This window comes from Pongo abelii, chromosome 3 (assembly GCF_028885655.2).
Source record: "Pongo abelii isolate AG06213 chromosome 3, NHGRI_mPonAbe1-v2.0_pri, whole genome shotgun sequence".
Lineage (NCBI taxonomy): Eukaryota > Metazoa > Chordata > Mammalia > Primates > Hominidae > Pongo > Pongo abelii.
Window position 1 is genome coordinate 57577463 of NC_071988.2, and position 72089 is coordinate 57649551.

The 72089-nt window shown below is 34.6% G+C and overlaps 1 long non-coding RNA gene across 1 annotated transcript; it reads left to right on the plus strand.

The window, feature by feature from the left end:
- Positions 1 to 14378: 14378 nt before the first annotated feature.
- On the plus strand, positions 14379 to 47827 carry LOC129058847 (uncharacterized). The gene is made up of 4 exons (XR_008524261.1): positions 14379 to 14518; positions 14779 to 14836; positions 39519 to 39588; positions 47618 to 47827. It is a non-coding gene; the product is annotated as an uncharacterized LOC129058847 (long non-coding RNA).
- The last annotated feature ends 24262 nt before the right edge of the window (positions 47828 to 72089 follow it).

The window sequence follows — 72089 nt, forward strand, 5'->3', positions numbered from 1 at the left end:
GGACAATTGTATAAAGTCCTTACGAAGTCCATCATGTTAAATAATTTGTATTTCATTTTGATAAGAATGAGAAGGCATTTAAAACCACTAAACAGGATATTGATATAAGTCTTTTTATTGTAAAATGGTCAATTTAGCAGCAGTATTGAGAAAAGTTTGGAGGGATGTGATAGTAGAAACAGCAAAACCAGTTTGTACATTGATGCAATTATCTATGTAAACTAAGTTGGCGTGAACTAAAATCGGCAGTAGGAATGGAATGGGAAATACATACACTAGTATTAATGGTATGAACTATGGGTACTATGCATGTGGCAGGAGAAAGCAGGTATGGTTCCTGGAATGAGGGATCAAGTTGGTAGCAGAGAAATTGACTAAGGTTAGGAATATAGAATGAGAAGCAGAATGAAGTTAGGGAATAGGTAAGATAAAAGCAGGTTTGATCACACCACATTTGAGATTCTAGGTAACATGCAAGTAAAATTTATTCAAGAATGAGTTGGATGTGTGGCAGTTGTGCTCAAGGGAATTGTTTGACCTGATAATAGAAATCCAGATATCATCACTATTAACATGTGGGTTTAATATAGGGGGTAAATGAGATATAAAGAAATGTGCCTTAAAAAAAGAATAATCAATATCAATAAATAAGAAAAAGGCCAAATGAAGGATCCTGAAAAAATTGGGGCAGAAAATGTATGACCAAGTGTATTGAATATGTTTAGGAACCATATAAAATATAAGTAAAAACTAAACTTTAAAAATTTACTTAAGGGACATTTGGTTTGTTTTTTAGGTTCATCATCCTTAGAAAAGATCTGTGGCTTTCTGGGTTTAAAACCCTGTATTTGGAGCGGTTACAAGATGGCCAAATAGGAACAGCTCCAGACTACAGCTTCCAGTGTGAGTGACGCAGAAGATGGGCGATTTCAGCATTTACGACTGAGGTACCGGATTCATCTCACTGGGGCTTGTCAAACAGTGGGTACAGTCCATGGAGTGTGAGCTGAAGCAGGGCGGGGCATTGCCTCACCTGGGAAGTGCAAGGGGTCAGGGAATTCCCTTTCCTAGCCAAGGCAAGCCGTGACAGATGGTACCTGGAAAATCGGGCACTCCCACCCTAATACTGTGCTTTTCCAATGGCCTTAGCAAACAGCACACCAGGAGATTGTATCCCTTGCCTGGCTCAGAGGGTCCCACCCCCACAGAGCCTCGCTCACTGCTAGCATAGCAGTCTAAGATGGAACTGCAAGGCAACAGTGAGGCTGGGGGAAGGGGATCCGCCATTGCTGAGGCTTGAGTAGGTAAACAAAGCCCCCAAGAAGAGCAAACTGGGTGGAGCCCACTGCAGCTCAAGGAGGCCTGCCCGCCTCTGTAGATTCCACCTCTGGGGCAGGGCATAGCTGAACAAAAGGCAGCAGAAACTTCTGCAGACTTAAATGTCCCAGTCTAACAGCTTTGAAGAGAGTAATGGTTCTCCCAGCATGGAGTTTGGGATCTGAGAATGGAGAGACTGCCTCATCAAGTGGGTCCCTGAACCCTGAGTAGCCTACTGGGAGACACCTCCCAATAGGAGCCGACTGACACCTCATACAGCCAGGTGCCCCCTGAGACGAAGCTTCCAGAGGAATGATCAGGCAGCAACATTTGCCGTTCTGCAATAATTGCTGTTCTGCAGCCTCCGCTGGTGATTCCCAGGCAAACAGCATCTGGAGTGGACCTCTAGCAAACTCCAAAAGACCTACAGCTGAGGGTCCTGACGGTTAGAAGGAAAACTAACAAACAGAAAGGACAGCCACACAAAAACCCCATCTGTATGTCACCATCATCAAAGACCAAAGGTAGATAAAACCACAAAGACGGGGAGAAACCAGAGCAGAAAAGCTGAAAATTCTAAAAATCAGAGTGCCTCTTCTACTCCAAAGGAATGCAGCTCCTCACCAGCAATGGAACAAAGCTGGACGGAGAATGACTTTGACAAGTTGAGAGAAGAAGGCTTCAGATGATCAATAATAACAAACTTCTCCTGGCTAAAGAAGGATGTTCGAACCCATTGCAGATAAGCTAAAAAACTTGAAAAAAAGATCAGACGAATGGCTAACTAGAATAAACAGCATTGAACAGATGTTAAATGACCTGATGGAGCTGAAAACCATGGCACGAGAACTATGTGATGCATGCAGAAGCTTCAGTAGCAGATTCAATCAAGTGGAAGAAAGGGTATCAGTGATTGAAGATCAAATGAATGAAATGAAGCGAAAAGAGAAGTTTAGAGAGAAAAAAGTAAAAATAAATGAACAAAGCCTCTGAGAAATGTGGGACTATGTGAAAAGACCAAATCTGAGCCTGATTTGTGTACCTGAAAGTGATGAGGAGAATGGAACCAAGTTGGAAAACACTCTTCAGGATATTATCCAGGAGAACTTCCCCAACCTAGCAAGGCAGGTCAACATTCAAATTCAGGAAATACAGAGAACACCACAAAGATACTCCTTAAGAAGAGCAACTCCAAGACACATAATTGTCCGATTCACCAAAGTTGAAATGAAGGAAAAAATATTAAGAGCAGCCAGAGAGAAAGGTAGGGTTACCCACAAAGGGAAGCCCATCAGACTAACAGCTGATCTCTTGGCAGAAACTCTACAAGCTGGAAGAGAATGGAGGCCAATATTCAACATTCTTAAAGAAAATAGTTTTCTTTTTCTTTTAATTTTTCTACTGGAACTAACAATTATTTTTTAAATTTTATTATTATTATACTTTAAGTTTTAGGGTACATGTGCACAACGTGCAGGTTTGTTAGATATGTATACATGTGCCATGTTGGTGTGCTGCACCCATTAACTCATCATTTAGCATTAGGTATATCTCCTAATGCTATCCCTCCCACCTCACCTCACCCCATCAGAGTCCCCGGTGTGTGATGTTCCCCTTCCTGTGTCCATGTGTTCTCATTGTTCAATTCCCACCTATGAGTGAGAACACGCGGTGTTTGGTTTTTGAATTTTCAACCCAGAATTTCATATCCAGCCAAACTAAGCTTCATAAGTGAAGGAGAAATAAAATCCTTTACAGATAAGCAAATGCTGAGAGATTTTGTCACCAGCAGGCCAACCTTACAAGAGATCCTGAAGGAAGCACTAAACATGGAAAGGAACAACCAGTACCAGCCACTGCAAAAACATGAAAAATTGTAAAGACCATCGATGCTAGGAAGAAACTGCATCAACTAATGAGCAAAATAACCAGCTAACATCATAATGACAGGATCAACTTCACACATAAAAATATTGACCTTAAATGTAAACAGGCTAAATGTTCCAATTAAAAGACAAAGACTGGAAAATTGGATAAAGAGTCAAGACCCATTAGTGTGCTGTATTCAGGGGACCCATCTCAAGTCCAGAGACACACATAGGCTCAAAATAAAGGGATGGAGGAAGATCCACCAAGCAAATGGAAAACAAACAAACAAAAAAAAGCGGGGGTTACAATCCTAGAAAAAACAGACTTTAAACCAACAAAGATCAAAAGAGAGAAAGAAGGCCATTACATAACGGTAAAGGGATCAATTCAACAAGAAGAGCTAAATGTCCTAAATAGATAATGCACCCAATACAGGAGCACCCAGATTCATAAAGCAAGTTCTTAGAGACCTAAAAAGAGACTTAGACTCCCACACAAAAATAATGGGAGACTTTAACACCCCACTGTCAACATTAGACAGATCAACAAGACAGAAAGTTAACAAGGATATCCAGAAATTGAATTCAGCTCTGCCCCAAGCGGACCTAATAGACATCTAACAGAACTCTCCACCCCAAATCAACAGAATATACATTCTTCTCCATACCACATTGCACTTATTCCAAAATTGACCACATAGTTGGAAGTAAAGCTCTCCTCAGCAAATGTAAAAGAATAAGAATTATAACAAACTATCTCTCAGACCACAGTGTAATCAAACTAGAACTCAGGATTAAGAAACTCACTCAAAACCGCTCAACTACATGGAAACTGTACAACCTGCTCCTGAATGACTACTGGGTACATAACGAAATGAAGGCAGAAATAAAGATGCTGTTTGAAACCAATGAGAACAAAGACACAACATACCTGAATCTCTGGGACACATTTAAAGCAGTGTGTAGAAGGAAATTTATAGCACCAAATGCCCACAAGAGAAAGCAGGAAAGATCTAAAATTGACACCCTAACATCACAATTAAAGGAACTAGAGAAGCGAGAGCAAACACATTCAAAAGCTAGCAGAAGGCAAGAAATAACTAAGATCAGAGCAGAGCTGAAGGAGATAGAGACACAAAAACCCCTCAGAAAATCAATGAACCCAGAAACTGTTTTTTTGAAAAGATCAACAAAATTGATAGACAACTAGCAATACTAATAAAGAAGAAAAGAGAGAAGAATCAAACAGACGCAATAAAAGATGATAGCCTACCAACCAAAAAAAGTCCAGGACCAGATGGATTCACAGCCGGATTCTACCAGAGGTACAAAGAGGAGCTGTTACCATTCCTTCTGAAACTATTTCAATCGATAGAAAAAGAGGGAATCCTCCCTAACTCATTTTATTAGGCAGCATCATCCTGACACCAAAGCCTGAGAGAGACACAACAAAAAAAGTGAATTGTAGACAAATATCCTGGAGGCACATCGATGCAAAAATCCCCAATAAAATACTGGTAAACCGAATCCAGCATCACATCAAAAGCTTATACAGCACAAGCAAGTTGACTTCATCCCTGGGATGCAAGGCTGGCTCAACATACGCAAATCAATAAATGTAATCCATCATATAAACAGAATGAAAGACAAAAACCACATGATTATCTCAATAGAGGCAGAAAAGGCCTTCAACAGCCCTTCATGCTAAAAACTCTTAATAAACTAGGTATTAATGGGATGTATCTCAAAATAATAAGAGCTATTTATGACAAACCCACAGCCAATATCATACTGAATGGGCAAAAACTGGAAGCATTCCCTTTGAAAACTGTCACAAGACAGGGATGCTCTCTCATCACTCCTATTCAACATAGTGTTGGAAGTTCTGGCCAGGGCAATCAGGCAGGAGAAAGAAATAAAGGGTATTCAATTACGAAAAGAGGAAGTTAAATTGTTGCTGTTTGCAGATGGCATGATTGTATATTCAGAAAACCCCATCGTCTCAGCCCAAAATCTCCTTAAGGTGGTAAGCAACTTCAGCAAAGTCTCTGGATACAAAATCAATGGGCAAAAGTCACAAGCATTCTTATACACCAGTAACAGACAAACAGAGAGCCAAATCATGAGTGAACTCCCATTCACAATTGCTTCAAAGAGAATAAAATACCTAGGAATCCAACTTACAAGGCATGTTAAGGATCTCTTCAAGGAGAACTACAACCCACTGCTCAATGAAATAAAGGAGGACACAAACAAATGGGAAAACATTCCAGGCTCATGGATAGGAAGAATCAATATCATGAAAATGGCCATACTGCCCAAGGTAATTTATAGATTCAATGCCATCCCCATCAAGCTACCAATGACTTTCTTCACAGAATTGGAAAAAAAACTACTTTAAAGTTCACATGGAACCAAAATGAGCCCACATTGCCAAGACAATCCTAAGCCAAAAGAACAAGCTGGAGGCATCACGCTACCTGACTTCAAACTATACTACATGGCTACAGTAACCAAAATGGCATGGTACTGGTACCAAAACAGAGATATAGACCACTGGAACAGAACAGAGCGCTCAGAAACAATACCACACACCTACAACCATCTGATCTTTGACAAACCTGACAAAAACAAGAAATAGGGAAAGGGTTCCCTATTTAATAAATGGTGCTGGGAAAACTGGCTAGTCATATGTAGAAAGCTGAAATTGGATCCCTTCCTTACACCTTATACAAAAATTAATTCAAGATGGATTAAAGACTCCATTATGTTAGACCTAAAAACATAAAAACCCTAGAAGAAAACCTAGGCAATACCATTCAGACCATAGACACGGGCAAGGACTTTATGTCTAAAACACCAAAATCTATTGCAACAAAAGCCAAAATTGACAAATGAGATCTAATTAAACTAAAGAACTTCTGCATGGCAAAAGAAACTACCATCAGAGTGAACAGGCAACCTAAAGAATGGCAGAAAATTTTTACAATCTACCCATCTGACAAAGGGCTAATACCCAGAATCTACAAAGAACTTAAACAAATTTACAAGAAAAAATCAAATAACTCCATCAAAAAGTGGGCAAAGAATATGAACAAACACTTCTTAAAAGAAGACATTTATGCAGCCAACAGACACATGAAAAAATGCTCATCATCACTGGCCATCAGAGAAATGCAAATCAAAACCACAATGAGATACCATCTCACACCAGTTAGAATGGAGATCATTAAAAAGTCAGGAAACAACAGGTGCTGGAGAGGATGTGGAGAAACAGGAACACTTTTACACTGTTGGTGGGACTGTAAACTAGTTCAACCATTGTGGAAGACAGTACGGTGATTCCTCAAGGATCTGGAACTAGAAATACCATTTGACCCAGCCATCCCATTACTGGGTATATACCCAAAGGATTTTAAATCATACTGCTATAAAGACACATGCACATGTATGTTTATTGCAACACTGTTCACACTATTCACAATAGCAAAGACTTGGAACTAACCCAGATGTCCATCAATGATAGATTGGATTAAGACAATGTGGCACATATACGCCATGGAATACTATGCAGACATAAAAAATGATGAGTTCATGTCCTTTGTAGAGACATGGATGAAGCTGGAAACCATCATTCTGAGCAAACTATTGCAAGGACAGAAAACCAAACACCGCATGCTCTCACTCATAGGTGGGAATTGAACAATGAGAGCACTTGGACACAGGGTGGGGAGCATCACACACTGGGGCCTGTCGTGGGGTGTTAGGAGCAGGGAGGGATAGCATTACAAGATATATCTAAGGTAAAGACGAGTTAATGGGTGCAGCACACCAACATGGCGCATGTATACATATGTAACAAACCTGCACGTTGTGCACATGTACCCTAGAACTTAAATTATTAAAAAAAAAAAACACTGTATTAAATCAACAAACTACTTCCACAGAAGGTTAATTAAGAGTGCGTGTGTGTGTCTTTGTATCTGAGTTTGTGTGTGGATTTTATATAATAGATTATATGTGTCATATACATAGTATGTAATTGGGTTATATCATCGGGGAAGAGATATCTGAAGTGTTACGTACTGGCTTTTACATGCTTTGGCTTCAAGCAAGACGAGCCATTCCTGTCCATATCCTATTGGCTAGAAGTAATACCTTGCCCCACATAACTTCATGAAGCCAGGGAGATGTGTAAGAAGCAGACCGTGCGGTGCAGTTATCCCCTGTACTGTAGGAGATAAAGTATTCCACACAAGGAATATCTATCTATATCACTTACAGTGCCCTAATCAAGGTGTCAATATTTTTATGTGTCACCACACATGAGGTTAACATTAAACAATTAATCAAATATGTAAGTAGAGGCTCAATAAATATTTGTTGAACTGAAAAATCCATGTTTAAATTTTAGCGTGTATTGGTTTTGTGTCAATTTTAATTTGCAATGTTGTTTAAACAGTGTACTCAAATTGCCTCCAAATGGATCCTCCTTGCAAAGTATTATTCCCTAAACCTTGAATTAATTAAAATGTAAACTTAAGTTTTTCAACCTCAAATAGTTATTTAATAAATGTTTAAATTATTTTCTAGAAGGAAGGTAACAGTAGATACATATTGTTTCTTCATGAAAAGCATCCTCTTTTGGAATATTGCCCATGTAGATTTATTCCTCTTTCATTTTACTGACATCTAAACACCGTTTGTGAGTCCAAGTGGAAGAGATATTCTATTCATACTATATTTATGAAATGTTATTGCCCATATATCTTTTATAGTTTCTTTCTATACATCTGGTTCTGCTCCTTTCTCTACATCTTTAATTCAAGTGACTTTATCTTGTGGATTGCTTCAAAATAGGTCAAGTAATATAGATGTAAGGTGTACAAAAAAGCTAAATATACTTCATCAAAGCATAAAGGTTTTAAAATTCCATTGCTTCATTTAAATTTATAGAGAGGGAACATAGTAATTATTTTGATTATAATTATAATTGTGTTAATTACAATAATCTGTGCAAATTTGTCTGAACCCTAAAATCAAACTAATAAATATCTTGTGCTTAATAAGACAGCCACATTTAACTTTAACTGTTTCAAACACATTTTATTATATCTTTTTAAAGTATAATTTTTGTTTGTGAAAAAAATAAAATTCCAGTTTTCATAAGCATTATAGCATGATTATTGTACATGGTCAATTAAACAAAGTAACTTACAATAGGTCTCGGGGTGTTATTATTTTTCCAAGTGTTTAGGAGTACAGAATATAAATAAAATGAACAAAACCTCCTTATTTTCAGGTATTTTCACATAGAGATGTAGAGACTAGGTTACAACATGTATGAAACCAGGCCATTCCACAGACTGGGGTACAAGCTAATAGGCAATAAGAGAGTAAGAAACAATTATTTGAAACTAACAGGAACCTTTGGCACTACTGTGTAATATTTATCTTAAAGATAAGGCAACACCATCGAGTGATTTTAATAGTGGGAGAGGAAAGCATGAAGGAAGATGACAAAGATAAGCAGAAAGAAATGGCTGCTTATGAAATTCTTTCATTGTATTAGACTTAATCTTGTTTATTTTACTGAGGTCTTTAACATTTGTGGTTGCTTTTATTCAATATTTATTTCATAAAACCTAAGGCTGAATTAAAACAAGTAACTTGTCAAAAAGTTTTAGAGTGGTCAAAGACAAGATACAAATGATAAACAAATTATTTTCACAGTTTCCTTTGAGGGAGAATTATCTTGTTTACAGAAAATATGTTTGTGGTCAATTGAGGTAGAAGACATGGTTTTAGGGAGTAGAGGGAGGCAGGAGCTCAAACCGCACACACAAAACGACACTTTTTATTAATTAAGGTGGGTTGAAGGCTCAAGACTGGTGTGCTGATAAAAGGAAAGTTAAAAAACAAAAATGACAACTACAAAAAAAAAAAAGATGAAAGATTCAAGCAAACAAAGATTCGAAACGGAGAGGTTTTGTGAAATTGGGTTTTCCATGAGCTAAAAATCCAAAGTCTCAGAGTAGATGGAAATTCTGAGAAGCAGGAATTTCTAGATGCAAAGTGATCCAGCCTTGTGTTTCTCAAATCCTCAGTGAAGACTGATATAAATTTGGTTGGGAGTCTTGTTGTCATAGTTGTTGTAGTGGTTTTCTGAAATTCGAACATGGGTCTGTATTTCAAACGTGGAGGATGCAACATGGAAGAGGCAAACCTGTAGAAAGGAAAGCCTTAAGTACAAGTCCTCTCCATCGCACAGAATTTGGTCTTCTTGTCAATTTACCTAGATCTTAAAAGTCAGCAAAGGTCATATAAAGGTCATCATGAAAAGCATCCTCTTGTGGAATATTGCCCGTGTAAATCTATTCCTCTTTCATTTTACTGACATCTGAATACCTTTTGTGAATCCAAGTAGAAGAGATATTCTATTCATACTATACTTAAGAAATATTATTGCCAATGTGTCTTTTATATTTTCTTTCTATACATCTGGTTCTGCTCCTTTCTCTGTATCTTTAAATTCAAGTGACTTTAACTTGTGGATTGCTTCAAAATAAGATCATATTACTATGAGAGGTAACTCATATTACTAAGAGAGGTAACTAATACCTCTCTTTAATTTGACTTGTTTTCTTAGCTGAGCATAAAAGAAATAATGTATAAAAAAGCATGAATTAAGTAAATTTTGTGTGAATTACTGCTGAAAATCTCCTGGAAATTCAGAGTGAATTAATGAAAATCTAAATATACATTTAAAGAAAGAAAATTAAACAGTTCCATGTGTTTAAAATATATACTTTAAATTAAAGTGTTTCTAAGTAGGAGTTATGTAGACTTATTTCAATAAGTAGATAAAATAAATTTGTAATTAGGAGCATCTGTTTGGTTATAAACATATGCTATAACCCATAAACCGAGATTTTTCTCTTAAGCAAGCCAAACACGTTTCCTATAGTACTACTTACAATTTGAGTCTCTTTAGGAAAAAAAAAATCTTTCTAGATATATTTTGGGGGCATGCCTTACATAGTGGTGAAGACCTTTGCATATACATTCAGGAAGATATGGTTCAATTCCTGGCTCAGCCACCTCCTATCCACGTGTACTTTGGCAAATTTCTTAATTTATCTTCGCCTGTGTTTTCTTCATCTTCCAAAGAGTGCATTTTCATCACTCCATCTCTGCCTGATGAAAGACCCCAAAACTTAGAGGAGAATACTATAGCCATTTTAGTATGCTTGTGGTTCTGTGAGAGAGGAATTTGGGCCTGACACAAGGATACTGTGGTGGTCTCTGGTTTGCCGTGTCTGAGGCCTGTGTTCTGGTTTTCAGTTGGGTTCTGATGGCTTCTTCATGACCGTGCCTATCAATTTAGTGTTCCTTGGCCTCTCATTCTTCATGTGTTTCATCCTTAATTCTAAGTGGAGCTTTTCACAACTTGGTGATATCTGGAAAGTCACACAACTTACATGTGATTGGTTTTGAAGGGCCCAGAAGTAAAAGCTTTTATGGGCTACAACAATAAGTGGCCACTCCCACTGTGTTCTTAGATTAAAGAAGTTTCAAGGCCTGACCAGATTCAAGGGGATGTAGAATAAACTGGACACAACTTGATGAAGAGTGTCAGAGTCACAATGCAAAACAGCATGTCTGATAGGAGATACGGTTCTGGCTATTTTTAAGAAATACAACATGCCACACAGGATAATGATACCCTTCTTATGAAAGTTTTGTGAAGTTTAAAAAATGTATCAAGATCTAGCACGCATCTGGTAAGTGTCATCAGTCATATAAAATTGAACAGGTATAAAATTTCCCCAAACTCAGTTCAGATCATCATAAATTCTCATGTAGTAAAACTGAATTTAGGACTGTTTGAAAAATAGTGTGATTCAACTACAGTGTTAAACCACAATGAAAAAAAATAATGAAAATGATAGGATTCCTGCATATAAAATATATAAACTCGCAGTAGGATTTTATTTTTCTTGCAAATGCCATGCATTGGCATTATCAACTCTTCTTTCTTGTTGTTCCAGTGTGTGCAATAAACCAGAGGAATTGGGAGGTAGGCTTACCTACCTGGGAAGTTATCGAAGGATCAGGAGATACAATTTGTTTGCGAAAGCAAGATTTCTACAGGAGAAACCTCAGAATAATGACAACCAAGGAATGAGGAAATTTAAGGTCCTTTGATCACAGCCAGTTGTAGTTTATGTACAGAAAATTTTCACATGCCAGCATCCAGAAATTGAAGTTAATAGTCATGGAGTAAGTTGTTTGGAATTGGCTGAATTAGGTCTAGGTGCCTTGGCTGTGGTAGTATGGTGATGATCAAACCAACTCTTATGAATAACATTGGGTCTTCAAGCTTACCTTTAGTTGATTGTAGATACATTTCTTTCTCCTTTTTTTAAGCCAAAAATCTAGTCTCATGTAGAATTTAGCATAATATTCCTGAATTGAAATACATATTTGGCAAAATGATAGCTTTGAGTTTTAGCCTATCCTATTTATTAACATCAGACAAACTGTTCCTTTCCATTTTTATTGTTTTTGTGACCTCTTATTGATAATTTGTCAAAATGACACCAAACTGAAAGAACAAATAGTATCTTGAATAATGTGAACTCTTCCATCTCCTCAAAGATTGAAACGGATGGAGTGTTTATCTCTTAAATGTTTTCTGGTAAATCTGGGTAAAGGAAGGATATTTCAGGAGTGTGAGTCACACTTGTATTTATATCGGCACCTACATTTTTACTTGCATTGGCTTGCCACAGACTTGAGGAAGTAAAGCATTATTTGTTTCCAGTTTGGTGCTAATGTACGTGACTAATGCACTAATAAATATTGCAAGAAAATCAATTGTACTTCCTAATAGCAAGGTGAACAGCAATAGCATTTTATGCAAGATCATAGGAGATTGAGCACTAAACCTGAAAAAAGATGATTCTTACCCTGACGTTTCATTACTTCTTGGGATTTGTGCATCTCCTTTAATGTACGGTTAATGTAATTTGAAGTTATGAATCTTTTTTATAGTCTTACTCTATATTCTTAAAGTAACAAATCTCAAGTTGTAATTATAGCACAGAAAGCATTCACAGAATTCTGACCAGGAAACCAAACATTTTCATCCTTCCTGTGGAAAATATATAAATTCTACTTATTTTTCACTGGAATATATGTTTTGTGTGAATAATGTCTGACATGTATTTGTTGTTAGTAAAATTCTTAGAATCTATCCCAATCAGCTCATTGTTTCTTCCAGGGAAACATGGAGTTGAAATAAAAAGAAATAATAAACAATGGAAATACTGGTTTTAGCTATAAATGCAGTATAATTGATCATTTCAGGACTCTCTGTGCCCATGGAGTTGTAGTCCCAGCATCAATTTAAAGTGGCTGAGCACCTTACATGACCAATCCTGTAAGGCTGCCAAACAAGAATGGATTATTTTTAAAGGTTCTGAAACATATGCCAAGGAGCATTTTCCATTCATTTTAAATCTGAATGTATGAAAAACTTTTCTCACTCAGAAAAACCCACTGCTTGCTTACTTTCATAAAACATACCAATATTTTCCCCTGTGGTGTGCAGATTTATTGTTTAGGGCAACGTTTCTGTGTATATGCATATATGACTAATCACACCATAAGAGTTTCTTTAGACCCCTCATCATTATTCCTGAAATCCTCTACCCAAAGATGGAGAGGTACACTCTTGTATTCAAGCAAAGTCTGAAGCAAAGAACACACAGCAGAAAAAAATGGGGAGTGCCTCAGTAAAGGGGAGTTGGATAAACTTTTAAGGTTTGGGTTATTATCAATAATTTCTAGAAGAGATATAAAAAGGAGGGGGAAGTTCTGGGTTGGACATTGTAAAAAAGTGGGGAAAAGTAGGAAAAAGTGTATAAAGTTGATTTGATATCAATAATTTTTATCCAGGAGGAGGGAGGATTAAATCAGGCCTAGAGGTAACACGGGTAAAAATAATTCATGCTCAGTAGTAGGGGCTTAGTCATGTTTCCAGCAACATTATAGCCTTGACCATGTCCTGTTATAAGTATTGTTTATGCTCTAGTGATTGATTCTCATTAGGGCTGATTTGCACCTTCTTAGTATGTTGGAAAAAGATAGAAACATTTTGAGCCCACATTTTACCTTTTTATAGACGTATGTATTTGTTAGAATTTCATAATTCTTGAAAAAGTCAAAATTAGGATGCATGAAGATATTTGTTAGAAGAGTTAGATAAAAACTAATTAGAGAGATGTCTAATATACAATAAATTCTATTTATATTATGTGTATTATACATATAGACATACTAGATATATGGTACATTTTACATACATATATCTGGCTCATCTAACAGATCATATATAATAAATGCAGAAAAAATTACACATAAATTTATAAATATATGAATTTTGTATATATGTAAATTTCCAATTCAAGCTATGAGCAAGGTCTTTACAAATACAATAAAATTTATCATTATAATGCTGCAGAGATTCCCAGGAAAATAATTTGCTCCACAATTCACAGGGATTTGCTCTGGAATTATTGACAGTTACAAAATACTGCTAATCCTTACCCTAGAAAAAAGGAAATTCAGTGCTGGTCTTCAGGTATCACATGATATAAAATAACCCAGAGGACAATTTGAAACTTCCTATAGACAGAAGAACAAAGAGAAGATAAACAAGGCTCCCACTTCATCTGCTTTGATCAATCCTTGAAGAAACAGAGGTCTGCATTAACACCTGAGGCCTTTCTTATGGACTAAAATATCACCTTCCTCTTCAAATCTTGTCCTTTTTCTGCTCTATTATTTTTTAAACTTCTTTCATTCACAATGTTCAGATAAAATGCTAATTCTATAATCTGACAAAGAGATCTAAACCTGAGGCTGTGATAGTCAGCATATCAAATACATTGAGAGAGAGAGAGAGAGAAACACAATAGCAAAACATCTTCATGATGAATAGCTTTTGGTTCACCATTAGAACCTCAGTTTCTAGCACCATATCTGATATAGTGCAGTATTTCAAATACTTGAGATGTGAACTAATCAATCCATGACATATAATCTGTGTTTATATACATGTCATAATAGTGTACTACTATATGTCACAATAATAACTGACCACCAAATCTCACTGATTTATAAGAACAAAGGTTCATTTCTCGTGTATTCTGAGTAACTATCATGGGTTAGTTATGAATCATTTTTGTGTTGATTGCATTTAGAAATCAAAATAATAGAGAAACTCCTGTCCTGAAAATTGCTGATAAGGCAGAGGAAGATTAAAGGTATTTACTGCTTTTTACTGCATTTCATTGGCCAAATGAAATCACATGACCCAAACTGATAATCAGGTGAAAAAGAATAAAGGTAGAGTATTTTTGTGAACAACTAAGTAATGTTCCACATATGGCCTAATTAATACTAAAAGTATTTGAAAAAGCAAATGAGAAAGAGACTAATAGCATCTTGGTTCGAAAAAGGTGATGATTGAGTGTCATTTTTTATATTTATCTTAACGCTTTCAATTGCCCTGTTATGAGAGAAGCTAAAGGCACCAGCAGATTAAAAGAGCATCCTTTGAAAACTGTATAATCATTTACATAGTAAGTAAATTTGGGATTTAGACCTGCTTTCAAATTTATGAAAATACATTGTGTGCTCCTTTCTCATACTGTCTGTAAAGATATACTAACAGGAATGACAGAGCTCCTAAACTTTAAGCTTAAAAGGAATAGGAGGAAATGAAACACTGTTAATTTGAGAGACTGAAAACACAGATATTTCTGAGATAATGTACTCAGTGTGCATATATTTCTAAAAAGCTACATTCTATTACCAAGGTAAGTAACTTCCAGTCTTTAAAGTAACAGCTTGTCTGGGCATCAGTAAAATTACTGTGAATCTGACACATTCAATAAAACTCTTCCAGTCTTCTCATAACTACAACTGGTAGAGAATATAATTTTGATCAACTTGGAAGTTTTTATTTTTGCTGCTGCTAACAGTTATTTTACTATAAAGCAATTTCATTGGTGACAATAGTGTCAATGAAGGTTGTTTAAGGTGAGTTTAATTAACAAGGTTTTAAACAATTTTTATCATTTGCCAATTCAAACAGAATGCATTTATGTTGATTCTCTCACTATTAACAATAAAAATGTGCTAAATAGCTGCCTTTTTCCAAATAATATTCATCTTTTAAGGCCTTAACAACCCTCACCTTTTGCATAATATCCTTTTCATCCATTACAGATTCCATTGATCTCTTTGCTTCTGTGCAGCACTTTAGTGTGTGAACAACTGATTTTGTTATTTAATAATGTGTACAATCTGGGTTTGTTCCCAGGGTAACTTACCTTCCACAGAAATTTTGTTTACTCTCCTCACCTTTAATTGCACTAAACGATTAGATCTAGCAGTTGCAGTAAAAACGGCCACCACATGGCTTGCTACAAGAAATGTACTATGCCAGGCTTCTGATATTCATTAATAACTAATAAACTCAATTGAGATACTGTTCCAAGTACAGTTCTATTTTCTTGGACTATGGCAGTGAACAATATAAGCAGAACTCTTGTATTTAGATTTAATATTAATACTTAATATGTAAAACAGCTTGGTCAGATTCATATTATCTCCCTTTTGTAGATGAATGCAATAAGTAGCTAAGCAGGGCAGGGTTGACTGACTTTCTCAGGCCAACCTACCAGCAAGTAGAAGAGGGCATTAGTTTGCTAGGGCTGCCATAATATTTACTTTCTCACTGTGTTGATGTTGATTGACCATGGTCTCACTTTTCAACTTTTTCACTTTTATCACAATTCACTGCCTGTTGTCTTTGGAGTTTCTGACTTTTCTTGAGAAGGCTGTTTGCTCCTTCAGCTTGGGCAGGATGGCTTTCCTAACATCATCCTCCCATTTCCATCTTGAGTCCTGACAAAGCCCTCAGACCTAACAGTCTCTTCATCACTGAGGATGGGTCATTTGGAAATGTATTTTTAAGGCACAATGGAAGCCAAATGAAAAATACTTATGAATGATACAGCCTTCTTGCTTCTTAAGACAAAAGAACATTTTAATGTTAAAATGATCAAGATTTTTTAATAAAGTAAACCTCCTTGGTAATACCTGCATACAAACAGATTTAAAGGCATCAGCCACAAAATCTTAAAGGAAAATAATTACACAGTTATTTATGATTTATGTTGTGATATTTTATTTCAGCTACATTTGATTTCATCATTATTGTTTTCATAGTCATCATCATCCCCATAAAATTTTGAACACCCCTCATGGCCCAAATGGCAGAAGGATTGTTCCTGCTTATATTAGAGTTCTCCAGAGAAACAACCAATAAAATGTATATACGTATATACATACACACACACACACATACACACATGTGTGTGTATGTATGTATGTTTAAAGGGAAGAGAGAAGCAACAGAAAGAAAAAAAGAGGGAGAAACAGATTCATTTCAGGGAATTGGCTCATGAAGTTGGCAAGTTGGCAAGTCCAAAATTTGCAGCATAGGTTGCAGGCTAGAGACCCAGGGAAGCAGTGATGTTGCAGGTCAACTCTGAAGGTAGTCTGGAAGCAGCATTCACTTTTCCACTGGGGACCTCAGTTTCTTTTATCTTAATGCCTTTAATTGACTTCATTAGGCCCAGTCATACTATGCTGGGTAACCTGTTTTATCCAAAGTCTACTGATTTAAACATTAATCTCATCTAAAAATTACCTTCACATAGATATTTAGACTGGTGTTTGACTGAACAGTTGGGTACCATGGTCTAGCCAAGTTAGTATATACAATTAACCACCACACAGATCATGGTCTCAGACTCAGGTCTGTCTCTCTGGTAAGTCTCCAGTTTTTGTTTTAGCTTGTTACCAAGCAAAATGTTCTGCATCTAGAGAAAGAGAAATACTATTGATTGGATGCATAAAATAACACAAATTCTTTTTTCCTTCTCATTTTACATTGTATACTTTATTATTCTAAGCCTAATTAGAACCTCAATATGATATAACCATTTTGGTTTGCCTCTTGATATTTAATGAGAGTTAATTGCTACTAAGACTACCCAAGTCAAAGTGATTAAAATCAGTTCCAAAGTTATGTTCTGATTGCAATAAACAGATCAAATGTTCATTAATATTGAAGTTAGAGTACTGAATCTACTGTTCTTTCCTCATTTACTTCTATTAGCATTTTAAAAATTTCAAATAAGTCTTAATTAATTTAAACCACATTCAGAGAAACTGGTTTTATGAGACTAAAAAAGAAGAATCTTTTAATGCACACATTCAGGAGGAAAATAGTGTCTTGAGAGGGGAAGGCAGTGGCAGGAAAATAACATTCATCCTGAGACTTTTATTTATTCACTCTGAAACATTTTTACATAAAAATTCTCCCTGGTCCCACATACCTCCCTAAGCATCTACTTAAATTTTGCTATCCCTGAAAGTTCCTTTGTTTGATGTTCAGCACTCAACATATGCCTATAAACAAGAATTTCATCTGAAGAACAACACTTAAATGTTTAATCGTTAATTTAAATGTATCCAGATAGATTCTTCCTTTTTAATCCACTTTAGAATAATCCTCGTAGAAAAGAACAACAAAAAAATATGTTTCAAGAAGAGTTATATCAAATAAGTAAGTTAAAAAATTGTTGAATTGTGCTTTTAGACATCATATTTACTTTACAATGTAGAACCTATTGTATTTGAATTTATGAGATGTGGGTCGTTTTAGGATGAAAGAAACTTAAGCTCTTTAATGTTTCCCTTTTGTTTTCTTTTATTCATATCTAAACATATAATTTAATCATATCCGATGCCTCTAACATAGAGTCAGGTTAATAATGCATTTATAATTCTTTTAATTCTCATATTCATATACATGCAAATGTTTATGCATAATTTCTATTTGAGTGTTCCTTTGTTTCCAATTTAAATAATATCATTGATTAAAGATAAATATATTTCTTTAGTTCAATACCTACCTTCAAATTTGAGTCCATTGCATGTCTTACTTTAGAAAATTATCTTAAATATATATCTTAGCTCATAAACATTTTGAATATAAAAAAATGAAAGAAACACTGTATTACATGCTATACGGCTAAAGTTATTTTTAGAATGATTTAGTTATGAAATGTATAGAAAAATGTGTTTTCTTTTTCTTTAAAGACTTACATAAAACTTCCAGAAATGTAAAATCACACTTAAAGAATTATAAATCTATTAGTAGTCCACTCTCACCTGGCCTACTGGGAAAGCACACACCTTTGTGCCGTATGTTTTATCCTCAAGAGACCATTCTTTGCACTTGTCAGAAGGATCTTTTTGAAGTAGAAATCTGATCACTTATCTTCCCTGCTTAATCACCTCAACAGCAATCTACTGCTCTGACTATAAAAACAAAATCCTTAAAGGAGGTCTCAAGGCTCCTAATACTGCTCTCTGCATGGCTCTCCAGCTGGCTTCAAACCCGTCCTTCTGTGCTTTACCCTCATTCATCTCCTCCTACTCTCCCAGCACAGTGCCATGCACACTCCCACAGTAGGGCGTTGGAATCTGTTGTTTCCTATACCAGGAACATTCCATCTACCACCCACCTAACTTCACTTAGATCACCCCGACTTCTCCAGCACTTTCATCATTAGTTCTTTAGGGAACCCTCTCCATGACTCCTTGTTTGGCCAAAACTCTCCTATCGCGCATTGCATAGCACTTTTTACCTCCTTTACGTCACTTACAATTATTTATTTGAATATTATATCTTCCCTACTGATCTGTAGGTTTCATGAAAAGAGAGATTATGTGTAATTTTCAACACTGGTGTGTATTGGCAGTCTGCCATAAACCCAATCTATGATAAGTGCCTAACAAATCTTTGCTGAAAAAAAATTAATAAATGAATATAGGTAAAATCTGGGTTCATATAGTTTTATGTTGTGTGGAGGAATATGCAGAAAATAATAAATTTCTACAATAAGGTTAGATAAGTTGTTGATAAATGTAGGTTACTCAAGAAAAGCATTCAGAATTCTTCAGCTAGAGAGGCATAGCATCTATATGAAATACTGATGTTCTATCTGCCATAATTGAAAAACAGGTGATATTTTCACTGCCAAGATAGGAAACAGAATAAGATGGTGATCACAATGTGTTTTTAAAATGCTCCTTGTCATGGAGACTATTAATTTTCCTTTCCTTATTATCCGTTCATCTTTTCTTTCTTTTAATAACTTAGACCATATTCTTCTATCTGAGAGTTACATGGGCTCATGACTTTCCAGCTAGTGTTTGATTTCTGAACCTCCCCTGTAGCTTGCTGTGACCATCTAGTTAGTTTTCACATCTAGTTAGTTCATCAGTATTTGAACAGAAATGTAGTGTGTAACTTCTGTGTCTTGCCTTTGAAAGGTTTGGGTGTTGTTTCCCCCTTCTCTTTTTTTTTAATGGGCTGTCTTTGAATACGGCCCTACTAAGTCTGTTCTGACTGTATCATTGAGGGAAACAACCTAGGTAATGCTGACACAAAAAGAAGGAACTTGGGTCCTGAAAAATCTCAAAAAAAGAGCTGACTCACAGCCTTGAATAATTCCCTCTGAATTTTGTTATGCGGGGTGCGGGGAGAGCAAACCAAAAACAAAACCAAAATAAATAAATAAATAAATAAGCCCACTTCCGTCTTTTTTTAGGCACTGCATTTTAGCATCTCTTTATCAGAGCAGTTAAGCTTATTTTCTAACTACTAAAACACCCATTCAATTCTATTTATGTGAATTCATAAGACTTATAAGCTGCACAGAAATCACACACAAGGTTTGTAAATTGATACTCAATCTTTGAAGAAAACAAATGGACCTATAAATGTGAGGAATGTTCTGGTAATCTATTCTCTGGATTTATGCTATTTTATGTATCAGTTTTTTTTTAACAGCTAGAACACAGAAATGGTTTAACAGATATTGTTATAGCTAGCAAGATTAAAAACAGATACCCTGAGCTAAAATCATGTATGAAGATGAGATTTTTCCTGAAAGAAGAGCAAGAGAACTTAGCCGTCATGGGACATAGGTTCTGTGACTGTTTGTGTCTGTTTCATGTTTTCCAAACATTGCCAGAACCACAACTATGTGTTTTAATAGACTTTACTCTTTTTAGAACAGTTTTAGGTTTATAGCAAAACTGAATAGAAGGTAACCATAATCATTTTTGTTGTAAGTCACCATATTATTCCTTCAAGGGTCAGCAGTGATATCAAGGTAATTAATATTAATAATATTGTTAATTAATATTATAATAATAAAACAATAGTGCACCTATGTGAGATGATGGGATTTTCCAAAGAAATTGCTGGTTAACATTTAATCCAGCAAAATGACACCTCCTTAAAGAACACCTTCCCACTAGTCTTTCCTTTTGATTGAGGCCAGCTAAATATTTCTTGCTTCATTCTTCTCTTAATCCATTTACATAGTTCCCCACTGTACCATTATATGGATACAGTGGGGTATACTTCCCCACTGTACCATTCATAGCTTAGATCAGAAAATCTTATTTTATCTGGATCCTGCATACCTTCCTAATCTCATACTTTCCACATTTCTTTGAACATTATTATCTAAAAATATTGACTTTATTTTATAAATTTAAATAAAAACAATGGGAATGGGAGAAGGGGGAGGTCAATCTCTTTCCCACTTGAGAGGTTTATATTTGCTACTTCCTCCATGAAATGTTCTGCAAATCTTCACATCTTACTCCTTCTCCATATGACTCCTTCAAATGTATGCTAAAATGCTACTTTCACAGAGAGACAGTTTCTTCTAATCAAACACATCTTCAATGATACTAAACAAATTTTACGATTATAGTTTCATTCATGTTCAGTTGTTTTATTGTCTATCTTCCCATTGACCTGTAAGCATTTTGAAGCAGGCACCATGCCTCCATTATTCACAATTGAATATTTAGAACCTGATCTAATATCTTAGTACCCAGTAAAATGTAGGTAACCAATAAATTTCTAACAATCCAAAGAAATGACATAAACCAGAAAATAATCAGAAACATGAAAACACTCAAACAAAATAAAAAGTAAAGGTCGGTAAGGTGTTGTAATGATTAATAGAAAAAGGACATGAAAACAACTGGAAATGTAGGTAAAAGACTCTTTTTTTTGACATAGAAAATTTATTATATCTAGATATGCAGGGCCAAACATTGCATACTGTAAATCTTACTAGTGTAGGGATGATCCAGGTTACCTATAAGAACAAAATGAAATTAACCTTTTCTAACATTGATTGATGGTAGCACATCTATAACCTTGAAGATATGAGAAAAATTCATATGCAACAAGAATAGAAGCTAGAAATGTAGAAGATTAGCTATGGCTGGTATAAGAAAGTGTATCAAATAAAACATCTCATACATAAAGGAGACAGCAAGAGAGAGAGGAGGGGGATAGAGACAGAGAGAGAGAGAGTTTTCCAATTTCCCTTCAATGTGCACAGTACTTTTGATAGACCAGACAATAAAACTTTCTTCAACCAATCGGTAAATATGATAAAATCAAAGGTTTGAAATGTGCTTGTGTGGTGGAATTTTCCCTTTGTCTTCTGTTGTTGCTGTATGAAGCACATGCTAAAGTTTGACAACTGTTTCAGAAGAAGGCATATTCTATTTCTCCACTTGTACTCCCTGGTTATATTGAACTCCTTACAACCTAATAAGGGCTAACTCACTCCAGAGGCCATTCTTTTGAGCTCGTACCTTACAGCATTATGAACAGCCTTCATCACTGTTTTCCATCTACTTAGTCTTTGAACTGTATGAGTTTCCCTATTTCCAGCACTGTAACACTTAGAGACACACACTCAGAATGCTTCTGAAGACCTGGCATCTCAATTTCTTTTTGCCTGGAGTTCAGATTAAACTACTTATTATCATTTAATATATCTTCTATGCTGGGAACACACATGCTTTCATTTTATACACACACGTACGCATTGTCTTTAAATAATACTTCTTTGGTCCTTAAAATTAGTTAGGAGCTATTCAAAGTACTTTACAGATATAAATTCATTTAGTTTTCAGACCAGTTCTCTGGGATAGATATTGTTTTGGTTCTTGTTTTGTGGTTAAGATAACTGAGGCACAGGAAGAGTTGGAATCTTTCCAAATCACGCAGTCAGCACGTGGCAGACCCCAGATTTGTTTTAGGCATGCTGTCTCCAGATCCTAGCTCTTAACCATGCTGCATCATGGTGCCATTTGATCTGTGATTAATACCTGAGTCCCATCTTTGGGTTCATTTGGAAGGAACTGGGTATGGCCAGAAATAAGTGATATTATGGAATTGGGTATGGCCAGAAATAAGTGATATTATACCACTTTTATAGATAAAATTAAAGCTCCCAGTTCTTATATAGGCCAGTAACCTACATCTACGATGAACTAATTTACCAACAAAATATTGCAGGATTAAAATTATGAACATTATGTTGTTTTTTCTTCTACAACATAATTGCATACTTTCTTGATACTTTATCTAGAAATCAAAAGAAATAACATATGGCAGATATTATAATAAATTGACTTCCTTATATATTCCCGTTGACAAACAAATGACAGATGGCAAGGGTTAAAGTCAGTTCTAAAACATCATTAAGGTTTAGTCTGCAAAATCTGTTCATTTTACTTATTTATATATTTATGTATTTATTTATTTATTTTTACACAGAGTCTTGTTCTTTCAGCCAGGCTGGAGTGCAGTAGCAAGATCTTGGCTCACTGAAACCTCTGCCTCCTGGGTTGAAGGGAGTCTCATGCTTCAGCCTCCCTGCAGCTGGGTTTACAAGCGTGTACCAACACGCTCAGCTAATTTTTGTATTTTTGTGGAGACGGGGTTTCGCCATGTTGGCCACACTGATCTTGAACTCCTGGCTTCAAGTGATCAACCCGCCTTAGCCTTCCAAAGTGTTGGGATTACAAGCTTGAGCCACTGTGCCAAGCTTAATTTGAACAGTGTGTACATTTATACCTAGTTTGAATGATTATGCCTTCCCTTTCTTTATTTCCTTTCTTAAAAACAGATTGTTATACAAAACAGTCCACACAAAAACAGCTCAACAACCATATATCAAGTTCTCATTTTGCTGAGTGAATTTGCTTCCTGAAATCTAAATGCTTAAACTAGAGACCTGTTCCTAGTTCTGATTTTCAACTAACTGAAAAAGCATGCCTGTTGATAGTATATTTCATTTAGTAACAGAAACAAGCAAATGTAATTTCTCCTAGAGAAGTGGTTTAATGGTATATATAGAGACATTCAAATATATTTCTAAAAACCTGTTGATTGATTCTTCTACATAAAAACATAGAGAAATCATTCAATATTATGAAATAATATTTTTGTAAGCCTTCTGTGTTCTGTAATTCTCTTTTCTCGTCTTTCTGCCACTGTGGGGATATTTGCATGAAAATAGCTTCTCTGTTGCTAAGAGTTCATCTGTTCCTGCTGCTTATTTCTCACCTGAAGTCACAATTCTCTGAATGTACATCATAATCATCTCTACATAAGCCAATTTCATAGTCACAAACAAAGGATTATGCCTTCAACTGAGAAACAAGCAGCAGGAGCAGGTTAAATCTAAAAACTATATATCCCATTTTATGGAAATGTCCCAATTAATAAAAATGCAATTGAAGAGAAATATTTTAAGTTATATATCAGTAAAATTATCTCGACAGAAGTTTCTCAGTTTTTCATGATGTTTCAATGTACTTTGTACTCAGGCTAGTTAAACCTGCTTTACTCACTGTTAATTATACCAGATGTCTTTTTATCCTCCTGTTTATGTTTAGCAGTCTGTCCCAATTCTATCATTTTTAATTATCTAAAGGCTTTTGTGCTAAGGCTCATATCGAAGTAGTAACTCCTCATTGGCATCCATTGATAGCTATTGAATAAAATAAGAAGACAACAGATGCGGTTGGGATGCTTTGTGTACTCACATGGAGACTCAAATGGACCTTAAATATCTCAGTCTATTAAAAATCATGTTCCACATTTAATTGTACTTTCACTTACCTTCTTAGTCCAGGTTTGTCATGGTGCCATAAATTATAACACTTCAGAGATTATTTCATAACCTTGAATACATTTCAGTCCAATTTTTTGGACAGTTGCAGTAGTAAGAAACAAACAAACAAGTTGATTTATTTCCTACTCTATCATTTTCATGAGGTCAAAACTTAGTATAATATAGCAGTTTAACTTTTTTCCATTAATTAGGTCAAGTAGCGTGTAATCAATGCCTAATATTTGTGTGACACTGTAGCGAGTAATAGAGACACCATAAAGAATGAGGTGATTTCTTTCTAATAAAGATAAATGAGTACATGGCCCAAGAAAGTGTAATAGTTTTGAAACATTTATGCAGTTGGTGAGAAGGTCTGGAAAGGAGAAAGTACCTTGTTTTACCTGGGAGTGACCACAAATCTCCTTAAAGGAGTAGAGCAGGATCTGCATCTTGAAAGAGGAGTAGACTTCAAACAAGAGGAGTTTTAGAAAGAATAAGGGAGGAAATAAGTAGGAGAGAAAATGGTAGGTAAGAAAGCAAATGTCAATTAAACAAAGCACTCAGGTGAAACAGCATGAATATTAAGAGAAAAACAGATAATTATAGATAAATGCAATAGTTCTCTAACTGTAGTGTGCATAAGAGTCACCTGAAAGGCTTCTTAAAACATAGATGCCAAGACCTCACACCCCCTGTTCTGATTCAGTAGGGCTAACCTACAAATTGAAAATTTGCCTCCCTCAAGTTCCCGAGAAGTGTTGATGCTGCCAGTCCATGAACCACTCTTCGGGACACACAAACAAAATAGCTAGAGCTTAGTGAGACATCAACATATAACAGAGGAAGCACAAAGAATAGCATACTAAGAAGTCTGGGCCTATTTAAATAACTAATAGGAAAAATAAGCAGAAGCAAGAAACAAGTTAAGTGTTTAGCAAAGAAGTAACATGATGTCTCTTTATTTCCTTTTTTGTTTTTAAAATACTACTCTGTCAACTGTGTATATGAAATGTTCAGAGACAGAAACTAGAAGTTCAGCGGAAAGAGTATTGAAGCAAAGCATTCCAGAGTTAGAAAGCACAATCAGGCAAAGGCAAAATCCTAGAGGAAGGGGTTTAGGGTCTGGACAGAAGAGAAGTTAAGTGTATAAAAAGAATGATAATTGAAGGTGAATACTACAAAGAGTGAGGAAAATGAAAAAAATGGACAATATTTCTGGGTTTCTGGTCTGTAGTTCTGAGTGGAGAAAGCAAGTTTGTGAGTTTATTTCTCTAGAATTTGGGGTATATTGTTTATACATGTATGTTTATAAAGAATGTTCTTTTTGCTTTTCCAGTGATTCAATTATGTGTGATAAGGTCTACTTATTTTTAGCCCATAAAGACTTGCTTCAATCTGAATAAATGAATGAATGGCTCTAAATGTCTCTAAAAAGAGAATAGCTAAATAGTCTGTGACATAGTTTTTTAAAAAATACCAAGTAGTAATTTACTTGGCTCTTTTTAAAAAGACAATTTATTGAAAAATGCACATTGTCTTATTTATGTAAAACACACACAGATAAAACTTACTAAACCTTTCTGTAGGGAAATATATATAAGAGCTACTACTTAAAACAAGAGCAAGAAGAGTATATGTATTCGAAGAGATAATTGGATTTGGCCCTGGAGATGAAGAGGGGCTTTAAATTTTATTTATTATTTGCATTTCTACAACAAGAATATATTATGTGAAACTAAACATTTAGCTTTTAGTTTAAAAAATTATAATTACTCCTTTTGTTATAACAAAAGGCAAATTAGATATTATAAAAACGTAAATATAAAATATCTAGACATCTACTTTACTATAAATGTACAAGATCAATATCAAGAAGAAAAAGAACAATGACAACGAAGACTTGACTAAATGGAGCCATATGATGATTCAATATGGAAAGACGCAAAAGTATACAGTTGATCCATTCACAACATGGGATTGAACTTCGTAAGTCCACTTACATGCACGTTTTTCAGTAACAGGTACACCAAATGTGTCTTCATCCACTGCCTCGTCTTTTACCTCCTCTTCCTCTTTGGCCTCTGCCACCCCTGAGAGAGTAAGACCAACCCCTCCTCTTCCTCCTTCTCCTTAGCCCAATTACCATGAAGACAACAAGAATAAAAGCCCTTGTGATGGTCCATTTCCACTTAATAAATAGTAAATATATTTTCTCTTTTTTATGATTTTCTTAATAGCATTCTTTTCTCTAGCTTACTTTATTGTAAGAATATAGTATAGAATATGTATAATATATAAAATATGTGTTAATCAACTGTCTATATTATCAATAAGGCTTCCAGTCAACAGTAAGCTATTAGTAGTTAAGTTTTCAGGGAGTAAACGGTAATGGGCAGATTTTTTACCATACAGGAGTCAGCACTCCAACACTCATGTTGATAAGAATCAACTTTGTATATAACAGCTCTTCAAACACTAATCTATCCAATTGAGATTCCATTAAAATCTCAATTGGTTCTTATTCTAATACATGTGGAGTATTAAATGTCAAGTGTATCACATATCAAAATACTTTAACTGTGTATTAATTATGACAGTGTGGTGTCAGCACCTCAATGTACAATTGAGTTTTTGAATCAGACTGGGATTCATAACAGATACCTAAGAAAGTATGTTATAGTGATCCAATATCACTTGCAATGAAAGTAGTTGCTGTAAAATTTTCACCTGTTATCATGAGTAAGTTTCATCCACCCCCACTGAAATAAATTTTTAAAAAAACTTTAGTTTCCTCTTCTGTAAAATGAATAAACTACATTTTAGGGATATTGTATGAATACATTAGAAAATTATTTAAAAAGCCTCATTACAATCTCTAGAACATATAAAATAATTTTCCTTAAATTATTTTATTAAATTATTAATTTTATCAATAATCATGTATTATTTAAATAATTATAATAATATAATTAACAATTATGGTAGAATTATTAGCAACATATGTTATGTCATACATTATAATAATCAATGATTATATTAATATAACTGACATGTATATTGATTAATATGTATTCATTGTCAAACTTACTGAATTTAGATTAGACATAGTTCTGTATCAACGCATACACAATTACCCTGTTCTTTTGGATGATTATTTGCTGTTTCATGTATTTTAACAAATGCCTAGTGATTAATATCAAGTACGTTTCCAGTTTTTAGGCAATGTAAATGATGTTGCAATGTAAACTTTTCACAAGCTGCTTGTGCACATATGTAATTGATTCTTTAAGGCAGTTGATAAAAAAATGAGTATTATGATGAATTGTGCTCCACATTAAATTATTAAAAATTGTTTTTCAAAATCTGTTGAAAGTTATTTTACTATCAGAAGTATAGGGGTGTATTCAATTTTCCCACATTTCCCTACAACTTAAACAGCATTGTGTATCAGCAACATTTTCATATTTTAAACCATACTGGTGAAAATCATTTCTTATTGTTTCCATTTTCAATCCTTTAGTTATACACAAATTGACCATGTGTTCATGTGCTTACAGACAACATTTTTTAAAAAAATTATATCTTCATATAGTGTGCGTATTGTTGTACTCGGTATTTTTTTTTCCTGTTTGAATGAGTTGCCCTATTTCTAAAATTAAGAACATTGGCAATTTGTTGTATCCTTTCAAACAGTATTTTTTCTAGTTTGCTATTTGTCTTTGATTTTTTTACAATAGTATTTTCCTATTTACCATTCAGAAATCTTGTACTGAAGAGAAACTCCCTAGTTAGTACTCATACCCCAAACCTTTAATTGTAGTGCAACAGGTAAGGTGAGAGATTTAGGCAATACCAGAGATCAGTTTTATAAAGAATCTAAAATGTGCTTCTATATTTATTCTATAGCATTGGAGATTTTAAAAAAACTATCTGAGTTATACTCCTGAACTAGTTTTGGGAACAGGCCTTGCCAATGCTGTAGAGAGCAAAAGTTTTATGCTAATCTAATTTTCTCACTTGTTTTTTAGATCCAAGTAAAGTGTAAGACTGACAAATTTGTCTAGGAGACAATATTTTAGTACAATATGTCACCTGGTTTATTTTGAGCATATTTGTGGAAATATCATAGGAAATTTTATGGCATAAATTCTTCTTTCTTTAAAGTACAGAATTCCCTATGCTGTCAATATTTTAATGAACTCGAACATGTTTAAAGTTTAAATTTAGGTGAAATAATCACAGTGACTTATATAATAAAAAATAGGAGATAAATTTAACAAAATACATATCATGGTAGAAGCCAAAAATATTTGCTGAACTTTTTTTGTTAACAAAAACATATTAAACACTGCTTGCAAGTGTTTTAGGAAGAAGGAAGGCACACAGTTCTTTAGGACCTGTTATAGTTCAAAAACTTACACATTATCACACTTACTTCTCATAACTAAGAAAACTAATGACCCAAAGCCAGTCATTATTTATCTTCTCTTAACAAATATTTATTAAGCAAATACTATATGAACTTTGTTTCAACAACTAAGAAATGCAGTGACAAAACTAGAAAAAAAGCCTAAAACCTCCTGCCTTCTTGAAAAGTACATGGGGTAAGAAAATGAAGGTTATAAATAATAAATTATATAGTTGGTTAGAAAGTTTAAGCCATCTCTAAGAGAAAAAGTATAGCAACTATTACATATAAAGGCTGAAAGTTAATGTTAGGTTAGTTCCTATTCTAATGGCTAAGTCCTATTCTACTCTATCACGTGATTGAGATGTTAAAATTGGGTTTCTATATATGAAGGAAGTCATCAAAGCTTTGAGGTCTGCCTTAAATTTTCAGAACACTCGTGAAAGAGATAGAGCATTGAATAGAATTCTCTTAGGGAGGAAACCAGAGGCCTTTGTAGTTTCAGGCTATAAAACAGGGATAGGAGAAATTAAAGACGGTCTTGTAAGTAGAGTGTTTAAATAATTATTTTCCATTCAACACAGAATGTGACAGTAAAAGAGGGTTATTAATAATTTTACTTAGATAATAAGATAGAACTCTCGAGACTGTTCCAAACAATCACTAATAGTCATTCTATTGATCATTGTGAGCATGATTTTGCTGACCTCTCACGTAGAGTCAGAATATACACAACTGAGCACAGTGCTTTCACTATTGCATCTTCAAGGAATTCACATTTTTTGCCCCATTTTATCATCTATCTGAAAACTTCAACTGAGGATCATTGTGGTGGAGTAAGCCTTCTTGGCAAGTGTCAGCAGAATTCACTGTGTAATCTTCAGCTATGGGAAAAATAAACAAATGAACAATCTTAGAAGCTTGCATATTACTTTGCACCAGACATTTCTGGTAGAGGTCACAGTAGTATCAGGTGGACTGTAGTTCACAATGCTTGAGTGGAAAATATCATCCTAAAATCTATAATATTAATAACACCAGGATAGTGTCATTACATGGATGACTTCTTTTAAATTTCATGGAACTTTGACTGCCATAAGGTCTCCCTGTATCAGAAGTGACATGTAATCTTGAAATCTTGATTTGTGGGGATGCCACCAGGCATTGCAAGCATGATACTCTGACCAACATCATCCTTTACCATCTGCTCTCTCGTGTCATTCCAGGTCTGCCACTGCACATAAACACAAGGGTTACAGAAAACTGAGACTTTGTTTTTAGATTAAAAAATTTAGTAATCAGCAATGTAATTCAGGAAATTATTTTATAAATATGTCATTACAATGTATAGATTCAAACACAAATACATAATTTGTGTCATATACCACAACTTATCTCTAAATTAAATTTAAAAGAAATGAATAGACTATATGTGATCTTTTTGCTATCAGTCAACATTGTGTTAGTTTTTAGTCATTCTATTATTTAATTTTCTGTTATTTAATTCCGCTATTTAACATTCTGTTATTAATTTTTCCCAACTACTATTTTGATGTTATACTCATCTAGGTCCCACATGCAACATGCAAAACAGTCAATCAACTGTCCGGTATTTCTTTGGTGATATATTGTGTTCTTGCTTTTGACCTGAAAAAATATGTCCATCTAAAATTAATTTATTTTTATTGCTTTCTGATTTTTGATTTGTGCCTCAGCTTATTGTGTGAATAAACATAGCCGAATAGACAATTACTGAAATATATTTTCAAAGAGCAAATAAATGCTTTTACATGAGGTTTTATATTTTAATATATAAAATCACTTTGGGGTATATAAATTGCTAATTGATCTCCTTAATTGATTCAAAATAATCTGTTAGGCAACTGTAAATATAACAATGTATGAAATCAGATAATTTTATTTTGTATGGTTATTGACATTAAACATTTTATAGCTTTGGGATCAAATATCATTTGAAATACTGCTTAACATCTAACCAACAAAATAAACAAAACCCTTAATGAATCCAACTTTAGTTATGATCCAATAATACATTTACATAAGCAAGTACTAAAATGATTATATGAATAATATATCAAAAATATTTTGGTCAGAAACATCTGAAAAAATAGAATTTGTATTATTATCTGAATATTGGTACCTGTAAAATCTTATAGCCAAAAAATAGTATATAAAGCCAAACATAATATATTTAATGCAACATTTTTGTGTTGGCAGTCCTAGTGGACTAATGTTTTTGTGTCTTGGTAAGCCAGTATGGAATTTTTGTTTTAATTATATTTTCTTCTGAAAAAAAATACATTACTGTGCTCTAATTTATGCCAAGCCCAAGAAAAATGTGGTGGAATGAGGTATATATTTATGAAATTGTATTATATGTAGAAAAGTAGCCATCAAGGGCAAAAAATATCTCTTCTCGTAAGTTTTTTAAACCTTTTTAAATAGTATGCACATAGCCAATATGCACATAATCAATATTTCCTTTTCTCTAAATCTCTCTTAGGATATAAACTGATTCTTGCAAACAGATGAAAGTCTCATCCAATGAGGTTCAAAAAATAAAATTTAGTGGTGGTTGAAAGTTAGGCCACAGTAGCAATTAAATATTTTTCATTAATATAATTATATAAACAAAACTTCAATCATATGGAGCCATTAAAACAATGACTGTGGTCACAGTAGCAACATAGAAAACATTATATAAAACATAGCAGGCCACCAAATAATATAGGCAGTATACGTTGCAAAATAACTTCTAATTTAACTTTTAAATTTAAAGATAGCCTTCTGAGTTTAAGACAACCTACCTGCACATTGAACAATCAAACCATGCCCTTTTAAAAAGAAGACAGATTTGTTAATTCTGTATAGTAGACAAAGAAAAATGTTTACAACTACCCACTCACTTCTCCTACTCTTGGTTGCAGTGCAGGCTAGTCATATAGCCTTTATATTCTACCTGTGGGTGTAAAGTGGATCATAGCTCTCTGTATATTAGTGATTCTGCATGGAGTACAGAGATGTTGGATCACACTCAAAGCTCTGTCCACACGTTTGCAAGATAAAAAGCAGAGAATCATAGAAAAGATGTGCCATGATGGACCTCAGTCCTTAGATGATGCTCTCTTTCCCCTACCATCTATAAGAGTATAGGCTACTGTTCACTTGTTGTTCCACTCAACATGAGCTCAGGAGCTTCATTTTCACTGGGTTATCTCCTCTGATTACCCATTCAGAAGACTTGTGACTAATTGTACTGACTCAGCTGTTCTATTTTACTTAGGAAAATAAAATTTAGCAAATATTAGAATTCAAAAGGTGTCTGCAATCTGATCTCATAAAAATCTACCATCTCTGATAATTTACTGAAAACAATATATTTCTAGTCAAAAGATGTTTAGGATGAATACTGCTTTTCTTTCTTTAGCATAAGGTAATCATTTTTAAAAGTCTATACTTATTTTCCCACATTGAGGCTCATGATTTCTTTCCTTTTCTCCTATTCAAAGGGAAAAGTATTTTTTAAACCAAATTTTAAGAAATCTTTCATTCACAATGTAAAAAAAGTTTTAATTACCCCCCAAAATTACTTTATGGAAACATAAAAATATAGCAATGGTTAGCCTGGAATGGAATTATAGTACAATCAAAATTTGGAGTTGGAAACCTCTGAATTTGGTTCTTGACTTTACCACTTACTAGGTATGTGAGGATCTAATCTTTTTTGAACCTCTGTGTCTTCTCACATAAAATTTGAAAAATACTATTTACCTTGAAGGGTTACTGTGAAAATTACAACTAACATATATAAAGCACCTTCTGGATATATACTAAATGATCAACAAATGGTACCTATTTTATTTATTTTTAACTTTTCCAAAATGTGATATAATTATATATTTAAGAATAAGTCTAAGAGGACTTATGTTTTTGGCATTAATAATCCAAAAGAAATATTTGCCCACTATATATTTTATTATATGTCCATTTAATTTCAAAAGCAATAGAAATACAGTTGTTATAAACAAGTCCCATTTTTGTTAACACTAACAGCATCTGGAGCCAACACACCAGGATGTTGTATCTGATAAGATTTCCCTGAAGTATTTCTGTTATTTTTTAAATGTATATTATTTATTTATTTATTCAATATATATATATATATGTTTTTTATTACACTTTAAGAAGACATTTATGCAGCCAACAGGCACACGAAAAAATGCTCATCATCACTGGCCATCAGAGAAATGCAAATCAAAACCACAATGAGATATCATCTCACACCAGTTAGAATGAAGTATTTCTATTCTAAGTATGAGCACCTGAATTAAGAAACTATGATTTATTCTTGGTATTAGATCTATTCCCTTCTCATGAAGCCTTGCAAGTATATCTTTCTATTTATGAGCTCACCTGCCAAATAAATAAGGAAAAATCTATCATGTTTAATTGAGGAAATAATTGTTACAACATGAATAATGTCTGTAACAAGCAAAAGGAGAGTCTAGATTGAGGGGGCCTGTTTGAATGTCATGGCCTTGATCAAAGACCTCACACACTTCACCACTTTGAGATGGTATTGTGAACACAAACTGCTAACTTTTTCGAATTGCTCATAATTTTTACAGAATTATTCAGCACAGCAAAAGGTTATAAGAGAATTGGACCTACATAAAACAAACCTTCATATGAATATATACCACACCCACATGGGATGGGGTAAAAAAATCATACTACCTTAATGTCTAGGTGAATTTCTGCCATGGTGACCTGGTCACCTCTGGTATGAATGCTCTACTCCTAATAGCTGCATAGGATATTAATAGGTATTAGGTCTAACACGCTGCTTCTTGTCAGAGTAAGTTATAATGCCTTCAGCCAGAGACTCCACTATCCAGGTTTTGCAGAGCAAAAAAGTACAATGCATCCCTCTATTGGCAGCAAATGGCATGAAACCATGAAAGTTAAGAGTAAAATTTGTGTCCTAAGTAAACCCTAACATGTGAGTCTCAGATATGACTGGTCTGTATGTTGGCTCCACTATTCACTGTCTGTTAGGTTGAGGTTTTATGTGTATATAAATCTCACGAAACTAATAAACTGATATAATTGCAGTAGTTGTGATTAGTGCACATTTAACTGGGCTACCCTTACCAATTTGGCCATAGATCTTATAAGTATGCAAATTAAATAATACTATTTTGTTGCTCATGATAAAAGATAGTTTGAGTTGTCTTCCCTAGCTACCTCTCATGGGTAGAAAATATTATGCAGAGCCATTCTTTATTCAAATAGAATCTTTATTCTGAGTCTTGCTGAAGACTTTTCTTCTCTATTAACATTGCCCAGTTCTATAATACCTGTGTCTAATCTCCAGAGTGCACCAAAAAAGAAAATTCAGAGTGTCATTCTTGGAGAAAATTGAAGCCCAAATCTACAGTCCCAACTTTGGCAGCTGCCGTGTGTTTATCTGGATCAGTTTTAACACATTTGATAAGATGAAAGACAGACATTCAAAACAGCACTATATATTTATGTCATTAGTCCTAGAAGGTAATCCAATTGTTTTAGCACCCACTACAGGAGCAAATAGTGTTGAAGTTAGCTATAAACTGTATGTTAGGCATTAGGCAAAATAGGAGATTAGCATTTTGGATAAAATTTCACTTTCAATATTGTTTTATATTGAATACCTACTATTTGCCAGACATTTTTGTAATCATTGATTGGTTTCTCAAGCTAAAACTGACAGAGAAAGTTAGAAATGAGGAAAGTTAAGAGAGTACATATTGCACAAAATTTCTTAAGAAATGACCTAGATAATTATTTGCTCTGAAAATTAGAGCCATTGTTCAGACTGCAAAGATAGGGCAAACATCCCATCCCAGCTATTTATAACTAGTTAGTGTCAATTTGGATACATGTTTGTGTATGTCTATATGTATGTATGTTAGGCAATAATGGCACTATAAGAACATTTCTGAAATCATTTGCAATGTTAATATTCCATGTATTGGCATTTGCTCTCTCATTCCCGATATACACATGCATTCCCATATACTAACATACATATGTACTTACTTAAATGTTTACTTATATACTTAAATATTTACTTAAATACATATATCAAACATATACTTATATTTACTTATGTATATTTGCACATATATATTCAAAAGTATTTTTATTGAGCTTAATCATTTTGCAAGTATATGTTTCTTTTGAAATAACATTTGCATATTGAACTACTAAAACAAGGCTTTTTAAAATTTGACTACAAATGGAGAGATATAATTGAATTATACAAGGCTCTAAGTATTCATCTCACATACAGTTTAACGCAAGTTTCAAAAACTTGTATAAACAGCTCCTCGTTTCTAGAAAACTTGAGCAATCTGGCAATAATATGGTCTTTTCTTATTGGTTTATCATAATGGCCTGGTCTGAGAGAAGAAGAATTTCACTATGACAGATTCATCAGGAACAGGAGAAACTCCAAGTTTCTTTTTTTGTTGTTTTTTTTTGTTTGTTTGTTTTTGTTTTTGTTTTGCATATGGTGGCATTCTTTTCCTCCTTGGAGGCATTGAAGTGAATTTTGTGATTATACGAGAGGAATTAACTTGAATGGAAATGAAAGTTTCTATTTAATATTTTCAGATCTTGATCTATTAGAAAGAACAAAGAGTTAAAATGATAGTGCAAACCTTTTTCAAGGAAATCACTTAGTTTATTCCATGAAGGTATGCACTAAACATTTGAAATAGTTTTCAAAATATTTAACAAGGTTTGATTCTTCTGCTAAAACATCAATGTTTCCTCAATAGTCATGTTCTATGACAGTAAACATGTCTCTTATATGTTTGAGCTCAGGTGTACAATTGAGAAGAATTAGGCCATGTCAACAATGACAATTCAGACACGTGCATGTATTGCTAACAGTCTGTGGATGACCTGATAGCGAATAGACTGTCAGACAGTAAAGAAGAACTTTTGAGAAAAAAATCAATATAGTAGAATAATACATTTTGATGGGTAAACTTGATTCAGCCCCAAACCCTGAGCGTTGCTAGAGAAAGTTGAAGTTTTGAACCCTCTGCCTTTCAGTGGCTGAGCTGCTCATCGTGGAAAGAGAGAAAAAAAAAAAACCTCTTTCAAAAACGTCTCTACCTCCTTGAATGTGTCAACACACCATCTTTTCTCAATCTGAGGTTCTTAGAAACTAGATATTGAGACAAAGACAGCATTTAACACTTATTTAGGGTGAGCAATCCCAGAAAATCCAGAATGAGGGAAGCAGGAAAGTAAAGCAGAGAAGGGGAAGGAAAATTGAAGTTGTTGTCTTATTGAGCTGACCTGAAGAGTCAGAAAAAACATAGCTGGTTCCTCAATGCCACCAAATATCTTCTGAATGTGTGAAATAATTTTCTGCATCTCAAAACAGTCTATGTGAGCATATCAACTTACATGCTATCTTCTTCCCTGTTTTCCTTTCATTGGTCAAGGGTCACCCAAAAGCACATTTACTCAACCATACTCTCAGGGTGTGGCTTACATTGGGAAAAGTATCTGACCTGGATGCTTAAGTTGGTGTGGTTCTTTCCATAATCTGTGTAATGGAACTCGGTCCTAAGCCACATTTTGACCTCTGAGGGAGTGTAAATATTAAAGAGATGGCCACTTAGGATTTTCTGTAAAACAAATTGGCTGAGCAAAACACTATACAATATCACTGTTGCTGTAGCTGGTCCAAAGGCAATAATTAATATTAATCATAAATATCCTTTACTGCACATTCTATATTTTATTGGAATGAACAAGACCTTAATCATGAGATATATGAGCACTTACTTAACTCGCACATGCTGTTGAAGTTGACCATGAGTTATCACTGGACAGAAAAATACTAGAGGATACTGTAATGAACTCCTGTATTAAAAACATATCTCCCTTTCTCCATCATGTATTTGCAATCCCAACTTCTCATAGTAATCAGGGTTGATTACCTCAGCCGATAGAGAAATTATTCTTCTGCCAGCTGGCATAAAGAGTCCAAACTAGCGAAGTGGCAAACACAGCCTCCAGTACAGTAAAACTCTTATAGTGTACCCTCACAGAGGTGTTAACTTTTTAGAAAACATAGATTTTAAATACAGCAGAGAATAATTTGGCATAAATGGAAAGCAAAAACTCTACAAGTAGATGATGAGAGTGATATGGAGAAGGGTCCATCCTTATTCATCCCTTAATTCCTAGACTTGTAGTTTCTCAATATGACGAAAACACCATCCTGTACTGTCTATTTTGATATTACCTTAACCATTCAACGTGGTTTGTCCAAGCTACAGATTTAGTTGAGCTAAGTCTTCAGTAGGTCCTTCCAATGTTCTGTTAGTCATCTGCATCTGTGTGAAGAGGTACATGATATATTTGATATGATCCTATAGGTTTGAGCCCATTAATTCATTCCTGGGCTATAAATGTGTCTTTCAATTCAAGGTAATATTGTGTGGGGTACCATTTTGATACATGAAGTATGGATGCCATTGACTAAAGGCATTGGTAAAGTCTTTGTGAACAGACAAGATATCCCAACTATTCAAGTTATGTAATATTTATTTTAAGAATAATTCAATACTCCTTGTAAGTGAGAAATTATGATGTTTCAACAAACTACCACCCAATGGATAGCTGGTCTTTCTGAAAGGTAGTGTAGTTTCAAAAGCTCAACATCAGTCTCTACTACTGGCAGATTGATAATGTCAGAAGCTAGTCCAGATACGGTGAGGGTCTATATTGTTGGTGACAATCATTGCTCCATCCCTATCCACTCTACTGGTGAGTCTGTGTTTACTCTAGGGTAAGCTGAAGACCAAAGCTGGAAACATCCACATGTTGACAAATCCTGTCTATCCAGCTTTTGAGAGCCTTTTCTGTGTTGGAAGATCTCCAATTGGCATTATAAGTGAAACACGAAGATCTACATGTCCAGTTACATGCGTTCAGTCACATAATTCTTGTCCAAATCCCAGGTGTCAGGCCTACAAGTCATATTATTCTTCATTTCTCAGGCATCACAGCATAGCCGTATCTCAGTTTTCTTCTTCCTTCATAGCATAACCATATCTCAGCTTTCTTTTTCCTCCATGTTATATGGAAAATTACATGTTCTCCTAGCAGCTCTGTTCATGGTAAGTATTTCCCTCATATCTGTACTCAAGGACAACTTGTGTAAGGACAGTAATGCAGCAGCTATTAATTCCACCTCACTCCCAGGTTTCATACCACGTCCCTGTAACAGTTCATATCCTTTCTTCTTCTATCGGTTAATTTTTGGGATTTTCCCATAAAGCTATACATGTGGCATTGTTGCTAAAGAGGTTGGAAATATGAAAGTATGGGACAATTACTCGTGATTATGAGGCAACTATTTACATATGTCTTCTGCAGCAGATCAGGCTAGTGTTGGACTGTACCACTACCAACACGCAAGAGACTGTTGCTATGTCTGCTTATCCTTAAGCCTTTTGAAATTAGATGACATATGGCTACACACAATTGTCTGGTCAATTAGTGTGTTATCAGAGGATCACCCTCTACCTAGATACCAATAACTTTTTAGAGAAGAGAAAATAGTTCTTCTGAGATAGATATCACCTCCTTTCAAGACCCAGGGGTCTATGCTGCAACGTTCCTGACTCCAGATGCCATCGTTATTTATCATAGATATCGCTAGTAAGATTGAATCTATTTGGTCTTAAGACGCAGGTGCCTTTTTTTTTTTTTTTTTTTTTTTTGAGACGGAGTCTCGCTCTGTCGCCCAGGCTGGAGTGCAGTGGCGCAATCTCGGCTCACTGCAAGCTCCGCATCCTGAGTTCACGCCATTCTCCTGCCTCAGCCTCCGGAGTAGCTGGGACTACAGGCGCCGGCCACTATGCCCGCCTAGTTTTTTGTATTTTTTAGTGGAGACGGGGTTTCCCCGTGTTAGCCAGGATGGCCTCGATCTCCTGACCTCGTGATCCGCCCGCCTCGGTCTCCCAGAGTGCTGGGATTACAGGAGTGAGCCACCGCGCCCGGCCTGGAGTCTGAATATTCTTAAGAGTAGTCTCTTACAATGGTCCTCACTTGACACTGACAATATTTGAAGTCACGCAATAAACGAGATCGAAGAGTACAGTAACATTTCAACTCTGTACCTTTTAGTGGCAGGAGATGCAAGGTGCAACTACTTGTCTTGGACCTTAACGAGGATAGCGTTAACATATCACAGACCACTAGCTTTCCAAGAAATTCACAGGACCTTGTTTTTTGTGTGTGAGATTTGTTTTTCTCTTATCCTCTGCCAGGTCTGTGTCTTCCTATGATGTCTAGGAAATTTGCCACTTTCTGCTCAGGTCCATTTAACATTATTCATTAATATAGTAGGCCAGCACAATGTTCTGTTGAATCAGTTCGGGACTACATAGTCACAGATAGCAGGAGAGTTAACATAGATTTTTATGCTATTTTTCTTGCCCAGTAATTGCATATTGGTTTTGATTATTTCTAATAATGAGGACTGAATAAAAGCCTTCTATACATAAACAGCTTCATACCAAGTACCAATGTTTGTGTAGATCAGCTCTAATAACGTAGATAATATGTTATAATATAGTAAAATGACTACAATTCAGGCTACCACCTGAATAAGTTTAGACGTTATTTATTAATTTTTCTATATGTTTTTTTTTTCTTTTTCTTTTTTCCTTGAAGAAGCCAGATGAGAAAATTGAATGACGATATTGTGGTGATCACAACCATGCATGTTCAAGTATTTGTTACTGTGAGTAGTCTTTGTATCCCTCTGGGGTTTCAGTATCACTTCATTTTTTTCTATGGAGAAGGAAAATATTACAGATATCATAGCTCCCACATCAAGAAAATGCCAAAGGCTCTTGACTTCCCAATACTTTGCCATTCACTTTAATATCATCCCAAGTAAATATAGGTAAAAACTTCAATAAATGGGATGCCATGCATGTCAGGGATTTTTATCTTCACAATTAACACAAGCTTCACACCAAAATTGAGCCAGATGCTTGGTAGAAAACATATTTTCATTCATAGCTGAATGTTAATGTCCCATAAGTAAAAAGTGTACGCTGATTTACTTTGTCTTAACAGAGAATCTTTTTCCACAAATGGAGGAGATAGAAATGGAAAGGGTAAGCATGTTAAAAACTTTTATAATTTTAAAAACACATTTGAAGCCAGAAGTTTTCACACTGTTTTCTACAGAATCTCTTGAGATGCAGACTACTCCTCTGAGCCTATAGATGAAAGTGCTGGCAGGAGGAATAAACAAGACTCCAAGGTGTCCAAACACATTTTGAAATTGAGCAGTTTCAGTACACATGCTTTAAACATACAGCATTCTTGTCATATTTTTCTAAAAGAAAGTTTGGGTTTTTTTGTTAATGTTTTTTAAGCCACTGATCTGATCCAATATTTTAGTGTTCACTTTGGGCCATGATAAGTTTACTGAAATCTAACTTTCAAAGTTTATACATCAGACAACTATAATATATCCAATATATTCATGGATTAAATAGTTTCTTTAAAAATACATAGTGTTTTTCACTACTTTCAAAGTCAGTATCTTGGGGAAAAAACTGGTTTATTTAAGCCAATAGTCCTGAACTCTGGGGAAGTTACTAATCTTTCTTGTGTCTCAGGCAGTATCGTATTAGTGAAGTGAAAGTTCCGGTTATGAGATTGTTATATTTTAGTAGATCTCATAGGTCATTTTCTCCTCTTGTCATTTGAAAAAGTGTGAAACAAAGTTTCACAGTATATAAAATCCTTATTCTATTTTCTAATAAAATTAATAATGTAGTTTATTTTTTCTGGAAAATATTTTTAAAGTCAAAATTATAAATTACATATATGCAAATATATGTTTCATTATCTTATAGCCACTTACCTTGAAAAGGACAGATGTAAATTTATGAAGAAGGCTATGGAAATAATGATTATGTTTATATGCTTGTCCATATATGGCACACATTTTCACAAGTCAGAGAAATATTCTTCTGTCAAAAATGTGAATAAGGGTCTCTACGAACTAAGTAAAATGTGAATAATATTGAATACAAATCCATAAGACTGACAGATCAGCTTAGAATTATGTGTCACTGAATTAGCAGTGGGACAAAAGAGAAAGTACATAATTTATACAGACAGTGAAGCAAGTAACCAACTCCAAAGCTAGAATAAAACTAAGTAGAATTGAAAGCTTTGCAGGAACAAAATTGCAATGGGCAGAAGAACAAATGGAATCTGACATTGTGACTTTCCATGGCCTAGATCTCTGTGACTGGAGACATCAAAAGATATATACAAAGTGTTAGTGAAAAAAAAAATAAGGTTGCTAAACTTGGAATTGCTGGAAAGCAAATAATGCTGAAGCAAAATCAGTTAATATGGCTGAGTGCCACAGTGATTTGCTATTGTCTTTCAAAATATGCTCTTGGTGGAAATGTTGAAAGGAAAAGTAACAGAGATGAGATTCAAATGTCACTTGAAGTTTTAGTTTTAACTTTGTGACAAATAGCCTCCCTATATAACCTTGGGTAAGTAACATGACTTCTTTGATTTTAGAGATTTTTTTATAAAATAAAGGTGTTGGGAAAAATAATGGAGGTTTCTCCTGTTTTTTTATATATTGCCTTTTAAAAAAAATAATATTTTAAGTAATTTAAGAAACAGGCTGCTAGGCATGATTCCAGGATCAACAATTTATTGAGTGTTTTTTAAATTTTTCTCTGCCTCAGCATCCTTATTCATCAATTGTGGCTAATAAAAGTATCTATCTCTTATGATCATTATTAGAAGAATATGAAATAATGCATGACAGGTGTTTACTATACAGGCTACTGGAAAAAGCATTCAATATATATTAGCGCAGATTGATTTACCATGAAGCTAATACAACCTAAGCTTCAGGATCTTTATTTGCTAAGTTCTTCCCAACATCCTATAATTGATTTTGAATTAAAATGTTGAACTATTTAAAAACAAAAAACACCCAGTACATCGAATAAGCTTGAAAGCCTCACAAAACTAAAAAAAAAGTAGTATTTATCTTTGCTTTTATTACATATTTTTAAATTAATAACTAGAATTGTTTAATATTTAAGAATTTGTATTTGTTCAATTAGACATATACAATAATGTTTTAGGAAGCTTGATATAACTGGCAGTAATAAAATTTATCATCTATAATAGAAATGATATAAAATAATATCTGTTTATAGAACTATTATTTCATTATAAAATTGACACTAATTACAAGGGTGTCATTATGTGTTTTAAATAAAATTGACTGGGTGTGGTAGCTCATATCTGTAATCCCAACACTTTGGGAGGCAAAGGCAGAAGGATTGCTGGAGGCCAGGAGTTAGAGACCAGCCTGGAGAACATAGTGAGACTTGTCTCTACAAAAAAAAAAAAAAATTAAATATTATCCAGGAATGGTGGTCTGTGCCTGTAGTCCTACTTATTCAGAAGGCTGAGGAGGGAGAATCGCTTGAGCCTAGGAGTTCCAGGCTACAATGACCTATGATGATGTCACCTCACTCAAGCCTAGGTGACAGAGCAAGACTTGTTTCCAAAAAAAAAAATTAATTTTAATTTTAAAAATTAATAAGTCAACTAAGTCAGCTAATCAGCATGACTGTATAAGTTCATTTTCTCTTTTCAGGCACTAGATTGTGGTTCCCACTGGGAAAATACAATATTAAGGAGGATGGAATATTCATCTGTACTGGTCAGTGAAAGGGTCAAATTGTTCTAATTAGCTTTTTTTTTTTTTTGAGGAGAAAGAAAAACACGTATACATCCTTGAGTTTAAGGCTAACAATTTCTTCTCTTACTCTCAAATTGGTGTGATGAAAATTAAAAGTAAGCTTCTTATGCTCTTACATTCCTCCTCTTCTCCTACCTGAAACCTTTTTAGAACAGATTTCTGAAAACTTATTTCTACAGATAAATTAAAAATGGTATTGCACAAATAATGAAACCCAGTGGAAAATACAGAGTGAAGGCAAATCCAGGAGATATCCAAGTAAGGCAGAACTGCTAGGACCCAGACACTGACAAGAATAGTTCTGAGTCCATACTTGCTATTGTTATAGGTACACATGAAAAGAATTTCTTCTCCCTGAGCCTCGGAGTTTTTAAGAAAAATTTGTACAAAGCTGATATTTCCTACTCTGACTATCTTACATAACATACAGTCAATATCACATGAGATGAGGACAAGTACTGTTTCGCTTTCACATGTTTTACAAATAAAAGTTAATTCCCATAGAACAGTTTAAAACCTACATCTTGCTGGCCCTTATTCACAAATGGGTTAGTTTCTCAAAATATCACTAAAAACCACTTTCTTGCTTCAAATTACCCCTATAACATGATCTGAAGACTAGACATCATAGATAATTTTATAAAGGCCAAATGTGTTAATATAAAGATAGAGAATAAAACAGTGGTTATGGTGGTAGAGGTGACAGAAAATGGAAATATATAGGTGAAAGTACAGAAAGTAGCAAATATGTAGGCTGAACAAGTCAGAGGGCTAATGTACAACATGAGGACTATAGTTAATAATAATGTATTGGATTCCGAATTATTGCTAAATGAGTAGGCTATTGCTGTTCATGCCAGGGGAGTGGCGGTGGGGGGGAATAATGGGTAATTACATAAGATAACAGATATGTTAACTTATTCTACTATAGCAACCATTTGACTATATATATAGTATTGTATGACATTGTATACTTTAAATATACATAATAAAATTTATCAAAAATAATAAAATAAGATGAATTGATTGTACATTCATTGTCTAAGATATTTGATAGTGGCTCTGCCATTTATTAGCTGTGCTATCTGTTATTTGAAATGCTTGTTTTTTTCATTATTTTATCTATTAAACCAGGTTAATAATGGAGATAGATGTGTAGAATAGATTTCTAAATTTTAGAAAGTGCTTGTAATATGATAAATGCTGCATAAGATTTTATGCTATTATTATGCAATACTATAATGCCAAATGTTATACTTAATGCCCAGAGAACATTATACTAAGAATAGACATTTTACAAAAGAAAACATAAGCATGCGGAATTACAGTATCCCAACCAAATGTTTTCACTTTTGAATATCTTCTTTTTTGTTTACATCCTTGAGTGTTTTCATGGTATTGCAATCTAATATTTTGTAGTTGCTTTACAATTTAGCATTATATTATAAACATTTATCATATTTTCTTATAACATTCATACCTCTGTTTGATAGTTAAAATATTTCACCAAGTGTACGGCAATTAAATTATTTAATCATTGTATCATTGTTTGAGATATAGTTTATGGATGTAATGAAGTTACCATAGTGTCAGAGGAAAAACACTCAGTTAATGTTAATCATTTGCTAATTTTGTTATTGTTATCAAACATCATGCTTATTAAAAAATAAATGTTATTTTATCTTTCTTCATATTATCTTAATATACATTTTTAAGACCACGATTATCATATCAAAAATAATATTTTTAAGATGCTTGAAATATACCACCATATTGTTCTTTAAAACAGTATCATCCATTCAAGTGTCAAACTAATTTTGTAATATATGTGTATACATTTTCTATAACTCCCAGCATTAAGTTTATCGTTTTAAATTTTGATGACTTAATACATTAAAAAGATGAAATATTTTTGTTGTTTTATTACACATACCTTCAAAAAGACTAAAATTACTTACAAAAATAAATTAATAGTCTATTTCTTAGAGAAGTTTTCAAATACGACTTGAATAGAAAATGAATAAAGTTCTATATAACCCCTACCTTGCATACAATGTCACTAAGTAACATTGGTGTGATTCATTCATTATAATAGCTGAATCAATATTGATGCATTATTATTAAGTAAATTTATAGAGTTTACATTAGGGTTTACTCTCTCTCTTGTATATTTCTGTGGGTTTTGCCAAAAACATAACGGCATGTATCCATCAATGCAGTATAACACAGGATAGTTTTACCAGCCTCTCTATTTCCTGTGCTCTGCCTATTCCTTAATCCCCTCTCCTGCCCAGCCTCTGCTAACTACTGATCTTTAACTGTCAGTAGAATTTTACCTTTTCCAGAATGTCATATAATTGGAATCATAACGTATGTAGGTTTTACAGATTGGCTTCTTTCATTGTAAGTTTGTTTTTTAATTAAAAAATATGCCAAATCTTTTTATTGTCTCTGCCAAATGATTTTATTTATTTATTTATTTATTTATTTATTTTGAGATCTTGGAAGTTTTTCTTATTATTTTGGTAGTGTCACTTGTATACATGGATTTTTAATTTTTTCTGTTTTTCACTAATTATGAGGACATACTTTTTAACAGCATAACATTTTTAAAAGCTTTTTAGCACCTCTTATAGCTTCAAATTACTAATTAGTTACTTAGACTTATAATGAAAATGCCATGTATGGTGCAATTTTTCTTTTAAATGTATTTATTACTTTAGAATATCATAGCACAAAACATATACAGTATAAAAACATCAACAATAAAATTAAAATCACCTAGAGAATGGCATTAGAAATAATTCTGTATATATTCTTTCTTAATATGAAGAATTTTTATATAATTAGGATAGTGGAATGTGTGTGTGTGGGTATGTGTATGTGTGTGTGTACGCGTGCATGTTTTAAATAAAAATGCTTTATGGCTCTCTTGATTAGTTTGGGTTTTGGTAGTTTTTCCTCATGCCTTTTACATGTAATTTTCGCAATAATATTGAGTAAATAGTTTAAAATTTAAGTATATACCATAAAATTCACCCATTTTAAGTGTACAGTGAAATGACTTTTAGTAAATTTGCAGTCTTGAAGTCATTACTAACATTGAGTTTTAGAATATTGCATCAACCAAAGTGCATGTTTACAATTAACTGTGCACTACTGCCCCTGCCCCCAGTGACTACTAATCCATTTCCTGTCTCTATAGATTTGTCTTTTCTGTACATTTCATATAAATCAAATTATACAATATGTGTTCTTTTATGTCTGGTTCATGTCACTTGGCATCATGCCCCAGTTCCCTCTCATTCAGCTCTTTATACTGGGATACTACTAAATATAGTAGTCTACATTTATTTTTTTCAGAACTTTCTAGCTTCTATCGTGACTAAATGGCAAATAAATACAGGTGTGATACAGACTTGTATCATACCAATGCATCATTTCAGTCTGTAATCATGTCACTAAACTCCACCATCTTTTCCCCCTCCCAGGATATATTCATTTGGATTTACTCTATTGGCTAGATTGTGTGTGGTGGAGGAGTTGGGGGTATAGCTTCAGAGTTTTCTACCTGGGCTTTTCCACCATGATAATTTTTATCCACAGACGAAGACTGAATGTGGGTTACACTATCTGCCAAGTGTATCAGTTCCACTTATACACTCAAAACTTGAAGAAATACCACTGAGTGCATCCATGGAGGTCACGTGCCTAAAGGCCATGCTTTTTATATTACACCACGGTGTCTCCCTGCTGTGCATCTAATAATGTTGGTAATGTAATAAACAAATATGAGCAACTTTATTAAATTAGGTCACTGGTGATCTCAAATCTTAGGCTTTTAAAACTTATTAGCTTTATTGTGAGCAGAAATTTAGCTAGTATGCTATTCTAACAGGTGCCACTTAGATGCTTTGGGTCTTCAGATATTATTATCAATTCACACTATCTGTCTCACTGTTTGCAATGCCTGGGTATTCTATGTTTCCTACTGCAAATTCACCTGCTTTAATGGCCATAAGTCCTTTTGGGGGACATTAAAAAAATTATAAATATACTTATAGTCATGTCGCAAGGGCCTTTCCTCCTGGGTACGCAGCCTCTTCTTCAGTCAAAGCGTTCTTGATATAAAAAAGGTCTGGCCTTGGTTCTGAGCAAGAAATGAAGACTTTTCATTGGGAGAACTGTTCTAATCTTCCTGTTCTCCTTTGCTCAACTTTTTTCTGGTTATAAATGTTAAGAACTACCCTTGCTGGCTGCCCATCTCTTTTGCCCACTACTGATACCATGCTCTATTTACCATTTCCACAACTCATCGTGTCATCTCCCTTGAATGCCCTTCCATCATGCTGATAGTTAAGGTAAATACAGAGTCCTGAATTTTGATAATTTAGCACTGTCACCTCTGCCATCTGACTTCTATTACTTTAAAGCTATATTATCTCCATTGGTATTATCAAAACAGGCTTTCTCACTGCTTTCCTTATCTAAGGATTAACTCATAGAGGAAAGTTGTTATTGAACTTGTTGGTGATGTTGGTATTCCACAAAAGTGTATTCTGGTAGCCTTGATGAATAGTGGGTCCTCTGGGCTACAAATGAAATAGAAATGTTCTCCTCTGTGACTCTTCCAACCTCACATTCTATATCCAACCCAGCATTTCTACTCATGTCAGCTGTTTATTTATTACCCTACAACCTGCAGGGAAAACACATTCATTTATACGTCATTTAGTGTTGGCCATCACTTTCTCTATACCTCTAAGATCCACTCCAGCAGTGAGCTTCCCAAACTTGTGGAGTCCTTCCCTGGGTACAAAATATGGAATCCCAAGAAAATATCTCCAGATCAATGGCTCTTCTTGTTTACAATGTCTTATATTCTGGTCCAGGTAAGCAAACTCAATCTAAATCAATATTAGGAATACTCTCTTGCCTCCTGTGAACTTTTTAAATCTAATCATTACAACTGCTTTATCATATAATCTTTTTCTTCCCTTATCAGGATCAGCAAGTTCCAAATAACTCTCCCTTGAATTTAACCCTAGTGAAACTGGAGGCCAAGAAAGAAGATAGAGACAACTCATGAGTAGATGCCTTATTGTCTTATTGAAGCAGCAGCTTCCAGCCTAGGAGAAATTCTGGCTCCTATTAGGGATGGGTTGGCCACTTTCACAAGCTAGGAGAAATTAAAAGGCTTTGTGCAGCCAACATCATGTGAGGCACTCATCTAGTCTCATCCCATATTTCTGTGTCCCAGGTTTTAACAATAACGCTCTGACCTTAGCATAATAACCTATTTCATTGGGAAATGTAAATGTTACCTGAGAGCTATAATTATCAGATGCCCAGTCTGCTTTTCAGCTGTGCAGACTTATCCATTCCCAGAGATTAATGTCTCTTTGTAAGTTACCAAAAAAGATTCCCTTTCATACGTAGCCTCTAAACTGCTTGTTACTTCAGTTTTTCACTATTTCTCTGCAATGTGTCAATACAACTCAGTTGTAACTGGCTAACTCTCATATTACTATGGGCATTGCTCTTCTCATATCTTTCAAATCTGAAATCATTGCACTTACCACTAGGACACTTTGCAGGTCTCCAACAATGAAATCTTTAATAACTGGAACAGCACCAGCTGGGGTTTTCTAACTTCTTGCCTGTTTTTTCAGACTATTACTGCAAATATTTGTTTGTGAGGTTCCTCTGAGAAACATACACTAAGACAGAATTTGATGCACAGTGAATTATTGAAGAAAATGAGAGTTAAGAATAAAGGTGAGGGAGATGAACAAGGTGAGGAGATCTTTAGCCACAAATCTGCTGAAAAGAATAAGGAGAAAACAGAAAGTTTGAATAAGCAGTCTCAGAATGCAGTGCAACTTCAAGAAAGATTTGGCAAGGCCAACTGGGAGTCCTACAGCCAAAGTCACTCAGTAGATTAAGTCCCACATCTCAAGGAAATGGTCTTCATTAGAACCTCAAGAGTGCTCGTTCATCGGCTGAAGCATGGCCTAGGCATAAATGTGGTGGAATCCAGAGTGGCAGCAGATGAATCCATGTCAGACAATTATTAGGGCATCTCAGTGGTGCATTTCTGAGACTTCCACAGAGGCTTTCAACTCACAATAATAATTTAGTGCAAAAATTAAGTATTCTCAAGTGTTGCCATTTACCAGGTCTTTAGAAAACAAGATTAGCATATTGACCAAGGAGTATGTAGTAATTAAAGTAAAACAAATGAATCAGTAACTATGAACATACTCAACTCAGGTCAGATATCAAATAATCCTTTGTGATATTTATTCAAATTGTTGTGACTAATAAATCAATTTGGCAATTCATTTTATCCCTTAGAGATCTCTCATACTTTGTAGTTAAAACATTATTTTCCCTTAAGAAATATATAAACTGCTAGAATTAAAGGATGATATATATCTTTTGGTTTATAATCCATAGCAGATTGTGGTTAGCCCTAAACTACTATGCCTCAGCTTTGAGAAATATTAAATGATAGAGACCAATAGATATTATCCTCAATGACTTGTGTGACTCCTTCAGGTGGTTTATAAATAATTGAGGATGATAATTATCCTGCTGCTAACTCAGAGGCTGTTTCTTCCTGGTTTTATTGAGAAATGATCACAATCATCATCATTATAATAAGAAGTCATATATTCAGTAACTTTATGTATGGTTTACATACCACACATTAGATGCTTCAACCTATTCTCTTTATATACACTCTGATTCATGTCTCACAATTCTCTACATTGCAGTCATCTTTTTAAATAATTAAATCTGATTATGCCCCATTATGCTTAAAATATTTTAATAGATTCCTAGTCTCTTAAGACGAAGACTAAAATTCTTGGTATTGCCTTCATGGTCTAATGTTGTGTGTTCCTGCTTATTTCTCTAGTTTTATTTCATTCCATTCTGCCCCTCCTTTCCTTTTAATTATTCACACTGACCTTCTTTCTCTTCTTATAATACTCCATACAGCATTCTGCAACATGATCCATTTTCTCTGGTAGCTCCATTTAGAGCAGTAAGCAGAGTTGTTTTTTGGGAATCTATTTGTCACTGGTCATCATCGTCTTATAAGGTATTAGGCTACTCTATTATCTGAACCTTTCCACACATAATACATTTAGCCTATTTTAAATAAAAAAGACTGTGTCTCGGCCAGGTGCGGTGGCTCACGCTTGTAATCCCAGCACTTTGGGAGGTCGAGATGGGTGGATCACCTGAGGTCAGGAGTTCAAGAACAGCCTGGCCAACATGGTGACACCCTGTCTCTACTAAAAAATACAAAAATTAGCCGGGCATTGTGGTGGGTGCCTGTAATCCCAGCTACTCAAGAGGCTAAGGCAAGAGAATCGCTTGAACCCGGGAAGCGGAGATTGCAGTGAGCCGAGACCGTGCCATTGCACTCCAGCATGGGCAACAAGAGCGAAACTCCCTCCCTCAAAAAATAAAAATAAAAAAAAATAACAAAAAAAAAAGGACTGAGTCTCATATTTCACTTATTGGGAGGCAATAATAATAATTTAAAAAATGGTATTCACAGGAGAAAATACAGTTTTGATCTCTGACTCTCTTACTTCCTAGCTGTGAAATCTAATCATTAATTTCCTAAACTGCACTTTTGCTAAAGACCAAAGTTTACTGAGTTGTGAGGATAAATTAACATGTTTTGTTTTAATAAAATGTGTAAGTTATTCAGAGAGTTCGAGAAACTCCTGGTATCTAATTATTCAGGAAAGGATAGGCATTCAGTATATGCATATTTATTTATTTATTTATTTAGAGACAGAGTCTCACTCTGTTGCCAAGGCCGGAGTGCAGTGTTGTGATTTTGGCTCACTGCAACCTCCGCCTCCCAGTTTCAAGTGATTCTTGTGCCTCAGCCCACTGAGTAGCTGGGATTACAGATATGCCCCCCAACACCTGGCTTATTTTTGTATTTTTAGTAGAAATGAGGTTTTGCCATGTTGGTCAGGCTGGTCTCGAAATTCTGGCCTCTTGTGATCTGCCTACCTGGGCTTCCCAAAGTGCTGTGATTACAGAAGGATGCCACCATGCCTGGCCCTGTATGTGCATATTTAAATGATCTGAATGTTTGATTCAAATGAATTCATGTGGAAATAGTCAATATGACTAACAGTTACTATTCCAAAATTTATTTTAAAATTATTCTCTGTGTACCAATGCATCACATTTTAAAAGGAGTTATTTCTGTATAAACTATATTGTTGCACAACATTCTGAAGAAACTCAAATGCATTTCCTCTATGTCCTCTGAAATTCTGAAGATAAAACTATGGTATTTCAAATATCACCTAAATGTGGGGTATCTCTCAGATTATCATCTTCTCTGGCTGCAGCTCTTGCCAGAAACTTTTGGCATTCCTGTTTGGTGAATGCCCCGTTAAGAAGATTAAATCATCAGTATCACAATATAATGCCTGATAATCTTATCTCCCCCTTAATGATGACATACTAGATTTTCTGAAAAGAAATCATTACCCTACAAGACAGAGATTATACATTTTGGATTTCCTTTGTGAAAAATGCAGCTCTCATGTTCTATTCAAAAGTTCATTGGCTCAGTTATCTGTTCAAGTGCATGTTCTGCTAAGAGGCTCAGAATTTTTACCTCTTTAGGGAAGATTAACTCATCCCCTTGAGATGCAGGTGGCCCTCCTCTTTGTCTGAGGACCACATAGTACATTGGTTTCTGATATCATTTTGTAAGAACCTAACTTTTCTCATCCAATCATATTAAATTAATCTTCTTCTACACATCTCATCTACTTTACACCTCCTAAAAGAAAAGCATATTAGTAGAAAACTGGGTTTTCAATTACAAATAATAAAAATTGGTGCTTTGTATGTGACTTTTTTTTCCTTTGGTCATGTAAAATGCAGGAACATTTTAAGGCAAAGGTGAAACATTTTAGTACCTAGAATGAGTTGGGCAGCTTTCTTCTTTTATTTATGTGCATCTTGACTTCATCAGGAATAATAGACATCTACATAAAAAGCAGAATCTTGCCCATTGATTTTAAAGCCTAGGATAAGCAGAGTTAATCCACTTTTCCTCCTATCAACACACACACACACACACACACACACACACACACACCATTTTAAAAAATGTTTGCATTCCTCAACAACGTCCAGCTGAGGGACCAGTTTACGTACTGCTGGCTCCCATTTGACTCTGACAGTCACTGACCTCATCTAGGTTTTAGGTTAAGTGCAGTGGATAGCTTTATTTGCCGTTATCATGGATGATTGCTCTAGGAATAAATAAAACAAGGAAATAAAGCCAGAATTCTGTGAGGACTGCCTACAATTCACAGCACGTAGTCAACCGACTGATATAAACATCTTTTCTCACATTTACCAACATTTTCTAGTGAGCAAATGACAAAGTGGAGATTTCCTCTTTCATCTGTATGAAATCAATATTTATATCATTAATATTTGATGCAGCCAAACCTTTTGATAAAGATGATACCACCAGACAATTCTGAATTAACTAAAATAATTAAACTTCAGAAAGCTGTGTGACCCTATCTTTCTAATTCAAATTTTTGAGACTCAGAATAACTCCTTAAGCTTAAGTTTTTCTTCAGACCAAAGTAATAGCAATTTTAAAATTCTGACTCCTAAAACAATGTGTTAGGTGTTCTAATGGAACTCCTAAACATCATCTGGCTCTTGGAAAAATTATTATCCTCTATGGTAATAAAGTAGTTCCTGAAAACATAATGACTCTGTAAAAATATCAATTAAAATATGTCAGCAAGGAAATAGTTTAGACTTTGAGCTTCTGTGGGATTTCTGTATAGAAATAAAAAGTCATCATTCAATTTTGCTCCATATAACAACATTCAAAACACAGCTGTGAAATATGAAGTGCTTACCTTAGGAAACTTTTTTTTTCTCTTTCTTTCTTGGTGTGTCTGAGATCCAAATTAGATCCACTTCATTGATTAAAAATATTGCTTCTAGCGATTTGCCAAAAATTGTTCAGAAGTTTAAATTAGGTTAAGTATTTTGTAGCAGACTGTCATAATAATTTTCCAAAGCGATAAAATCAGTTATCAGAATTAATGATACATAAAATTCATTTTATGCTTTTGCTTACATTACCTTGCTTCTCTTGATTATCTATTTTCAAACGAACTCCTATAACTCTATAACTCCAATGACCCTGGCTGTGGCAGAGAGGACAGCGGGGTTCAATATATTTCTTTAAAACATCTTCTTGTTTGTGTTCAAAAGTTGTGTGGAACATATATAGAAAATGCAATAAATTACATAGTCTGCTAACTCTGCAAATATGAAATCCCCCTAAAGTGGCAGTTGCACACTAAGTGGCCTTCCCTGGGGTTAGCAGTGATGGAGTAGCTGGCATTACCTGCTGAGTGAATGGAGCAGCTGCCACTTGAAAAATCAAGGGATGGGCCCCTGTTGCTTAATGACCCTCTTCATAACTCTGCTAAGGACACAGCTCTTCCCTTTCTTCTCTTATTAAACTATGATGCCAAATGAAAGATATGTTGCTTAAACAATTTAGTCTATCATTCATTCTGTCACTGAGCCTATGAGTTCTTCACTAATAAAGTAGGTATGAAGCACCTACTATGTACAGGTTATGCCACAAATTAAAGCTACTGAAACAGAGATAGCTGGTCTCTGTGTTCAAGAAGACTGTCTTATGAGGAGACAGACACATAATCCGCAAGACAGGAATGAAGTTCTACAATTGCACAAATGGGAGAGCTAATTATTCTACATTAAAATGTTAAGAAAGCCTCCACATAGGATATTCTTCCGAGTTTCATGAAAAGATAGTGTTTAGATACATGGTGGCTTTGTCATTCATTCTTTGCTGTGAACGTATATTAGAAAAAATTACAGTAATTAATTGCTCAAAAATACTTTAAAGCATTCACTTTTCTTAGTAAAGATATTATCTATTTCAAGTGACTCGCAGCCCCCAAATGCATATACATGCCCCATAATGTGATTGAGATATATATATATATATATATATATATATATTGCTTGAGTTAAAGGAGCCAATAGTGAACATCTTAGAATGTTCCAGGGATCACTGGATACTCTGAATGAAAACAAGCTGAAGGACAATCAAAGCTGAACATCTGCACTACCATCCTAGTTCATCTTTCCTCTACCGCTATCCTGACCATTCAAGTGTGTCTCCTTTTTAACTTACCATTCCTTTTATTATCTTATTTTAACCTCATCTCTTTCTGTTTCAAGCTCCACAAAATTCTATAGAACAGTACTTCTTAGATTTTATTATGCCATTAATACAGACATCTAAAGATCTTTCAAAATGCCTATTCAGAGTGGGGCTTGAGATTCTCCATTTCAAGCAAAAAAATTTCCAGATAATGCTTAGTCTCTTCCTGATAGTTTAAGTGGCAAATAATGTATATCAGGTTTCAATTATATATAAAGAAATCATCCTTATTTATTTTTACTTTTATTTAAAATTAATTGGAATTGTGAATGTTATTGTGCATATCTTTTAGTCTTCTGGTGGGAAATGTTTTAAAGGTATAATGGGTATGGTACAAAAGTGATGTCCTCTATATAAAAAATTCATAGCAAATTGAAGGGAAAATACATTGAGATAAGATGAGTATAATGTATACAGTTGAACATTTGGAAATTTGGAGATACTGAATTTCTTGTTCAAGTGATCCTATTGATACTATGGTCTATAATAAAATAATAACCATTGGTCTTAATCCTCCCCTAAGGTTCACTTCTACCTTCTGCCACGATTGATCCTTAGCACCTAGCACACTGCCATATAAAATAGAAGCACTTCTTAATTATTTTATCCTTGAATAAAGAAAATAAATACATAATTATCCAACAACATTGTTTTTCTCCTAGTAGGTCATTGAGTCCTTAGCGAAAAGCAAGACTCTAAAGTAATACATATGTGCTAGGGTTGACGTTAGAGACGTGGATGGGGAAGAGGTCTGGAATATAGTAGAAAATGTGTTGTGCTTCTAGGTTGACATTTCTGCATACAGATAGATTAAGAGTTAAACCTGATTATTATGAAAATACAGTAGCTCCTTAAGAGCAGAGATATAGATGAGTAGAACATATGCAATCAACAAATTTAAACATTAGAATGGAGGGCATCTGAGAAGACATTTGAATACATTATAATTTTGCCTAGATGTACAAATAAGCATTGCATACTTTTTACATTAGTAATCAGAGAATGGTATAATTCACTTACTCAAAAAATAAATCCTATGGTAACATAAATATGTATATTATATTGTTAATTGCCTGATTCTACAATGATCATCTTAGATTACATAAACCACGTTGCAATTGATCTTTTTGGAAGAATAATACCTTTTAAGATTCTACAAGGCAAAGATCATTTCTGTTTCACCTATTTATTCCTGACACCATAATTGAAGCCTAAGAAGTCTAAGTCTATGTTGTTGACGAATGAATGAATGAACTATTGCTATAAACATTGCACGTAAGACACTGTGACATAATGGAGCCTCTGAATATACCTAAAAAATAGGTGTTGTTTGTAGAATACACATTCTAAATGTAAAGTGTTTGTTTCCATTCAGGTTTGTCTGGACAGGTGTTAGAGATATTTCTAAACAAGACACATCAGTATTTTACTCATTAAATGTCTTCATTGGAAACATATTAAAATTAAACCTTGGAACAAGTACAAATTCACCCATTTTACTAATTTTCTCCTAAAATAATGTGCAATTATGCATCTTAAATATTACATTCATATGTTTTGCTGGACTGTGGAAATACTACTCAGACTACATGTTAACTAATAAAAAATAATAATTTTTGCTGTATTCAAATGTTGTGAAAATAAAAGTACAAAAAACACATTTAAAGAACTAGCAATCTATCCAAAGTAATTATTATGTTTGATAAAAATCTTATCAATTACATTTTTTAAGGGTGTCAGTTCTGGAATATATAACACAAATTAGCTGTGCATTTCTTTACCTAGAAAATTTGATTCTAATATTTTAGTCAAGTGAAATAATCTGATAATTTAAGAAAGATATATTTTCTAGGATATTATTTTCTGTGTTTTTAATGCCCCACTTCAAATTTATTTACTAAAGAATTAGTTTAAAAAAGAGAAGCACGTCCATTCAATGTGATGCTTTGCATTTATAAAGAAGAAATTAATTGACTTCTATATTCTGCCATAAAAGAATTTTGAAAGCATATTGTTAAACACTTCAGAATCTTTTATTATCATTTAATTTCTGTTAAAAATAAGTAAATAATAATTCTTTATAACTTTTCATTTTAGAAAGGAAAGTTTCATCTCTTATTTTATACACAAAAATCCTTATTTTTCTTTTAGAATATGTTTTCTAACAGCAACATTCAAACTTTTGTTGTATTGAGAAACTCTCTTAGAACAACCATGTAAAAATGACTTTCGATAAGCAATATTATTTTCTTAAATCTGGTTTGGTTACTCAAGAAGAATTAGTAAGTGTGGGGTATAAATTCACAAACAGAAGTGCATAGATGTTTCTTCCAGGTATCATAGGCTAAATTGAGTATTAATTTTAGTCCATAAAAATGAATTGGTTCCTACAGGTAATGTGATTTATGTTCAAAACTTCCTAATTTGTTGTGTGCCCCTTCCACGTGGAAGGAGTTCCACAAACATGACATTACTATCTTCCTCTCAGTGCTCTCCCTCACACCACGCATTCTTTGCAAAAGACAAGTAGTTTATTTGGCTACTAAATTAAAGAGCAGAACATAGTATGCATGTATGGTTTGCTATTTCTTATCTTTTTGCATAGAAGCCAGTCTGCTCCCAAAAAAATGTACTCTAACTTTCTATGTAAAAAATTTTATAAGAACAGGCATATTAGAAGTACTCAAACATTACTTATGAATGGGGAGAGAAGATACCAAATGTATGGGTTTACTATGAGGAAATCAAATAAGCTACAGATACCAGATATTAGCTTTACTAGAAAAAAATGTATATTTGGATCTCACATATTCTACATGCTTTTTGCCATATTTCTCTGCTCAAAGTTTAGATCGGAGAGGTGGTTGTTATTTATCGCTTTTCTAAGTCCCTAACAATTAATTGTCAAATGAGATTCTGGATACTGAAAATGTTCAAAATTCTCCCCCAAAAATTTATGTCGACTTGTTGTTGTTGTTTTTGTCTGATTATAAATCTAGACGAGAATACTGATAGAATCAACAAAATAAAATATAAAAATATAAAATAATATAATAAATCAGTTATTTCAACACTTAGAAGCAATTATAGCTAAAATCTTCTGATAGTATATTGGGCTCTTAATGATTATTGTAAACATTTCTGATAATACTGAAAACATAATTTGCATACTGTTTTATTCATTTATCAGCTATAGTATAAACTTTTTTGTGCATAAAATGTCAAATAATCTTGGCTTTCATCATTCCATTATTGTCTATTGTTGAGATGCATCTTTTTCTTTTAAACTGCCCTTGTACTAGCACTTAATTTGTTTCTAATTTCTCACCACTGTACATAGTGTTGTGTTGTATATCCTTGGGCCAAAATCATTATTTGCATTTCACTTATATAAGACCTTATACAAGAAAATTGATGAATACAAGTTTACCTAACAGATTCAACTTCCCAAATTGTAATAGTAATTTAAATTATTGCAGGAATGAACACTTTTAAATGATTTTACAAAGTTGTTTTGTTTTTTAATTTAAAAGCAAAAGTAATAAATGCTTTTTATAGAAAAATGAAACATTTAAAACAATTTAGACTTTCAGAAAATGTATATTAACTTATACAAATTTTGCATAATTTGTTTTAATATAAACCTGGGATCCCTGCCTTTCTTTCCTATAGGTATACTTCAATACATTACATGGATAACTGAAGTTTCCTAATTGATAATTGTTCAAGATTAGTTATTACATTACATTAATGTATACATGTTTCACATTGAATCTCTTAGAGCATTTATCTTACCTAATAACTCAAAACTGTGTCTGAATTTGCACTAACTTAAAAAAATGAGTCCAAAATAAAAATTGCAAAACGAAATTGATAAGGCTTCATAATCACCTCTTCTATGGAGCGTATTGGCTTTCCACTCCCTAATTCAAAGTATCTCAGCTAATTCAGGAAATCTCTAGGGCACTGTCTAATGTCCCTGGAGTTAGACCCCAAGCTACTTCAGAGTTCAATGTATTTTCCTCTTTTGATCTGGCTTGTTGGGTAATAATCCTTGGCACTGCACTCACCCAAAACATTAGCTATTTTCCTGATGTCTAAAAGATACCCACTTATCACTGCTGTTTTGCATCTAATAAGTACTTCTAGATTGAATATTTCAAAAAACAATATCTTTATTCTTTCTTCCTCTATAAAAGTATTTCTCCCAAAATACACATTTCCTCTGGGAGAGAACCACCATTCTCCCAGTTGTTAACATCAAAATCTAGAAGTTATTCTTCATTTCTCTCTTTTTCTCATTCTCAACATCCAATCTACACCATACTTTATTTTTCTCCAAAATATATTCCACATTTTTCCACTCTGCTCCCACTTTACTACTGTTTCCTTGGTCTAAGCCATAATTATATCTCACTTAAACCCCTATAATAGCCCCCATCTGGCCTTCCTGTTTCTAATTCTATTCCAGAAATCCTTCTTTCCCACTGTAACCCAAGGCATCTTTCCAAAATGTAATGATGCGAAGTGACTGCTTTCCTAAATCTTACAATAGCTGTCCATTGCAAAGAGTTTACAGCTTAAGATGTAGATCTTACTGTGGCCTACAAAGCTTTACATCTGTGAGTCCCTCTCTGCATTTCTCTTCTCATTTCAAAATGCTCACAAACCAAGCCTTCCCACTCTTCCTTTCAGATCCTTGAATTGCTGGCTCCTTGTCATTTAGGTTTCATTTCAAATGACAATTGAAGTGAAAAAACATATCGTTAACATATTTGCATAGTAATTTCCTTTCCTCTTGATGATGCTTTATAAACTATATTAATTTGAGAGTTGACTTGAATGTCATAGCAAATAAAATATTTTTAAAAGTTATGCGAGTGGTGAAGTTTCTGAGAAGTTGCTTCTCTGTGAATAACTTCCAGTTGCATTACAAATTAAAAGTAAATTGTCCGTCTTAGACATTTCCAGGGAATTTCTTTCTTCGAAGGTGTAGGTATATTTTCCATAAGTTCAGAAATTTACAGTTCAGAGAAATGTAAAACAAATTCTTTTATTTTGTTAAAAAGTCTATTTTTTATTTTTTAATATAAATGCTTATAGAATATTTTCATAATTATGAAGGTTCCAAAATGTTATAGGGCATGCATACAATTTCATAGATTTTTGACAAATGCTCAACACTTTCAAATAGCACACTCTCAGGATTCATAACACTAGAAAGTCTTCTTACTATAAGCATTTATTTTGTTGACTTTGTTTTATCTCTTTCTCAGAAATGGTTGAAGGAATCATTATGTTGAGTTCCTTCCTGTTCTGGTCCTTCACATCTATCAATCTCTCTCTCTCATCAGTTTAGTCTATCATTTTTTCCCTCTACATTACAGTCACTTCATTAGGATTTATAGTGTCAGCTTTGCTATTATATTTTTGAATTTGTAATTATTTCTTATTTAATCTACCTCAATTTTCCATATATGTTTTCTCTCATATACATACATACACATGATGTTGCTATACATGCATGCATGTTATGTATTTACTAGTCTAATTTCTCTTTACATCTCTTTTATGGGGGTAAAGTGTAATCAATTTTACTTATGTAGTTGTCTCCAAAAATATCAGGTGAGCTATAAAATATTATTCCCAAAACTTTATTACATTGACTACTAAGATACCACTAGTTTCTAATAGATGTTTCATGAAAATATTTGTATGGTCAAATAAATTTTAATATACCTCTTATTATATCCACTCTAAAGGGATTCCATATATACTCTCAAAGACATCAGAGTAAAGAAACACATTTTGTCTAACCTACCATTTATAAAACTTATATACACCAACATTATATTTTCATAGTTGATTCCAATTAGAAAGTCAGCCATAGATAGGATAGATAAACTGGCTTGAGGCTTGCTGAAAATTGACTACAACTTGTTCATAGTATGTAGAAGAAATGAAGCAAAAATCATCGTTTTCTAGATTGTATTGATACTAGAGATCTGGATATGATTCAGATTTTCCAAATCAGATGAAGAAACTTTTAGCCACATGAAGTGAGAAATATTTCCAATAGAAAATTTTACTTTTGAATGAAGCTACTTGGCAAGAGAGGGAAGGAGTAGGCATGTTTACAGATAAGAATACTTGCAGGGTACCATGACCCTGGAAATAACAGCACTGGTCACTTCTGATGTACCTCAATCTAGTGAGAGAAGCAAAGGCAGCATGTACTTTAGTCACCAGGTCTATGGATTGGTTTGGGGAATAATTCCTGAAACTTTAGGTTTGGGTGTGTCAATTTACTTCTCTAAAATATGACTTGAGCTCTCTTTCTTAATAAACATAATTCTACTAAAAGTAGATAGAAATAATTCTGTTATTTATAACATTACATTTAATAATATTTATCAATACCGTATGCAGGCAAAAGAATAGAACTTTAAGGAAATAGAAATCAGGAGTGATTATCTAACAAGGTCAAGTTTCCTGGCAACAAAAACTATTATCCTTAGAGGATGGAAGATGGGTGGAGTAAATAATGATGTAGGACACACACCTATTTTCTGAAAGCATAATGCTGTTGGGTCAAGGTACCACTGCTAGAAACCACTACGGCAGGAATGGCTTAAGCCCCCATCAGATCTCTTTTATGAAAGTTAATGTATTGATTGGTAAAGAGAGACACTCTGATATTGTAACTGAGACACTTTAAGTGATTTGAATAATCTGTATATCCAAAACTCCTATACTCCCTGAGCTTCTCCTGCCAGCATAGGCTGGCTCTTTGTAAGTTCAATGAGTAGTTTATGCCCTGAGAAATCTTCAGTGACATCATCTTCCTTATTTACATTGTCATTCTCCTCATTACCCTTCTTTTCTAATCCCTTCCCTAATTACCTTTAGATTTATAACTAGATCAGACCTTAACTTTCACGGGAGATCATGTACAATATTTAAATCAAAAGGAAAAGCTTTATGCACCAAAAGAATTACAAGAGTTCACTGATTTATGTCCATGTAAATCTTGGATCTTGGAATGGTGTGGAAATAGATTTAGAGAGTTCTACATTAAGGAAGAAGAATGGTACATTTAAGTCAAGCTGGCTTTTCAATATGGGTGTATTAATAATTCTGTGCCAACTCCTAGGCTGTCTGACCAACACCTGGACTCAATGTTGGCCAACGCTAAATGCAGTTGAATTGCTAGAGATTGTTTGGTATAACATTAGAGAAAATCATTCTGAAAGTTATACATAATCTTTTGGCTTATATATCTGATAAGAAATTAGTAAGTAGGAGATCAAATCCTCCTGTGAAAATGCTCATAACCTGGCAAACTCACTAATGGTATTTACTAGCTAGAGAATGCTTATCTCTGAAATACTTTTAGCAGGATACACCTGATGTATTTAAGATTTTTTTACAGTTAACACACCTGGAATTTATAAAATTATGGAATTTTGAGGGTACGATTCCTTGGAAGTGTCACTTAAACTATGTAATTACTGGAGTATAACACAAGGACTTTTCATTACCAAAATGGTTTTATTTTCAGCAATACACACATCGTTTAGAAACTTCCTATGTTAAATCTGGGCCAAGAAAATTAAGGACCTGGAAAGGGGTTTTGACAGTGCAGAATATCTCCAGGTTTTACCTAGTATTCACCACTACCTGCATCTTTGAAAATATTAGCACAGCTTGACACTGGATAAGACCATTGATCACAATTTGGCTACCTGACACTTTCTGTTTTCTAAATACCACTGGACAGGACTTGGATACATGGGCTACACCTATCTGAAGGGGAGGCTGTAAAACACTAAACATAGAGAATTTGCTTATAAAGGAAGAACAGAAGCCTAGATATTGAGGCAGTCAGCAGTCTTTAAAACATTCTCAGCATATGTTCTACTATATCTTAAAGTAGCTCAGTTAGATGTTAGACTAAGGTTATGTATTTGATTATATTAAAGGAAACTGCATGAAGAGACTCTCTAAAGTGATGGTATAAATCTCTGTGCAAGGACATATAGTAAACATGTTTATAATATCAATATTAATTTATTCATTTATCAAAAATTATCCATTAAGGAATTTTATGGGTATTTTTCAACAAGTCTATCAAGTCAAGGCCAAGAACAATTTATATAACTGTCAAACATTTTTTGTCATGTTTTATTGGAAGTAAAACCTCCATATTAAACCTAGACCACACCAATCTTAAGTTCTGAAACTTTTGGAGAACTTGAGGTGGTCTGCCAGGGTTTATAAGAATGTAGTCTCAAAAGGCTGCTAGGGAATGAATTTACCCAACAGTATAATAAAGAAACTAGAGTTTTAGAAACATATCTTCAGGAACTAAAAGTGGAAAGTGTCCTAGACTGTAAGATAATAATGAACAGTAGTCCACAGTCAATTGAAAGTAGAGGCCCAACCTTAAGGCATTAAAAATATATTAAAAAACAATAAATACTTCCCATGGGCTTCTAGTTTGCGATATTCATTCTGGACATACAGGTTTTAGTTAAAAGAAAATGGTCACTGTGTTTGCTCCGGAGAAAGGTAGAGTGCTATGGAAAAAGAGCCAGAAGAAAAATGAGCTGTTTGACTAAGGTCTCTGTGGGACAGTGAGAGCACACAGCTTCAGCATCCTCAGAGCCAGCAGCTGCAGCAGGGATGGAGGCAGTGCCAAGAGCAAGCAGGTCCTCGGAGACTACATCAGGGCTCACAACACTGGGACTTGGCGGCTTTCCTGGCAAAGATACTTCTAGGTATATTTAGGCTCCAGTGTGTTGGACATAAATTGGGTGGCACCTGTGGCCAAACTACTTCATTAGTTGTCCAGGGTACCAGCAGTTGTGACCAAGGATGACAATAGAAAACATGTATGGTGCTTTCTATGTGTCACACACTTTCCAAAAGTTTACATATATTAATTTAATGAATCTTATGACTTTCACGCCCTTGCTCATAAGCACACACAATAAGTTTAGAGCCAGAACTCAAGCTCAAAATCTATTCTCCTAAACATTATGCTATGCTGAGAGACAGAGTGTATAATCCAAGGAACATGTCAGAGATCTCCTGGTAATCCCAGAATTATTTGAAAGCTTTCAGGATTAACAGGAGTGTGGGTAACGTGGAAAGGAGTTGGCAGGACCAGAGAAATAGTTTGAGGTATTTGATGTCACCTTATTTCACTCTCAGTAGTCCTTGAGAAATATAGATTATAGTGTATTAGATAAGGTAGACTCTTAAGTAATTCAAAGACAAAATGTATGCCTGTGAACATAATCTTAGACATATTTAAATTACGAAACCAAAATATTTCCCTTTGCAATATTTCCATGGGAAAGATGAACAAGAGGCCAGATTAACATAGATTTACATTTAAACATTCGTAGAAGACTCCCAAGGTAAGGTAAATTTTCTGGAAACCAAACAAATATTTACTTATGTCAATAGCATCCCATCCATAGCCACAGGTAAGGGTTGTTTTTTTTTTTAACAGTGTAACAGATTACAATCAATTTATTTATATATTAATTGTACAGTGATCATGTAATAAATGTAAGAATTACAGTTTCAAGATTGTGGTCACTTTATTTCAGTAATCATGTTTCATTTGTAAAACATTAAAATTTATAGACTGTATGCTATATTTATGTTGAAATTCTTATTGCTCAAATACAGATAGATTAAACTAAGTTCCCATTTTCATAATATTTTCAAAGTCTAAACTCCAAGATAATAGTATTTAAACTTTTTTAGAAAAATTACAGACCTCTCTCCCAAAACAATTTTTAACCACAATTTCAAAATATATGTTAAAATACATTGTATATATAGGTGGTTACCTTTATATAAGTTTTATAAATGTAAGGATACTCAAAGTATAAATTCTTAAGACAGAGATGAAATAAATTGTTGAAAATTGTAAGAAGTTCAGAGCATTACTACCTCAGAAATCAACAAGATAGAGTGCAATTTATTTTAAAAAATAATGAATGCAAATCCCTATGTCTGATAAACTAATTTTTTTTCCATCTGTCACCCACCAGTTGTCAGATATAATTAAAAGAATCATGGTTTTGTTTCACGATTAAGAATTTTTACTAGGATATGTTAAATGTCATACCCATGTTTTTTCATTGTTTATTGTGTCTGAATCATTGATACTATTTTAACAGACTGTTTTCTTACAGAAATGTTTTAAAGTCATTAGCCATTCTGGGAGATTTATTTAGCTTAATCTAGCTAATATAATCCATAAATCATTTTAACCTGGCATGTGTACACTGTAATTTGTCAAAATACATTGAAAGGAAAGAAACTATTGAGAATGTAACTTTCACATAGTGCCGCATGGAACTTCACTGTTTCCTAAATACATATCCTGCTCTGTACATGACACATAACTTTCTGAAATAAATGGCCTTAGGGAAGGTGCCAGTACCAGTCTAAATATTAAATATTAATAATGCATAACTATATTTGTGTGTGAGTGTATGTGTGTGTGTATATATATAAAATTGTAAATATGTATATGTAAATAAATATACATGTACACATATAATTTGTATAAATTTAAGGGATACAAGTGCAATTTTGTCACACAGATATATTGCCTAGTGGTGAAGTCTGGGCTTTTAGTGTATCCATCATTCAAATGATGTACATTATTATACCCAGTAAGTAATTTTTCATCATCCATCCTTCTCCCACCTGTGAAAACATGTGGTGTTTGTCTTCTGTTTCTTAGTTGTTTTACTTAAGATAATGGTCTCCAGTTCCATCGATGTTGTTGCAAAAAACATGATTTAATTATTTTTTATGGCTGAATAGTATTTCACTGTGTATATATACCACATTTATTTTATGCAACCATGAATGGATGATGGACAATTAGATTGATTCCATATTTTTGTCATTGTGAACAGTACTGCCATAAACATATGAGTGCATATATCTGTTTTTATATAGTAATATCCTTTGAGTAGATACCCAGTAGTGGGATGACTTTTACATTGTTAAATTCAAAATGTATATTGAATGCATATATTTCACCACTGATAGTTGTTATTTAGGGTACTGATATATAATTATTTTAATTATTCATCATTTACCATATAAAGAGAAAATTTAACAAAACACCTATGTACACATGTATAATTTTTTTCATTTTTTTTAAATTTTTTATTTCCATAGGTTTTTTTGGAAGAGGTGGTATTTGGTTACATGAGAAAGTTATTTAATGGTGATTTGTGAGATTTTGTCACACCCATCTCCCAAGCAATACACAGTGAACCCAATTTCTTATCTTTTATCCCTCACCCTCTTACTCCGTTTTCTTCTGAGTCCCCAAAGTCCATTGTGTCATTCTTATTCTTTTGCATCTTCATAGTGTAGCACCCAATTACATGTGAGAATATATAATGTTTGTTTTCCATTCCTGAGTTACTTCACTTAGAATAATAATCTTCAATCACATCCAGGTTGCTGCAAATGCCATTAATTTATTCCTTTTTATGGCAGAGTAGTATTTCATCATATATATCTATATGTATCTGTACATAGATATATATATAGATATAGATACTAGAGTTTCTTTTTTCATTTCTTCTAAAAAAAAAAATAACGATACATGCAGGATGTGCAGGTTTGTTACATAGGTATACCTGTGCCATGGTGGTTTGCTGCACCTATTGACCTGTCCTCTAAGTTCCCACTCTCACCCTCCAACCCCTAACAGGCCCTGGTGTGTGATGTTCTCCTCCCTGTGTCCATGTGTTCTCATTGTTCAACTCCCACTTATGAGTGAGAACACGCAGTATTTGGTTTCCTGTTCCTGTGTTAGTTTGCTGAGGATGATGGCTTACAGCTTCATCCATGTCCCTGCAAAGAGCATGATCTCATTCCTTTTTATGGCTGCATAGTATTCCATGTTGTATATGTACCACATTTTCTTTATCCAGTCTATCATTGGTGGGCATTGGGTGGGTTCTATGTTTTTGCTATTGTAAATAGTCCTGCAATAAACATACGTGTGCATGTCTTTACAGTAGAATGATTTCAATTCCTTTGGGTGTATATACCTAGTAATTAGATTGCTGAGTCAAATGGTATTTCTGGTTCTAGATCCTTGAGGAATTACCATACTGTCTTCCACAATGGTTTAACTAATTTACATTCCCACCAACAGTGTAAAAGTGTTCCTATATCTCCACAGCCTCGCCGGCATCTATTGTTTCCTGACGTTCTAACAATTACCGTTCTGGCTGGTATCAGATGGCATCTCATTGTGGTTTTAATTTGCATTTCCCGGATGATCAGTGATGTTGAGCTTCTTTTCATAATGTTTGTTGGCTGCATAAATGCTTTCTTTTGAGAAGTTTCTGTTCATATCATTTGCCCACCTTTAGATGGGTTTTTTTTTCCTTGTAAATTTATTTAAGTTCTTTGTAAATTCTGGATATTAGACCTTTGTCAGATGGGTAGATTGCAAATTTTTTTCTCCCATTCTGTACATTGTCTGTTCACTCTGATGATAGTATCTTTTGCTGTGCAGAAGCTCTTTAGCTCAATTAAATCTCGTTTGTCAATTTTAGCTAGTATTGCAATTGCTTTTAACATTTTCGTCATGATGTCTTTGGTCATGCCTATGTCCTGAATGGCCTAGGTTTTCTTCTAGAGTTTTTATGGTTTGGGGTTTTGCATTTAAGTCTTTAACTCATCTTGAGTTAATTTTTGTATAAGGTGTATGGAAGGGGTCCAGTTTCAGTTTTCTGCATATGGCTAGCCAGTTTTCCCAGCATCATTTACTAAATAGAAGATTCTTTCCCCATTGCTTGCTTTTGGCAGGTTTTTTGAAGGTCAGGTGGTTGTAGATTTCTGGTGTTATTTCTGAGGTCTCTGTTCTGTTCCATTGGTCTGTATGTCTGTTTTGGTACCAGTACCATGCTCTTTTGGTTACTGTAGCCTTGCAGTGTAGTTTGAAGTCAGGTAGCATGATGCCTCCAGCTTTGTTCTTTTTGCTTAGGATTGTCTAGGCTATACGGGGTCTTCATTGATTCCATATTAAATTTAAAATTCTTTTATCTAATTCTGTGAAAAATGTCAATGGTAGTTTGATGGGAATAGCACTGAATCTATAAATGACCTTGGGCTTTATGGCCATTTTCACGATACTGATTCTTCCTATCCATGAAGATGGAATGTTTTTCTCTTTGTGTCCTCTCATTTCCTTGAGCAGTGGTTTGTAGTTTCCCTTGAGGAGGTCCTTCACATCCATGGTTTGCTGTATTCTTAGGTATTCTATTCTCTTTGTAGCAATTGTGAATGGGAGTTCATTCATGATTTGACTCTCCTTGTCTATTGTTGGTATAAGAAAATGCTTGTGACTTTGCACATTGATATTGTATCCTGAGACTTTGCTGAAGTTGTTTATCAGTTTAAGGAGTTATTGGGCTTAGGTGATGGGGTTTACTAAATATAAAATCATGTCGCCTGCAAACAGAGACAATTTGACATCCTCTCTTCCTATTTGAATACCTTTATTTCTTTCTCTTACCTGATTGCCCTGGCCAGAACTTCCAATACTATGTTGAATAGTATTGGTGAGAAAGGGCGTCCTTGTCTGTGGTGCCAGTTGTCAAAGGGGATATTTCAAGGTTTTGCCCATTCAATATGATATTGGCTGTGGGTTTGTCATAAATAGCCCTTATTATTTTGAGATATGTTCCATAATACCTAGTTTATTGAGAGTTTTTAACATGATGGAATGTTGAATTTTTTCTAAGGCCCTTTCTGCATCTATTGGAATAATCATGTGGTTTTCGTCTTTGGTTCTGTTTATGTGATGGATTACGTTTATTGATTTGCGTATGTTGAACCAACCTTGCATCCCAGAGATGAAGCCATTTTGATCTTGGTGGGTACATTTTTTGATGTGTTGCTGGATTCGTTTTTCCAGTATTATATTGAGGATTTTTGCATTGATGTTCATCAGGGATATTAGCTTGAAGTTTTCTTTTTTTGTTGTGTCTCTTCCTGGTTTTGGTATCAGGATGATGTTGGCTTCATAAAATGAGTTAGAGAGGAGTCCCTCCTTTTCAATTGTTTGGAATAGTTTCAGAGGGAATGGTACCAGCTCCTTTTTGTATTTCTGGTAGAATTCAGCTGTTAAGGCACCTAATCCTGGTCTTTTTTTTGATTGGTAGGCTATTAATTACTGCTTCAATATCAGAACTTGTTATTGGTCTATTCAGGGATTCAACTTCTTTCTGGTTTGCTCTTGGGATGGTGTTTGTGTCCAGGATTTATCAATTTCTTCTAGATTTTCTAGTTTTGTTTTTTTTTTTTTTTTTTGCATACAGGTGTTTATAGTATTCTCTGACGGTAGTTTGTATTTCTATAAGGTCAGTGGTGATATCCCCTTTGCCTTTTTTTAATTGTTTCTATTTGATTCTTCTTTCTTTTCTTCTTTATTAGTCTAGCTAGCAGTGTATCTATTTTGTTATTTTTTTCACAAAAACAGCTGTTAGATTTATTGATTTTTTGGAGGGATTTTTGTGTCTCCATCCCCTTGAATTCTTCTCTGATCTTAGTTATTTCTTGTCTTTTGATAGCTTTTGGATTAGTTTGTTCTTGCCTCTCTAGCTCTTTTAATTGTGATGTTAGAGTCGATTTGAGATCTTTCAAACTCTCTGATGAGGTTATTTAGGGCTACAAATTTCCCTTTTAACATTGCTTTAGCTGTGTCTCAGAGATTCTGGTACATTGTGTCTTTGTCTCATTGGTTTCAAAGAACTTATTGATTTCTGCCTTAATTTCATTAATTACAAAGGAGTCATTCAGGAGCAAGTTGTTGAATTTCCATGTAATTGTGTGGTTTTTAGTGAGTTTCTTAATCCTGAGTTCTAATTTGATTGCACTGTGGTCTGAGAGACAGTTTGTTAAGATTTCAGTTCTTCTACATGGCTGAGGAGTGTTTTACTTCCAATTAAGTGGTCAGTTTTAGAATAAGTGCTATGTGGCACCGAGAATAATGTTTATTCTGTTGATTTAGTGTAGAGAGTTCTGTAGACGTCTATTAGGTATGCTTGATCCAAAGCTGAGTTCAAGTCCTGAATATACTTGTTAATTTTCTGTCTCATTGTTCTGTCTAATACTGACAGTGGGGTGTTAAAGTCTCCCACTATTTTTGTGTGGGGGTCTAAGTCTCTTTGTAGGACTCTAAGAACTTGTTTTATAAATCTAGGTTCTCCTGTATTGGGTGCATATATATTTAAAATAGTTAGCTCTTCTTGTTGAATTTTCCCTTTACCATTATGTGCTGATCTTCTTTGTCTTTTTTGGTTTAAATCTGTTTTGTCAGAGACTAGGATTGCAACCCCTGCTTTTTTTTTTTTTCTTTCCGTTTGTTTGGTTACTTTTCCTCCATCCCTTTATTTTGGGCCTATGTGTGTCTTTGCACATGAAATGGGTGTCCTGAATACAGCACACCAATGGTTCTTGACTGTTTATCCAATTTGCCAGTCTGTGTCTTTTAATTCATGCATTTAGCCCTTTTACATTTATGGTTAGTATTGTTATTGTGAATTTGATCCTGTTATCATGCTGCTATTTGGTTATTTTGCGCACTGGTTGATGCAGTTTCTTCATAGTGTCATTGGTCTTTATATTTTGGTGTGTTTTTGCAGTGGCTAGTACCGGTTTTTCCTTTCCAAATTTAGTGCTTCCTTCAAGAGCTTTTGCAAGGCAGGCCTGGTGGTGACAAAATCACCCAGCATTTGCTTGTCTGGAAAGGATTTTATTTATCCTTTGCTTATGAAGCTTAGGTTGGCTAGATACAAACTTCTGGGCTGAAAATTCTTTTTTTTTTTTTTAGAATGTCGAATACTCTTCTGCCTTGTAGAGTTTCTCCTGAGAGGTTCACTCTTAGTCTGATGGGCTTTCCTTTGCAGGTGACCTGGCTTTTCTTTCTGGTTGCTCTTAACAGTTTTTCCCTGATTTCAACCTTGGATAATCTGATGATTATGTATCTTGTGGTTGATCTTCTCATGGAGTGTCATAATGGTGGTGTCTCTATTTCCTGAATTTGCATGTTGACCTGTATTACTAGGTTGAGGAAGTTCTCCCGGATAATATCCTGAAGTGTGTTTTCCAGCTCATTTCCATTCTCTTTGTCTCCTTCTGGTATACCAATCAATCATAGGTTTGGCCTTTTTATGAAGTCCCATATATCTTGGTGGCTTTGTTTATTCTTTTTCATCTTATTTCTCTAGTCTTGTCTGCATGCCTTATTTTAACGAGGTATCTTCAAACTCTGATAACCTTTCTTCTGCTTGGTTGATTTGGCTATTGATACTTGTATACGTTTCATGAAGTTCTCATACTGTGTTTTTCAGTGCAACAGGTCGTTTATGTTCCTCTCTAAACTGGTTATTCTAGTTAGCAATTCATCTAACCTTTTATCACTGTTCTTAGCTTCTTTGTATTGGGTTAGAATATGCTCCTTCAGTTTTTATTACCCATTTTCTGAAGACTACTTCTGTCCATTCATCCATCTGATCCTCTCTCCAGTTCTGTGGCCTTGATGGAGAGACATTGTGATCATTTGGAGAAGTGGCACTCTGGCCTTTCGGGTTTTCAACATTTTTTCACTGATTCTTTCTCATCTTAGTGAGTTTGTCTAGTTTTGGTCTTTGAGGCTGCTGACCCTGAGATGGGGTTTTTGTGGGGTCTTTGTTGTTGTTGTTGTTGGTGGTGGTGCTATTGTTGCTGCCTTCTGCTTGCTTGTTTTTCTTTCAATGATCAGGTCCTTCTTCTGTAGGGCTGCTGCAGTTTGCTGGGGGTTCACTTCAGGCCCTATTCATCTGATTCTCTTCCCGGCCTGTAGATGTCACTTAAGGAGGCTGGAGTACAGCACTGATAGGTGCCTGTTTGTTTTCTTTCAACGATCAGGTCCCTCTTCTACAGGGCTGCTACAGTTTGCTGGGAGTTCACTTCAGGCCCTATTCATCTGATTCGCTTCTCCACCTGGAGATGTCACCCAAGGAGGCTGGAGTATCACTGATGGGACTTCTGACCTCAAGGGACACCAATCTGATGCCAGTAGGATTGCTCCTGCATAGGGTGTCTGACAATCCTGGAGGGTCTCACCCAGTTGGGTGGCACAGGGAACAGGACCCGTTTAACGAAGCGCTTGGTCTCTTGGTGGAGGGGGTGTGCCTTCCCAGGGAGAAATCCACTCATCTAGGCTGCCCAGATTCCTCAGAACTACCAGGAGGAAAGGCTAAGTCTGCCGGTCCACAGACACTGTGGCCACCCTTCTCCCTAGGGCCTCAGGCCCAGGGAGATCTGGGTTCTGTCCCTGAGCATCTGGCTGGAATTATTGGAATTCCTGCAGGGGAGCCCCGCCCAGTGAGGAAGGGCCTGAAGAGGCCCTGTGGCAGCAGACTGCCATTTCCAATGTGTTGGGCAGTGGGTGACAAGCCTTGGGACCAAGCCAACCAGCCTCCCTCGCTCCAACAGTGGAAAACCATAGCCTGGAGCTATAGAGATGGGTGTCGCCCTTCCCCTGCCAAGGGAGCTTAGTGTGTTAAGCAGTTGTAAGTCCCAGTGTTGGCGGCTGCCTCTTCCCAAAGGAGCTCATGTGGCTTAGACAGTAAACAGGCACTGCTGAGATGTTGGTCGCCCCTTCCCCAGGAAGTTCTGTAGGCTTAAGTAATTTCCAGCTGAGAGGCTGTTAAGAGTCTGTGAGTTCCCGGGTTGGGATGCTGGGCCCTGGTAGCATGGGTTTGTGAGTGGGATCTTCCAATCCATGGGTTGCACAGTTCCATGGAAAAAGCATAGTTTCACCAGCTGGGTAGCATGGTCACTCACCACCTCCCTTGGCTGGGGGGAGGGTGGATCTCAGGTGAGCCACAGCACCACACTGTTCTTCCTTCTCTCTGTGGGTCACGCCAGCCTTCTAGTCATTTCTGATGAGAGAATCTGGATACCTTGGTTGCTGGTGAAGGATTCACACGCTTATTATGTTTTTCTTTGATGGGAGCCTCCATACAATGCTGTTTCTAGTTGGCCATCTTGGCCTCACTCCCACATATATTTCAAATACATCTTGTAAAACAGTTTTGAAACACTATTTTCTGTAACTTACGGGGTCCAATCACCCAGA